The 72,089-nt window shown below is 38.7% G+C and overlaps 1 long non-coding RNA gene across 1 annotated transcript; it reads left to right on the forward strand.

Annotated features, from left to right (window-relative positions):
* Positions 1–41,327: 41,327 nt before the first annotated feature.
* LOC115604339 lies at positions 41,328–47,905 on the forward strand. The gene is made up of 4 exons (XR_003990226.1): positions 41,328–41,496; positions 45,019–45,048; positions 45,620–45,730; positions 46,939–47,905. It is a non-coding gene; the product is annotated as an uncharacterized LOC115604339 (long non-coding RNA).
* The last annotated feature ends 24,184 nt before the right edge of the window (positions 47,906–72,089 follow it).

Raw genomic sequence — 72,089 nt, forward strand, 5'->3', positions numbered from 1 at the left:
ACTAAGAATACCCACCTTGATCATATTTTCAAATATCATATATAGTTATAAGTTGCATTTTTACAATGTTAGATATCTCTCAACAGATGCTATCTTAAGAAAGTTTAGCACAGTGAGCTAGGTTAAAGGCTTCTAGGGGCTATGGCAGTGAAAAAAAATGTAGAAAAGAGTGTCTTGTAGTTCTCTCAGAGAAATACAGGGTAGAAGCTAATTTATGAATATAAATTCTTTTTTAGGCTCACTGTTATCAGGGCAATCTATTTTGTGTTCACTGAATATGTTCTGTGTTCGTAAGCAAAGAGTGTACAATAATCTAGACACCACAACTATGGTAGGACATCTTGGCTGTAATCATTCAAAACAAATATTTGGTTCTACTTCTTCAGATGATAAATCTCCTAGCCTCACTGCCAAACATTAGCATAGCAAAACTTACTTACGCTGAAAATTCAGAATGAGACTTCTGGAGAAGAAACTCCTGCCTGGGGCTCTGGCAGTCCAGCATCATTGTTGTGAAAGCATCAAGTTTTGACACTGGCAATGGTACTGCATCCACATAGCCAGTGAAGCAACTTGCAAGGTTAAAAAAGTTATATTCGATGGAATTTTCACACTGGTTATTAGAAGCCACCTATTTGACTCAGTTACTAAGTTTTTCATATTACTTTCATAAAGCAGAGGGAATGAACAGTGATACAGTTGGACACAGCAAAATTCCCCTAGTGTGAGACTTCTTATCTAGTCCAAAATGAGGGTTTTTTTCCCTATTGCTCCAGTCTCTGCCCTCACCATAGAAGAATACTGTGATTTTAGTAAGATATAAAGGGCAAAAATTAACTTTCTACTGTCCTTTTGTGCTCCCTTGCATGATGCCATCAATATAGGATGGTAGCCAGCTGGCAGAATCTTGAATAGTCTTGAAATAACAAACTAGAGAAAAACAAAAGTGCCTGCAACACAGGATGACAAATACATGCTCTGCTGCTGAGCTAGTTAAAAAAGATGAAAATCTAAGTCAAAACAGACCACAGAGGAATGAAAAGTCATAAAAGCTGACTCCAGCCTTGTGAAGCTGAGATTCCTAAATTCCCTCTGTTGCCAGAGTGTGGTAAGGTGCAGTTCAGAGCAGATATTTGAGTAGCTATGAACCTCTCTTTACAGAAAATTAGGTTCTTAAGGAGGAGCTTAAGAAGGGGAAAGATTGGGTTAACTTGCTAAAGGGGAAGGCATTGTGAGCACTTTCATTCAGTGCGTCTCTTCGATGTTGAACCCCTATCCTCTGTGCTGCACGACAGTTAATTTTCATTTGGGCTCCAGTATGGAAAACCAAACCGATTTCTAGCTGGGGATGCTTGGGACTGGACTACAGGCTAGTGCACATCAGCATGCTGCCTTTATAAAGAAACCAGATTTGTGCTGTGACTAACCTAGCTTGCACGCTACCCAAACTCTACAAGGTATACTTTTCTGTTGCATCCCAAGAGGCCTGGTAGAATCAAATATGCTCCATAACTTTGTATCCTACTCTATATAGCGCACTCTTGGCACCGGAGTGCAAAAAGCATTGTCAAAACACTTGAAATAATTAAATCCTTAACATGCATGTAGCTTATACAAGCTATGGCTCAGATACAGAAAACCATGGATTGGGCTTGGAAGAAGATGGTGCTCCAGGCAACATTCCTATACCTATGGTTTTGGCCTTGGGAAGATCTCTCAACCTCATGCCAATATGCACTCATGTATTAAAAGAAAACTAGTTATCTGAATCCATGTTTGTATGTAAGGCAGCCAGCATCCCCAGCACGTATAAACTTTATTTGGAGCTGTGTGGGAACACCACCTGCTCATGCTGCTCCAAGAAATTCCATTTAGAACATTCAGAAGCAGCTGGGATGTGAATATTTGATTCATCTCATCAGAAGCTGAAATTAGGATTGAAAACATAGATCATGTATTCTGCTAACATTCCAAGAAAATATTTATTTCTAGATATTTGTTGTTCAGTGAGATATTACAAACTGCTTATAATTTCCAACTTGTTTATGCTATGGGTTGATGTGGTTTATATCAAACTTTGCAAATAAATTCAGGGTGGCAAATTTACCATGATTCAAGCCTACTGACCTGCAGCTGAAGTACAAGGTGCAGCTGGAAGTGGTTGTTTCCATTTTGACCAACAGTCATACAGCATACAGTGCTATACAGTACTGTGGGTGTGGAAAGCACAGCCTGAAATTTATAGCTGTATTAATCTTCTATAATTTTACAGACCACCACAATTCAAAGAAAATTCCACCTGCCCCAAGAGGGAGTAGAGTGATGACTCTGTGACTGATAGCAGTAAGTCCACTGAATACACTGTTCAGTGGCCCAAGTAGCAGCACATTTTTCTTTACACAGATATAAGAGGAAGCCAGATCCAACACACAGCAACTTCTCCTCAACTACAAAGAGCTAGTATGCCTGAGGCTTCTCTTGATGCCTTTCAGTTCTTGAAAAATTGGGTTCTTGTGCTGTCCTAAATCCTTTTACCTTTTTCTAGTTCTGCTATATACCATACATTATTACTTATTTTCTATTCATAAATAAAAGGATTGAGTGTAACAGTGATCTTTGGAACCATTTTACTGAAACACCAGGTCAGGCACGGGTGGATTGTCATTCCTTCACTATTGTATTGAGTAGCTACTTAGTGAAATTTACTTTATTCCTACTTGGATATTCTCCTAAAAAATACCACACCTCCTACAACTACTAGCTGTATTTGGATGCACAGCCAATTTTGGATCAAAAAGGCTGGTTAGTTTTTCCTGAGGTGGCAATAGCAAGAAAAAAATCCAGATCACAAAATTAAAAAGCCCCTTTTTTAATAGTTCCTCTGAACAGGTCAAGCTACTGGTATGAAACTGGAATCTCTCCAGAAATATTCATATACTAATTCTTGTGTGGATAGGTATTGTTAATTTGAGTACCTCATTAGAGTAAGCAACTCAAAACTGTTAATTCTCCTCATTGGTTGAAAAATGGAGAACAATGATGTTAAATTAATATAAGACTTCTCCCTCACCTCATTTTTTTCTTGTACGTTTTGCTCCATGTGTTCATGTATAAAAATTTCCACTCAGACCCCCCCCGGCCAAAGATAGTAGGAGTAATGTTTGGAGACAAACCCAGACTTACCTCTGAGAAAGCAGATGACTTTTAGCCAAAATCAAATTTTTTGAGTAATCTAGTCTGCAAGACAGCCAATGCTGACAATACCAGGCTGGTTGTTTATCTTGTTATTAGTTGAGACATTCAGCTTCTTAAATAAATGTTTTCTATTTCACATACACAATCAACCTGGTCTAGGTACCTTACACAGTCCCCTTGATGCTACTTGACTACAATTTTCTCTATAATGTACTTATCTTCCTGTTTCCTTTAAGGAAAAGAAGTGCCATTATGCACATTTCATTTGTAGGACATTGAGGAACAGGCAAATACCAAGTCCTGAAAAAAGTCAGTGGTGGAGCATGGATTAGTTCTTGCTTCTTGTGCCCTAATATTCTCATGCAAGGGTAAAGGTATGCATAGAGGCAACCCAAACACTGACCATGCTTTTGCACAGATCAGAAAGAACCTTTTCTGATTATATACCTGTCCTTTGCAATTACATCCCATGTTATTTTCCCAGGGCATTCCCAGCACTAAGGTGGTGGGGATGGTCTGTCTAATCTAAACCATGATCTAGAGGCCTGAACACGTGGAGAAATTCATGCCTACCTTCTGAAATTTCCCTTGTGCAAATGTAGCTCCAGTTCCTTGTCTATTTGTGGCAGTAGCTAATGCCATAGGTTGACCTTCAGTAGGTAAAGTTAAGATCATCCGCATAGGCTCAGAGGGCTTCCAGTGTTTAAGAACTCTTTGTCATTGGATTCTTCTGAAAACACTTGAATATCTTAGAAACGCAACAACAACAAAAAACACAGTAACTTCCCTCCTTGATAATTATCAGTAAATTGTAACTATTATTAGAACAGCATAAATCCATCAAGAACTGGAAGTTGCCAGATCTCCTCCAGCCAGAATTTGAATGTGGATTCCAGGCCTCCTGTATGGAAAGACTGCATGTGTAGTGTGTGAGTATGTACTTCCTGACCTCTTTTAATCAAGAGAAAAATGTAGTAGCAGAGTTTTGGAAAAGAATGCAAATTGCTGTGCATTGCAATGAAATGTTTCCCCTTAGGATTAGAGTACCTAGTAAGACTCCTCTGCATGAGCTGGAGCTAATACATGAAGCTTTCACTTGCATAAAGGAAGACAGGTTAGAGCTCAGCTGGGCCAACCTTGGGGCCTGGTTCTTCAGTACTTAATCAGGCAAAGCACCTGCAGAAGTCAGAGAGGTTTGCCCCTTAATGGGAATTACCTGACTAAATCTCCCTCTGCAGGGCTGGCAGTGTAATCCTGCTGCAGTAAAATGATACATAAGGGCCCCTTAATAATTAATTTGCTCTGACCACTGCTAGCATTTTGGGTCCACAATGGCCTTGGAAGTTATTGGCTGTGCTTTGTTGGCCAGCACATTAAGTTCAGAGATAATTCCTCTTCAGTGCTTTCTGCTGAAATCCACTCATATCTTCTCTGCTGCATTCAGCCTTTCTTCTACCTCTGTCACTCCTGTGGGGATGAGAGAGTCTCGGACTGCCTGCCTCTTCCTTTGTTCTTCCTATGGAAATGGCAGTAAACAAAAATATGTCATATTTATTTACCAAGGAATATTAAATCATACTAAAAATTAAAGAGAAATACGTATTACAAAAATAGTTAAGGGCTTAGATCAAAAGTACTATATGACAAAAAAAGTTACCATGTGTCAGCTCAAACACAGTAACTTTGTGAGCTCTCTCAGCTTTCAGTGAATAAGAGGAAATGTGACCTAGAGCAGCCCCAAGTGAAAAAAAAAAAGTGTCACCTTAAGTTGCATTATTTCACATTTTCCTTATATTTCAAAGATGATGTTACCATGGCTCAGTGGATAGTTGGTTAAAAACCAGTAAGCTGACCAGAAGTCTGAATCACATGTTTGGGTATCATGACATATAGATGGCGAGATTGCAAAGAACACTGCTGAGAGCACCTTGTATGACTTGCAAGTAGAATACATTAGCACAGATCTCCCTTTTTTTTTTCTTCTGCTTTTATTTCTGTTTTGCTAAGCTATTTTTGATCAGTGAGATATCTTACTGGTTCAGAAAAAAAACCCAGCAAGGTTTGTTAAAGCAAAGGCTGCATTTTCAGTAGCTGTAATAACAGAACTAGGGGAAGCCATAGCTAAGTAGTTCATCCCTTCAAAAGTCTGCCAGGACACACTCTATACAGCTGCCAAAACAATGGTCATAAGAGCAGTACTTAATACTGTTGCGTGAAATACAGATGCAGCAATTATCAGTATTACTACATAATACTACCTAGCCAAGCCTCCTGGAAAATCTTCTTTAAAGCAGATTTCCACCCCTGACACTACTAACACCAGATGATATTGTGGAGAAACTCTTTTCCAGCCCACTAAGAGTGAACTAGCCAAAATGCAATGCAAGCCGAGAACTTCAGCAGGAAGAAACAAACTCAATGCCAATGAGCAAACTGAGATGAAGAATGAATGGAGCAAGGAAAACAGCATTGGCTGGTCTGTGAAAACTAGTAAGACCTCCAAGAATTGCCTGAGCTCCACCCAGATGTAAGGCTGCTCATGATAAAGAAGAAACATTTCTTCATTCCTTCCCGTGCCTGCCATGTGCTAGGTCATCCAGCCCGCATGCTGTCTGGCACAGGATACCATCTCGTCTCAAGTAAGTGGCAACAGTCTTTATAGTGACTTTAGCACTTCTTTGGACAACTATTTTTTTACAGGAGAATTTTAAATATTGCAAATAAAGCTAACCACAAGTGTCAATTAAGTGGCTGATGCACTTGGCATGCTTTAATACCTTTGCTATAAAGTGGGTGGCATAACACTCTTTCTAGTGGTTTTCACCTAGTTTTCAAAGTCATCACAAAGTTGGAATTGTAATTCACAACTGTAACGATTTAGGAAAAACCGCAGTTTTTTACTCTAAAATAAGTATTCAGAAAAGCAAGACTTCTCTTGTTTGTGTGGAAGACCTGTTTGTCAGGACTGCAAGTTTAGGGATCCTTCTTCATATGTTTTGCTACTGCAAAAACTGGAATTTATTTTGTGAGCACAGACAGTACCAGCAACTAAAATGCTGAGGTCAACTCCAGTTAATTTCTGTCCCTCTGTCTCCCTGTCCCCACTTCCATCAAAATCCCTACCCCAGCGTGCTGAAGTTCAACTGCTGATTCCCAATTATTGGAAATCCGGAGGAAGCTGCAAAAAAGATTAAAATAATAGAAAAAAAAAAGTAATTTTATATATAAAAATTGTTTTATATATTATAATTTCCTGAGTTCTTTCTGAAGGATACTGTATTGCCTGCAGGGGTCACTGTGACTTCCTCAGGCCTCTTCAATATGTCTGAAATCCAAATAACCAATACTTAAAAGTATGTAAATATAAGAAAAAAAATCCCCCCCTCCCCCCCAAAATTACTATCCCACTATTCCTCAATGCTTGTTATCAGGATTTAGACAAATGGAAATTTTTTTTTCTCTGATGTTTGGTGTATGGGGCACCTAAATGATTTACGAGTAGAACTAAAATTTGGCCCTCTCCATTTGCTCCAATGTTGCCTGTGGATTTCAATAGAGAGGTCTTGAGGGTATTTCAGGGTCATCATGGAGAGAAGTTAGGTGAGTAACCTAGGTGATACCCCAAACCCCTGCCTTCCCCTCCACCCTGATGTTTCTGCAACTGGTGCTTGTCAGTCCCTTGCAGACTGATTGCACATATTACCCACCTGTATGCTGGCCCTTCTTCCACTATTTTTGTGCCATAATAGTACAATAACTTTCCTGTACGGTGACTTTCTGCATCCATAACAGAAGAGGTTGGGTTTTTCTCTGAAGATTACATCCCAAACTCTTTCCTCAGTCTTTACCCTTGCAAAATCTCATTCAAATCAATGGATATTTGCATGAGAAAGCAGTGACTTAAAATTAGACCTGAGTGAAATAGCGTTCGGTGAGGGAAGGGGGGAGGTAGTGATGGGGGGTAATAGGTATTTTTATAGATTAACAGCACAACATTTGGTGTGGTTTGCTATGATTCACTGAGTGATATTATTTAGGTTTTTTGATTGTTTGGCTGTTGAAGTAAATTGAACTCTTAAGAATTTTGCTATACGTATTTCCCAGTGTCTCTAGACTCTGTTTGCAAAATCAGTATTTTTGTTAATAAAACATAAATAAAAATATATACAACTAAGCATGATAGATCATTCAGCCAGGAAACAAATAAATGTGACTCTGTTGCCCACCTCGTGGCAGCATAGTTCTCTGTTATCAAAGGTACTGGACATATGGCTTGCCAGTGCTCCAACTGATGACAATGTATCAGGGAGAGAGAGAGAGAGAAAAAAAAAGCTAAAAAGTGTAGGTGAAGCACCCCCTGCTACCACATAAATATCTATTTGTTTTTCAGAAGTCTAACTACACAATATTTACAACTGGCATTTAACAAGAGATAAAAGCTTGATGCTGCACCCCCCCCCCCCCCCGCAATGCTCTGCGAGTGACAAGGGATGACAGTGGAGACAATGTATGCAGGGACCAAAGAAGTTTGTGCTGTAGCTCTTTTTCTAGTTGAAGATCATGGATTTTATTCCTTATCCACATAAAGCTCTACAGTTTATGCTTTATGCTGATGGAGTGAATCTCACCCTACATAATTTCGCCTACCCTAGCTCAAGTCACTTAGGAAGCCTTTATGTAGATTTTACACTTAATTAACATAACCTCATCAGACTCGGTATTTTCTGGAATTTACACGAACTGGATGTCTGAAGAAACCCTGACTGGAGACAAAGAGGTAAGGATTGCTTTATTGAGAGAGAGGAAGAAAAATATTGTATACAGCAATAAGGGAAAGAAAAACTTGGATTAGAAGATGGATTTAATGGGTTAAGAAGTCACAGAACTTTGACAAAGCACAACTTTACTAATACAAATAAGAACCCTGAGCTGCATTTGAATTCACATCACACCACACCTGGTAAGAATTAGTCTAGCACAGCATCATCAATCATAGTGTGGTTGTCAGTTTTGACATCCTTTAAGTCTACGTTGTGTGCTTAATGACTACATTACAGAAAATGTAAACAGACACCAAACATACAGGTATGCCCTATATTTTTTTGAAAGTTGCTGTATATTTGAAAATAATAATAAAGAACCACCAACAGTGTTTTGTAGAGAGAGTGAATAAATGACCTGTAAAACCAGCTGTTATAAAATCATCAGGAAAAAAGTTTCTAAAAACAGGGAATAAAAAAAAAGAAAAAAAAAAACATTGCAATATTTAAGAACTTTGATTGACCCAAGTTGGGAAAATATCAATTAATATTTAGAGGAAATAGAGAATCCTTTATATTTTGCTATTGTATATTTTCTCTCTCAAAAACATCCTGCAGAGATTAAATATTATATTTACTATGTATCCTGTGAATTTTTCAGTTTGATATTGTGACCATGCTTTACTAATAAGGACTCCGGTGTCACTTGTGAGCCCATTACAAGCCCTGTATTAATAATTCATAAGGGAAAAACATGCTGAAGAAGTGCTTGGGATCATGACCTAAGTGAAATGCCTGAGTTCAAACTAAAAATCTCCCAAATTCCATTTTTATTATTAGCAGATTTCTAGAACTACAACACTTACAAGAAAGCCTTCAGTTCTGCAGCTCAGAAGGTTGCCCAGGTATTAGGAATATAAGGCCCCTTGTCTCATTTGCTTGTGTGATTTGTGATTAAAACTTCTACAGACTTCACTGAGTGCAGGATCAGGTCCCCCAGCAATTCATTCAGGGAGAAGCTTAATTTGAGATTTTAGTGAGTGTTTATTTTCTGGCTCAACAGCAGCATATTTTGGAGGTGGGAAAAATGTACGCAAAGAAGGGTCAAAATCCAGATGTAAGGATGAATAGCAAAAATACATTCAAAGGGTGCAGGAGGAGTGAGAACTGTAAATACATGTCTGATTTGGTCTGTGAAAGGTAATATTACCTCTTTACTGAAACTGCATTGTACGTTCTTGTGGTATATGTATGTAACTGTTTCTGTAGAGGAATGAAAAAGGTTTTAAAACAAAAAGACCTCACTTTTTCTTTGTAAATTAGTTTCTTTAAGTTTCCGAAGTAAAAGGAAGAGCCAGAAAACAATGCTTTATTTTAACTCATTTGAAAAATCTTCCTCATTTCTGTGATCTATCATTCAGATAAGAAGCACCTTGCAAATTTTATTATTTCTGCAAAATCTATCTTATTCAATTAGCAACGGTCAGTGAAAAAAAATTGACAATAAACCTCCAGATCTGATTAAAATAGAAAGAAACGTTGAGTGAAATGCATGATATTGAAAACTATTATATTCTTTGAAAATGAGCATTCTTACAGAAATTACTTTCAAAGTTTTTTACTGAACATAAATCAAAGGCCCAAAGTTAGTTTGAGTTTAGACATCGGGAGCAAAATTGAAATTGAAAACTGCCTCAGATATCTGTAGTTTCAAATTAGCTATTTGTTTTTAGAAATAATAATGTATCAAAGCTTTGAGGGAGTTTCTATGTCTTTTTTTGAATTTTAATTTATTCCTTTAGGATCCCCCATTCATTTCCAGAACAAGGAAAAATAAGAAAAAGAGAAGCACTCTATTTTCTAAACTTTATTAAAACAACCCAAAGAAAGAAACTTCACAATTCCATTTGTCCCAATTTGTAAATGAGAATGCTATTATGACATGTCTTAGATAAAATAATACAATTAAAATAATTTTACATGTTTGCTTATTACAGTTCTGCTTATCACAGATGATTATTTAAAAGCTGAGATGCTTTCACAAATATAAGTGGGTGGCACACCAACAAAGTATTGAATATTAATTACTATTTTTATAAAGCAATTCTCACATGTCTCTGGTCTAAGCCAACAGTCCTTATTCAAGCAAAACAGCTTGAATGCTGTGGGAGTTTTACCTAGCTCAGTACTTCAATCTCCTTAGAGATCAATAAATGATTAAAAATTTTATCATATGAGCTACTGTGTTTCAAAATTGACTTCTTTTAAATTAATCGTTGTTTTACTCGTTGGAGAAATGGTGAAGAATTTCTCCCCTGCCTTTGTGCCTGCACCCCCTCAGAAAAGCTTGTGCAAACAGCACCCTGCAATGTAACATCCAGCCCTAGTTTGGTTCTAAACAGTCTCATTTTTGGATTGCTTTTCCTTTAACAACCTGATTACATTGCACGATTTACTTCCACAGTTCCAGCACTCCTCATTACTAATTCCAATAGCAAAAACTTGCCAGAACCCCTGAGAAGCAAACCTTCAAATCTAGAATTAAATAACAGAATATATTACACACTGGACATTTGCAGGGAAACTTTACTTGAGGGAAAATAAATACAAACATCTTGTTCTGTGATCTGTAAGTAAACTACTTTAACCACTGTGCTGCTCTTAGAAAGGCTTCTGACAATTACGTCTCTCAAGCAAAAGTTTTAACAGTGTGTTTCTGAGGCCAGCATATATACTTCATAAAGTATTAATAAAAGGGTGTCCTGAATTAATGAAAATGTACTGTGTTCACATATAATGAATAAGCACCTAATTAGAAGCACAGTAAAGCCAGGAGCACAGATATTGTTTTTTTTATATTAATATCCATTGTATTACTTTAGCCTTTAATGTGAGCCTCTTCAGCTGACTGATGCCCAAAGGGGAGCTAACAAATCACTCAGCTGGTGGCTGACACTGGTCCTGAAGAAAGCTAGTAAGGAACACTTTGCAGTCTTTCAGAGCCTCTACACCAGCTGTCACCCAGCTATGGGTGCTGAAAAGCTCCTGTCACTTCATCCAAAGGGATTTACTTGGTCAGAAGGAAAATTTAAATACAAAGCATGCAGCTAAGAAGCTAGTGAAAAGGATTATGAGTGCACAAGAGCACATGTGTATAAGACACTAATACATCTTTAGGAAATTTCAGATCCCCAAAGCCAGGATTACTGCCAGAGGCAGGGTGGTATACGTATGCTGGGACCTCTGCCGTTAGAGTTATTATCTTCCAACTATTCAACTTTATAGGTCTTTCATCATGTGTGTGTGTGGAGGGGTGTTGGTTATGGTGGTGGGGAAGAGAAGGAGGAGGTTGTTTTAAAAACGCTGTCCTTATCTTCAATAGGGGAGTAAGAAAAGATGCACCTGATCTATTATTCCATAGAATTCACCTGCATTTAAAACACTCTATAGCTTTTGGTTATAGTCTGATGTTTAATTTGTCTGTGTGTGCGTGCGCACTGTTGTCCAAATGGACCCAAAAGTCCAGCTTAATTGTTTAATAATGACTAAAGCAAACAAAGCACGACATCTTATGCTCACCATCAGAGCTGCTGAGCGGAGGAGATGAACAAGGAGGAGAGGTGTGTGACAGGAGCAACCTGACCAGCCAGGGGAAGGTTTCTGACTTTGATGTGGCCATCTTTGCAAATTGGCACTCAAGAAAATGACACACTAGACCTGCTAGCTGAGCTTGAAGGGGAATGACAGTGGAAAAACACTGTGCTACAGAGAGTTGTAAACGCTGTGCTGGAAAGAGTTGAGGGAGGGCGGTTGAATCTCGACTATAGCCTTCTTTTCTTGTTCCTTTTTTCTTTCTTTTTCTTTTCTTTCATAAATGGCATTTAAAAAATCACAGAAGGGAAAAAGGAGAGGGAAAGAAAATGTGAAACAGAAGAGTAACGTCTATAAAAACTTACATTTTTAGCCAGCTTAACACTGCAGTCAAACTCGACTCGGAGCAGCACCCATGCTGGCTGGCCTGTGGCGAGGTACTGTTATTCTATGTTAATAAAGCCTCTGGCCTGGCCTGCTGGATGCAGGAAAGTTGATGATAATGCCAAGTTGTTTAGAGGAGGAACGGAAAGCGAGACCACAGCACGAGACGCCGGCTACCACCACCGAGCCCCAGGGGAGGGTCATGCGAGTTGTGACTGCTGTTAGCTTGGGCGCACAGCCCTGGCTTGGCCCCCGGCACAGGCAGGCGGTGTGACAAACCTTGAGGGGGTGGGGGTGGTGGTGAAAGAGGAAGGCAGAGGGGCGAGGGGGAGGAGGGGGTACAGGCAGCCGGGCAGGAAGGCTGGAATGTGGGGCTCACCTGCAGCCGGTCCGGACAATGCAGGGGGAGGTGTGAACGTGGCGATGAAATGTGGAAGTTTTAATGGAAAAATCATATTTTGGGGAAAATTCCCCATGTAGAGCCTTTAGGAACATTAGCATTATGCGTCTTACAAAGCGGGAGGTTTAACAAAAAGTGCTACACAGCATGAACCAGCTGCCTTTAGAGGTCACTAGAACATCGCTGCAGTATTTACAAATTTTCCATGAAGGATTAGAAGTTAGTCTAAAGCCCTATATATACTATATACAGTTCCAGTGGATGCTGTATACTATTATCTAAATTTCTTCACATAGACTATCATGTATCTGCCCCAGCAAAGCTGATTAGTGAAGCAGCTTGACTCTGACATATCCTTTATGCCAGCCACAAGCTGCCTTGCACAGCCACCTTATTCACTGTGGAGACAGGCCTGAAGCAAGATTGTAACACAACAAATGCAAATGAGATGAGCCTTACACCACTTAAACCGAGATGGCTATAATATGTAACAGCTTAATGTGCCCACAGAAGTGATTGATGTCCCTTCCATATCGCTAAAGAGCTCCAGTTTTGATGCACTCTGTTTTTAACTAATATTTCTTTTTCCTCCTCTTCCTGGCGTTGTCTTTCTCTGTATCCTCAATGGGGGGAAAGGAGGAAGAAAACAAAATGCCATGCAACTTATCAAAGCTGGTTGTCTCTCTCAAGATCCTGACTTCATGAAAACAAAAATTTGGAGGATCTCTTAGTCAGCTACAGGTAATTTACTTGGATTACTCCAGCAGAAGTTTGGCCCCTCGTAAATCAGTTGTTGCTGACAACAAGCAATGTTACTTCCTATGGAAAGAAACAAGGTTCGTAATCTGACAAACTGCTTGTTTTAGGACAAGACAGCATAAGGGTCTCCAGGAACCACTGCCATTAGTTGCAACCAACCACAGCCCTACTGTCTCTCTGCCTGAGTAGCAGATAGCCAAGAATTTTGGGAAAATTTTAGACAAATCTAACATCCTGTACCAACCTAACCAAATGCTGCACTAACCTAACTGGCTATACATTTCTAATCAGTATTCGTTCCCTGTCCTTCAAATAAACAGAAAACAGATTTCTCCGTTTCCCCTAAAATCAATCTTTCACTGAATCTGTCAGTTGCTTTCTCCCAATTAGTATTCTAAATTCATTTATTTTTGTCATAAATTAATTTTTTTTGCATACCTTGGCACGAGTTTTTCATTCAATACTTGTGAGTAATGTGACAGACTTAACGTGGTGTTGCTTAGCAGTAATAAAAAAAAAGTAACTTTGTTAATGAATTGAGATGAATCAAAAATGCCTTATTAATTATTGCTTGCCTAGTAGGCTAAGCTTTGGCTCTTCACCTCACTGGCCCAGAGAACATTTCTTGCCTTTGGCCATGTCGGAGGGGCTCATTAAAACATCTCTTGGGAGCAGATTGAAATTGTTAGTGAAAAGCAATGGTCAGTGCCTCAGCTAGAACCCAGCAGGGAAGGGAATCCCTCATCACTGAGAGCTAACAAGGCTGTATGTATTACACCTGTAATCAAACTGCTCCGAAAATGCCAGGAGACCACTGGGCTCTCTTTGTGATTGGTGAAGTTATCTGAAAATGCTGAATCCAATCCATAATTGATGTGCACACATGCAATTACAAGCCTCCAGATATCAGTTAAAACGTTGCAGTTGCAAGCCTTAAGGAGTGGTAAACCTTAACATGCATGGCACAAAATAAGGTGTTTGACATAATAAAAGTGAACCTGTTTTGCTTCCATGCACTGCCAGTTAAATTTTAATTGAATTTGCTACATTTGTTAACAGATGTAATTATAGAAAACCTCACTGAAAAACAATGATATATGGATGGGCTTGGGTATCTTGTAGACATTTTGTGAATTAATTTGTATGTTTCAATAAAGATCTACATCACTGTTTTGCCTAAGGTAAGTAAAATTTACTATGACATGTAATGTGACCTTGGGATATTGAAGTCTGAGAATTTTACATGTCCTAAGCTTCAGATTAAGATACGGTGAAAAAACAGTGCCTCTTGAAGACTTGCGTTTGTATCTGTCCTCCCTATGGTCTCCTAGAAAAGTCAGAATCGAAAACTGTTTTCAAGGTTTGGCTTCCAAGAAAGTCACCCTCTAGTAGATGAGAAGCTGAAATATGAGATGAAAGATGGCCAAAATAAGCTGAGCAGATAAAGTTAGAAGTCAGTGGCATGACATTCTCCAAAACAATATATATGCTTACTACAGCTCATCCAGTCAGCCTCAGGACTAGTGTTTTCTTTTAATTTTTTTTATTTGATTGATTCTTGGCTATTGTAGGAGAAAGAAACCGTCTTGTGGTGTGATGTATAAGCAGATAAACTTCTAGAGATGCTGAAGAATGCAATCACTCCTTCCTTGCTCTGAGGAGAGTACAGCAGGACACTGGGGAGGCTGTGCAACAGTAAAACAGGAAAAAGGGCAAGAGGAGAAAGAGATGATACAAAACTAGCAAAATATCCACCATAAATATTTTTCGGGTGCACTCAGAAGTTTAAGATAGAAAAGTTATTATTGCTGCTCAAGAGCCCTTCCCTATCTTGTGAAGTACTGCGATTTAAAAAAATGGTAGATAGATCTGAGGGCAGATGTGAATCCTGTCTGAATAGCATTGAAAACTGATCCATGAGGCTACAACATGCAAAACATGCTCTGTTGCACTCTAACTGGTGGTTTTGTTGATGCTGCATCTGACTTCTGAGCATTTTTCTAAACAATGCAAGAATAAGCTAAAATTTATATCAGCCATTAATGAACAGGAATCACAGAACACCTCTTTGCAGTGCATCTGGCAGTTTTTGGACTCCTCTCTCTCAACCTTGTTATGAGAGGCGTTTCTCTCCCCAGCCTTGACTGCTTCAAAACATGCTGCCCTAAGTTAGATAGTCAGGCTCCCTCTGTAGACACTGGAAAGGGACAGCCATGCCCAAAGGGCAAGTTATCGCACCTGTCTTAGAGTGGCAGATTTGTGTTTGGAGGCAGAGGAAGCCCAGTTGAGGCTGGAGTAGGCAGAGGCTTAGGTAAGACAAATGCTGCCTAAAGTGGCTTGCTTTTCTTCCTCCTTCCCATCCCCCCCCCCCCCCCCAAAATGTTTATTTGTAATATCAGTAAAGCCTTCACCAGTAAAATGTTTTGGGGGATTTTTTCTGGCTTTTTGTTTCAGCAAGGCCTCCTCATTTCGTATTGTCTTTTATTTGTACCCTTTTAAGAAATACAGTGAACTGTGAGGCAGGATAAGAAAAATTGCTGGTCAAATACAGTCTTAAAGGGTTGGATTGAGAAGTGTAGAAAGAGTTCAAATACCTATTGACATTTATTTGAAGTTACGTTTTGGTTTCTATTTTATTTTTATACATCAGATTGAAAAGGGGAAAACATATACAAAACCACAGAGCCTGGCAATCCCCGAAACAGAAGAAAGAACCTTTTTCTTCTTCCTAAACTGTAAGGTAAGTAGCTGAGATCTAAATGATTTTCAAACTGTCGTCACTCCGAAATTTCATCCTGCCACAAAAATTATCAGCATAAAGACTTGTTTGTCGTGAGGATTGGATGTTTGAGTAGAAGCACAATTTACAGTGGTAGAAGTCCTTTCTACTGGGTGCTGTAGAAGCAGAGAATAAAACAGACAGTCATCACCCTCTAAGAGCTAATGATTTAAAAAGCAGTTTGTGACAAGACATCTATGGTTTAATATGTAGGGCTGTCCTAGTGCTAAGAGGATATAGATAACAGGCTAAATTTGTCCAGAAATCACTGGCTACATTCAGCTCACATGAGATGTGAATCTTGAGGTGTAAATGACAGATGCTGAGGAAGTGGACAAAAGCATATTTTGCCCACCTTTGCCCTTTCTGAATTTCAGGGCTCACAGTGGCTTGCCTGTATAACTCATAACACCTCAAGGCTGTTCTAAGCTCCACTGGCTTGTAACAGCCTTTGAGGTATTTTTGTGCCACCAAGGGATTTCCAGCACATATGCTGTGGCCATGGGCCCTGCAGTGGAGTGTGGAGCAGAACGAGATCATTGGCTCTGCAGCAACTGGGGATTCCCCAGCTCCAAGGTAAGCCCCCAGCTTCCATTAGGGCAGTTTTCCGGGATCTTTGCACTGCTGGACTCAGAGCTGTGTTCTGCTTGTGAAGTTGCATCTTTGCCATTAAATGTTAAAAAGGTGAAAGGATATCAATTTGTCACAAAGGTTGTATTGCAAAGGTTTCTGCCATGCCTGCTTTTGGCCTATGCATTTGCAAAAGATTTATGTCCGCTTTCTGTAGGTCACATTTTACCTAAAATTACCTTTTGAGTTATTGCCAAATACATATATGTACATAGTACTTCGAGTCATTTAGAAAAACCTGCATCTACTAAGACTTTTAATCAAATGTAGGGTCAGCAATTTCAGTAATCAGTGACTACTCCTATTTCAGTGCACAAGTCATTAATGAAGTAGAAATAACTGATATGTGGTAGATGTCAGTTACTGTTATTGAACTCAGTATTTGTGTATACCTGTACATGTAATCCATATATATATGTATGTGCTGGGGTATATGTGTGTGTATATATATACACACATATGTACACACACATATATATATGTTCAGGTGTAACAGCCCTTATATACATACTGACATACCCGGTACGGTTTCTGATCACAACAAATAGAGCTCTAAACTGACCATTTAAACTACAAGTAAATGATGCTTCCAGCCTGTGGTCCCTGCTCTGAATACAAGCAGGTGAGGAATGGTGCTAAATGCTTTTGATGTTGCCAGCTCCCATTTGCCACCCAACTTTTTTCTCCTCCAAAACCTCTTAACTAACTTCAAAGGCCTCCTTGCTCCTTGCCTTAATCCAGTGCACTGAGACCTCTAGTTCAAAGAACTTTCCTTAAACCCTCTTCTTAAACTGCAACCAAAACTTTTTCTTTCCTTTCCACAAAGTAGCAATTACAGCTCTGTTGCGTGGCAATTGGGCTTGGGCCGATCAGCTCCTGCTATTAATTAATCTCACAAAGGGGGCTCATTTCCTGGCATTCAAATTGACAGGAGAGCAGAGAACAGAAAGCCCTTTCAAAGCAGTTCCAGTTAACTGAGGGAAGAGGTATCAGAAGAAAGAGCCCCACAGTTTTTGAGGTAGAGGGCACATTTGATACTACCTATGCTTGCTACTGATTGAATGATTTTGTTAAGGAGAGCCCGTTACTAATCTTTTACCTGCAAAAAGCTCAAGAGCAAGTAAATGCAGCACAATTATTGCTAAATTGTGGCAGAGAGGCTTCACAGGCCAGGCTTTCGGTTTCACTTTCCCAGTGCATCTTCTCCAGCATTATACTTACTTTAAACAGAAAGTGTTCACTTTACTAACACAGAAAAGCTCTTGGAAGAAGCAGGGAGGTGGGTGGGGGGGGTGGAGAGATGAAGAGGCAAGAAAGAAGAATAGCAGACAAGAGATTAAAGCTTTTTATTCAGTATCTCTTTCGTATTCAAATTTTGCTAAGGGTTCTGTGAAAGTTAGAAGCAAGCTTGTTCAGGAGGGCTTCTAAAGTGTGTACATGGATTTCATGGGAATAGAAAAGAAGCCACGGACTGGGTAATGAAAGAAAGATAAGATGTCCTATATAAAACAACTCAAGAGTGGTTCAATTACTTCAGCAAACCATCAAGCAAGCTTTGAAGATTTGAGGAAACACTGTTAAGCTGTAACAAAAAACTCATGTTGCAGGTTTTGTACCACTACATGTTTGTATACTGTGTGAACTACTTAAGCTATATTCCCTCTGTGGACGCTGTTTACTTCTTTGGGGTTTTTATTATTATTTTTCTGGAAGAGCTATGTTTGTGAGGAAGAGTTATGGCAAATGAAACATTCAAGTTTGATCTTTGTATCTCCATGAAAGGGAGTGTGCCGTAAAAAAAATGGCATCATTGTTTACAAAAATAAGCCTGGGAATTAAAGGTCTGTGGCTGACAGTTTCACGTATTTCTCTTTGCAGTTAAAATAGCCCTCCTGACAAAGGCTAAATGGTATAAGAAATAATCAACTGTTTTCACCCAGGAAAAGGTCTGAACTGAAGAATAGAACAGCTATAAAAATAAAAGTCTGCAGTTTAGAAAATACCTATTTTTAATTGCAGCTATCTCTTCCTCTCTGTCTCCTTCCCCTCCCCAGTCCTCTATGTCTGAGACTTGACAAGTAACATCAAACATGGCCCAAGAACAAAGCTAACCAACCATGGCCTGCAGCATCCTTCAACCAAAAGTCATCTTTAGTCAAGCTTTGCCATCTAATTTGCAGTGTTTCTGTTTGTACTCTTCAAGCAGAAGTCCTAAAACTCTTGACGTATAAAGCTTTCCTGGTTTCTGTCCAGTAAGATTACAAAATTAGAATGTTGGAATGATTTAACTCTTTTAGCAATCATCAGCCACAGCCGCCCTGGTGCTCTGACTTCAGAAATGCAGAGCTGAACCCACTACTTCATGTGTCCTAAGTTTATTTCATGTTTTTTAATGTATTCTGAATAATACATCTGTATGGCTCCCAATTTAAAGTGCAACTCAATCCCCTTCTGTGCCAAGCGTCCTGAAACAGTGCTAAATTACCTTCATAGATTATTGTTTTTTTAATTTAGTTGGGTCAAACAGATGGCAATGCTATATGCCATCAAGTGAAAGACAGCAATGACTTGTTTGCTTGAATCAAAGTAAACAAAGACAGTTTACAGGTCCTTTTCTCACAAGAGAAAAAAGGAATGTCACCAGCAAAACTCATCAACTCGTAGAGACAATAAAAGACAAGATAAAAATGAAATGTAAACAACAAAGAAAATCTTTTTTTCCTGCCCCATGATCGAGGAAAGTCGTATATATTCATTAAGCATAGTATTAACATTCAAGAGATTAGCAACCAAGACTTTTTTTCAGTGGTCTGTCAAAGATCTCATGGCTCCCTAAAAACTCTGAGCATTAACTTAAGACCCCAGATGGTCGTTAAAATATGGCACTGCTCACTTTACTCAGTATTTAACAGTCCTTGTGGCTTCACAGATACTCAAAGAAAGGTTATATAAATTGTGTTTTGCCCTGTAGTGATTTAAATTCTTAATGTCACAAATGAACAAACCGCCAGTAAGCAATTCCATTCTGCCTCTGAGCCTCTGAATGTCTGCTCTGACTGGGATGCAGTGGTGTCAGTGCCCCACTAGTTGTATGCTGGGCTTTCCCTCTAGAGATTGGCTGCTGAAAGGGACAGTGATGAGAACAGACATATTGGGTAATCCAATAAACCAATGTGGAGAACACTTCAATACCCAAAGGCAAGCACTAGTCATGGCTGGAACATCTTTTTAAAGCAGCTTTAAAAAAAAAAAAAAAAAAAAATTAATACGGAAATCAATATATTCAAGTATTTTCCAAACATTTTTAATGAACCATATGATTTTTAAAAAATGTTTTTAATTTTTTAAAAAATAAACCCCAAATGTCTATATGAAAGAAACATCTTGGATTCTCTCACTTTAGACATATCACAAAGCAAATAATATTTTGAATTAATTTAATTCATGAATTTAGGGCCATCAAGTCTTCTCTATCCCTACAGGAACTCCTGTCAGCCACAGGGGGACAGTGAAGAACGTAAAGGATAATTTCTATGTTGTATATGAAATTTCTTTGTTCCTTAATTTTTATGATGGTCATTACAATATAATGGTAAAATACAGTTTCAATTAGGACTATTCCTCTACTGTGTTTTCTTCATTCAGTTGTCCCCGTTCCCAATGAATTTTTCTTTTCTTCTTTTGTATATCACTGTTTTTGCCTTTGCACTTTATTCTCCAGTAATTTAGGCCATAGTGGAATAATATCAGTTCATCCTCAATAGAAGATCAATATATATCTTTCAAACAGTGACATTAAAATCCATCAAATTCTTGGATTTCATATACATCTGTGAGTCTGCCAATCTCTTCCTAGTGTATTTGGAGTTCTGCACCATATATTACCTCTTTCAACTAAGCAACATCATGAGTGTACTTTCAACCTTGCAGCAAATAAAATAACTACAATAAACTTAGGCAAACTAAGACTTCTCATATGGTTACATGCCACTTGTTTAGTTGGTATTTGTCAATACCTCTATCACCTTCACTGAAACAGTGAGAGAAAATCTCAAATTGAATTGAATGTTTCCCTGGCTGCTATTGTCTTTCTCTGTGCTCTCTTCTTCACATTCTACTCCTTCTTTCTCTGTTCTGTTCCTTTACCTGACTAATTTCAACTGCATGTTTGTTGAAGCATCATTCTTGCAATTTTATGGGTTCTGCTTAGCACACATAGATAAACTCCCATCAACTTGGATTTCTATGCATACACATACAGGTGGTGTGTAACTCCAGAATTTACTTGTCTGCCTCTAAAGGGTGCGACTATACAAGTGTTCAGAAATCCAAATTGTTTGGAAACCCTCACCAGGAATGTGGCTTTCCCTGAGTTCCATTTAAAGTTAATGTTTTCCATTGCCATTGATGGGAGTTAGATTAGGTATCAAACATAAAGGACTTTTTTTCTTTTTTTTAATAACATGCAAAAACCTATATTGAAAGATCTCCTTGGATTCTCTCATTTTAGACATGCCAGAAGGCAAATCAGCTCTCAGACAGTCTGAAATTCTTTTGATTTCTGAAGAAAAGACAATTTCACAGGAAATAAATAAAAACCCTCTGATTAACTGAACGACAAAACAAAGGTCCTTCTCTCTTCCTAAAATGAGCAGTTCCCTTCTCTATCAGCTTAATAAAATTGTCTGGGACAATTTTACTGGTTCTGAACTTGGTATAAAGACAAATACCATTCTTCAGAGACTATAAAGCATACCTTTAGATCAACAGAGCATAGGAAATCCTCCAGAGATACAGTCTTGTTTATGGTCAGAGAAGCCTTTTTTGGGGGTGGAAAAGGAGAGTTTCACAGTATTCAGGCTCATTAGAGTAAGTATCAGCCTAGAGGAGTCCTAATTTCTTTGAGACTGTAAAAGAGATTCAATTGAAACCTAAGCCCTTTTTCAATTGTGGTACTGGAATAATAGATTCTATGGCAAGTATCTTGGAGACGGTGGAAACGGCTGCTCGCTTTTTTATGCATAGTTCACTGATTAACATCTGCCTGATTGAACCCTTATAAACTTGGAATGGACTGAAATTTTATTGAGTAAGCTTACTGAAAGGTCTCTGAAATACAAGTATACGATGCCTATGGGCATATAGATGGGCAAATAGGTGGGGCTTCATCAGGCGCTACTCCTGCTACCTGAGGACTATACACAGGATTGACAATAAAAGCTACTCACAGTATCAAGTGGTAGGTGTCCCTCAGTTCTTTTGCTACCCATTGGACTTGGATAGCAAAACAATCTTCAGTGATTACAGAAGCAATAAACATGGGATAGTTATCATTGAAGATTTTCTAAGCTTTTGCATTGAACAAATAAAGTTTTTAACTTGGAAGGTCTGTATAAGTCCTTCCTGTGATAAGGAGAGGGGAAACGGATACATGAGTGAAAGCTGTTAGAACAACACATTAAAAAAACCATAGTGAAAAATGAGAACTGTTTGCCATGTTCTCTTTATAGCACCTTCTTTCTTCTTGAAAGAAGGCTCACTAGTAGCATAGTATGGATTCCAATGTCCTTATTCAAATTGAGTAGTGCATTACTGATTTCTGGAGGATGACCATAAACAAAGGGAGCAACCACTTCCAGTGTGTAAAGAGCTAGATTCTGCTCTACTCTTCTGCCAAGGTTTCCATGGTTCATCACGTGAACCATGCAGGAAAACCAAGAACAGGCAGCACCAGGACTTCACTCAGCAGGATGCTGAGTGCTCAGCAGGATGCTCAGCAGGATAAGCGGATGCATTTTAATGTTTGAAGGATCCAAATTTTTTTGGTTTTGATTAAATAAAAATACTTCAGGTTTGGACTGGATTAACCATATGTGATATATTTAATGAAGATAAAATACACCCACAGAGGTCATCTGGCTCAGGAGGGATATCTCACATGTGGGAGAGAGAACAGATGATGTCTTGTGGAAAACAAAACAATGTAGCTAGCTGAATGGGAAGGAAAATATTACGTACCTAAAAGTATCTGAGAAATGTTCTGACCTGTTTCAGTTTCCTGTTGTCACCCATTGTATAAACACTGCATCACCATCACAACGAAGAGAAATAGACTGTGATCACTGAATATTGAGAATTTTATCAGTGCATGATAATTAGAAAACACCTGTGCACGATATAAATGTGCTGGCATATGGAGAAAATTTTTGATGTTTGGTAGCCCTTAAAATTTCTCATTTTTCATGATGATGGAGAGATCTAGGTTATTGTTGTACAGTGAAGTATATTGCACAGAGGTGCAAACTCTGCTTTTATTTACTCATGTAGCAATATTTAACACTTTGTTTAACAGCATACAATGGTTTTTGTGTCTTTATTACTATTTTAATAGTTTGTATATCTCATTTAAAGAATTACAAGAGCACATGAATAGATGTTGAGCATAGTGAAAAAAGAAAATGTGGGAAGGTGGTAGTAGCTTTCTCTCAAGTTATAGTCAATATATCCCTCTGGAAATATTTGTACTGTGCCTGTAGATCTAGAGCTATAGTACTTGTTAGAAAATATATCTAACTGATCTTAAAAAAGGGAAGTTCATGACTTAAATCTGAAACAACACTCACACCTGATATCTGGGGGAGTTCTTCACAGGTCTGGACCATAAATACTGATATTCTAGGAAAAAAAGATAAAAGGTAGGAGAGAGGTACCTGTGTTGCAAGTATTTACCAAGCCATAGAGGAAAATGTACTGAAAACCACACTACTTTGAAGATCCCTGGGGCAAAAATATTTTATTGTACCTAGTTTAGGCAACTGCTGCTGATGGCTAAGGCTGCAGACAGTAGAAATGCTCTGTTTATAAGGGCGTATTTATTGACCATGTAATAGATGGGTAATGAATAAATCAAAGGAGGAATATTAAAAGCCTTTGAAATAGGAAAAGGAAAATGCTCTGATCCAAAGATTAAAGAACTTACATTATATAATTTTTGTTGTGATGTTTTGTTTCATTCACTGGGCCTATATATTCCTAGAATTTGCTGCCTGGATTTTGTCTGGCTGTAAGGTAAGGTGTCAGCCACAGACCATAGTGCTGGGTCTTTCCCTTGAACACCTTGGCTTTATTCATCCCCCTGACCTGAAACAAGGCAATAAGCTGAGTAGATGTGGTGATACCACCTATCTACCTAACCCCATTAAGGAGCATAAGGAATGTAGAAGAAGTTGGTGAGAAGGTCTGTGACATTTAATTCAACAGCAACACTGTTTAAACATGTACAGTATTAAGGTTCACTCTAGAAAAACAGATTGCCTTCATAGCTGTTTAAATCTAGGCTACTCTAGTCTGGAGAATCTTTACGAGTTCAGCTATACAGTAATAGATTTACTTGTTTTAGACGACTGAAGATGGCAAAGCTGCACCACACAGCAAATATTCAGGTTGAAGGTACATGTAGTTCTCGTAGCTGGGAAAAATCTGCTCTGGAAAAATCCATATAAGCTTCATGATTTGATTTTCCAGTCTCACAGGTATTGTTTGCATGTGGCGTTCAAAAGATTGAAGAGAAAAAAAATGCAGTTTGTGCCCAACTGAGTGTGTTTCTAGTGCTGCTTCGACAATGCTGAAAACCAGGCTTTATGGAATTTTATCATTCTGTCATCCCCAGAACAGTGTTTTTCTTCTCTGAAATGAGTAGCTGCTGGCTTGCGAATGTCCCAAGAATGTGGCAATCTTTGTTATTTTAGAAGATGGCAGCATTTGTCAAACAGCATTGAAGTTATGTAACCTTTCAGACTTAGAATAATCAGTGAAGAGGCATAGGCTACTCTGAAAAGCCATTCAGAGAACATAGTAAGGATCCTGATCTGAATCTTCTTCTGCAGAAGACAGTCTCCGTTCCATGGGTAAGTATATGGAAATTAAGGACATTTAAGGTTCCTGACCTCTGCCTTCAGTGTTCTGAAAGTTAGCCACATCCTCAGAGTTAATTATCTGGGTTCTGTCTGCACATGAATACACAGAAAGGGAGACAGGTGTCCTCTGAACGCAATTTATCTTGCCCATCTCAGGTTATCTTGGGATGGGGTAAATTCTCCTGTGATCCTGTGCCTCCCTTTTGCAGAAATCGTGACACCTAGTTAAGATTATGTGCCTAAGAACTACATGTGAAGTATCAGTGAGATGAATCCTTTACTTCTATGTTTTTTCAGTATTAGTTAAGCGGTATTTTCAAGGCAAGTGGGGAATGAATGCTAGCTCACAGCAGACGTAGCTTGGCAGACTCCTACCTCCATTTCCTTCTGAATGAGGCTACTTGAAGTAATAAAAAAATATTTCTAGTTTTGCAATCTATATGTCGTCTCTGAGGTGTCATGCTGTGTATACATTGGTCACAAATAATTAGCATGTACTATAGTAAACAGATGCTGAGAGGAAATTATCTTAGAAAGAAATCGTTTCAGGTGTCTCTCTCTTTCTATCTGTATTATGTAACATTCTGATAGCCTATTGAGGATCTGAAAATATTTGAAATACATAATGGTTAAGAAATTAAAAGTGAGCAAGGGTTCCGATGAAAAGGTAAATCCATCTAACACTTGGTATGCCATTCTATTTCAACGTTAGTTTTTCTAAAAATTCTACATGAGAATTCAACTGTTTATTATGTTTAGAATGGTGAAAAGAAATATAGCAGTCTGCAATGTACACATTTCTGAGGTACAGTGAGACATGCTTCTCAGCAAGGGGTTACAACATAACATAAATTAAATTCAAACTCATAAAAGCAATAACTTACATTTTATTACCATACACATATTTATTAGGATTAAAAATTTACAATATCATAATACCCCTACTGGCTCACCTTAAAGTATTAATGTGATAGGAACACTATTAATAAATATATATCATACAGTAGGTATTTTCTGGAAAAGTGTGACTTTGAACCCTGGGTATTGTACTTGCCATGAAGAATTTTTAGCTACTGTTCAATATTCATTCTCAAGTCATAAATGAAAACAAAGCAAATAATAGACAATGCTTACATACATAACTTCAGTGTGCCCCCACATGACTAAATATTTCTACCAGTTTTCTCCAGAAACACATCCTTCAGCAAACCAGAAAATCTATAAGGCTTTGGTGCTGTCCTTGCAAATGGTTATTCCAAAACATGCATGGATGTTTCAAAATATGGATCTTCTGGGGGAAAAAAAAAAAAAAGTTTTGTCATGCATAGCATACATGTTATGTATTCTTTTCAGTTAGTTATTTTAAGTCTATATTTGAATTAAAATTTTTATCAGTATTTCAGCCATTTGGTCTTCAATAGTTCTAATAATTAAGCCTGTCATCACAGAAATATCAGATTGTATTGCAACTTAAACAAAAGACAACTAAGTTTTCAGGGTTTATCAACCATAGAATAAATGAAGAGTCTGGAATTTGGCAGCTTTCTTTTACTTTCCCTTTTTTCCCCTCTCTCTTTTATTTTGCTATTAGCAATTAGCTGGTTGAATTACATTCAACTCTATCAAACCTCTATTGAATCCTCTGTAGAACATTCCAGATGTTCTTCACCTTTATGTAACACCCACTTTCCCAGCTGTTCATTACCGGTCTTCATGACTTCATTTTGACAATAACACATAAAATAAAGGGCACTTCAGAGGGATGTTTGATATAAAACTATAGCAGTCATCAACTAATGTGTTTTGGGATATTTCAATAGCATTTGTTTATCTAATACATCACTGTGGGTGGGATTCATCTCACCTAACTTCAGACGTCTATAATCTCATCTAGTCATGCCATGGTCTTCAGAGACTGATAGGCACATTTAGGGCATCAATCATTTGACAAAATTCTACTTTGGGAGGAGATGAACCATGCCCAAAAAATTCCTATCCTACCCATTCACTGATTATAAACGCTAAGGTGATTAACTCAGATACGGATGTCAGATTTGAAAACATCTACATTTCATCTTTGTGTCTTGTGGAGATATAAGAAATTCTTAAGCCCCCGTGTAGATATTTTGGCATTAACGTGTCTGGAGCATGAAGTGATGCTGACATAAGGAAGAAAAAGAGCAGAACAATCTGAGCAGTGGAACTGCTCAAATTTTTGGGGACACATATTTGGCTAAAAGTAATTTCAAACGTTTTCTGAATAGCTGACCCTGGATATGAAGACCGTCTATTACATTTGCATGTGGCAATGCAAATGCGCTGCTGCTTGATTGGGATACGCCATTTTGAGTGCAAGAGAGGAGTAAGTGGGCAGAGCTACAGGAACCTAGCTCTTCCTGACAAGGTCATGTTCCTCAAGGTAAAAGGCCACTTTTGTGAACACAGGCACAAAGGCCCAAAGAATGAGGAAGTCCATTCTTTGATCTCTTTGGTCTCCTGAACAGCCTTACACCATAGGACATTCTTCTTCAGGGTCTTCTTGCAAACCTGTCTGCTCTCAGGTGTGTCTTTGCAGACGATCTGCTGGAATGGTATCATTCTGCACTGCCGATCACATCTTTACACCGTTTAAGTCCTCTTGCCACCATCTCCATCTTTGCTGTAGAAGACGCCTACCTATTGGAATGAAAATGACCATGAGGCAACTTCTGAGTGAAAATAAAATGCAAATATACGATATTGTGAGCATTATCTAGTGAGTATACAAATAAGCATTGCCATCTGTGATAGTTTTTTCAAATGAGATTTTCAGGATCTGTTTTATTTTTTGTTTTCAGTGAAGCACAAAAACTGGAAGATTGTAGGGAAATCTGTCCTGAAGTATTTGCCACTGGTATATACATTTCTTCTTTACAAACACCACTCATTTATATTTCATTTGATCACTTTTCCCATACCCTTTGTCAAAGAAAAACAGTTGATTGGAGGACAAGAATGCTTACCATGAGAACAAATTGGCATGGTATTTTGCAGATCAATATTGATATTTCCTATTCGATGCATATTTTATTGTTAATTGTATGTTGGGCTATTCCTGTTTGGATATATGCAAATATTCCTGAACTTTTTGCTTAGAAATAATAGAAAACATAATTTTAAAAAATGCGTTTCAATATATGTAGAAAAACAAACCTAGTTGAGACTGTGGACAGATGGTCCGATTTGGTGCAGCTGAAAAATAGCACAATTAAAACCTAAATATTGTGTGTTTCCACACTGCATGAGTCAGAGGTCAAACGTAGGCATTTATTTTTAATTTTGCCAGAAGATCTTGTCTAGTGTACCATATAGAGCAAAACTAAGCAAGATTAATGCACATTCCTGACTAAGTATGATTGGAACTTTCTGCTGGCATTTATACATAGGTTTAAATTCATTAAAATATAACTATCTAATATTTGTTTTATATGACTGAATTAATTACATTTGTAAATGTTAACACTCAATGACAGGTCTACACAAATCACCTCATTAAAATACAAGTACACTGTGTGCCTGAACTCTTAATTTTAACTCATTTTTAGCTAACATCAACATGTTGATGTTAAAAACATTAACCTATTGAGGAGTTTGCTTACCATTTCCTGTATATTCCTCATTACAAATAATGAAATTATTAAAGAAACAAAGAAACTGAGACAACAAACTGGCTGGAATTTGAATGGTAGCTATCACCGGTAGAAGAATGTGAAGATATATTTTGGTAGATGATTTCCCTTGTCCTAATTCAGGAAAGAGTGAATGCAGCATACAGAAATAAATGCTTTCAAGCTTGTAAAAGTTATAATGGATAAAATAAACATCTTTTTCTCTGTTCACTCTTTTATGATCTCCTTTAAACCAAAGAAAGATAATTTCAATGAGGATTTAGTTACTATAATTTTCTGGTGCTAGCACTTGGTATGAGAAAGAGATATACCCTCTTCTGTGCTTGCAGGTGCTTCCCTTTTTTCCACTTCAATCTCTTCCTAAACTGTGCTTCTGCTGCACAGTCTGGCATGGATAAAATACGCTCATTTCAGTTTTTGGTTGGTTGGTTGTTGGTTTTGTCCCGCTTTTTTCCATCAAAGTCATTCAGAAGTCCCACCTCTCCTTAAATCTCACTGACGTTTCTGTCTGTACCAGTTTTGATTATCCTAGAAGATTTTCAGATGAGAAACTGTGTGTTTTCTCCAAGTCTGTTAGTCTTTTATCTAGAAAAAGAATATCCATTCAATTCTAATAGTACCTTCTATGTCTCTCAAGACAGGTTTGGTAAAAGCATGAATAAGCCCTCTTCTGCACAAGTAATATTTACCAGTTAGGCAGGTGATCACATGCTCTGACTAAATACATATGCCACAGAAGAAAATCTGGGTATTCAGGTTAGCAAAGGGTGAATGGCAAGACTCAGTTTCAAAATTATTAGCCAAGCCCTCCTTCCTAAAGAAAATGCCTCAGGAATTGTAAAGCCCATGAGGTACATGCAAAGATTTTCAATTGCTAATGCCCGCTCTAAAGACAAACATTTTTTGATTGCTTGACACTCAAAATACCTAGCTTGAAACTTTGAAAATGCTGAGCTTCTTTGGGGCCTCATACTTTATGGTATTGTTATCTCCAACCTTATACTTAGATTTTACAAGCCAGATACTTTGCATGACGTCCTCTGCCAATACTAAACAAATACATTGTAAATGATACGTGCGAACTGTGATGTAGAGAAAGCAATTATAGTTTATTATTACACCCTTACAGCTCTGCTTTAAGGCTAAATAGGTCAATGTAGACTACCCTAGACAATGTTCTAATTTAGATTCTACCTGCATATCTACCAAACTACTTAAAATTTACAGTATGTTTGCTTGTTTTATTTATAAAATTTTCCTGTCTAAGGAAATCTCTTTGATCAGCTGAAAATGGAATAAAAGATAAAAAAAACCATAATGATTTGTGGACACAAAATTTTCAAAGAATCACTGTGTCATTAATTTACATAAAATTTCAGATTCATTTAGAAAAAAAATGACAAACCATTACTGAAAGCACGTTCAGTTAGACTATACATAAGCCTACTGAGATAGACGCAAAGATCAAAACTGGTGTGTTGCAATTTATAAAATTCCAGACATACTCTTAATAGGGTAAAGATGCAAAGTTGTGTTGATATACCATTTATTTGAAACAGTAATACTTGTCATTATTATTTATATACTTCTTGCAAACTCAAAAAAATTTTCGTTTAGGTATACTTCTGTTTCTGAAACCAAAAAGGAGAACTGGCATTTTGCAATGGTCCGTGGAAAGCATACAAACATCTTTGATGCATATGATTCTGCAAAACTTCAACCTGTATACGTGATTTTCATGAAAGAATAAAAGTGATCAGTTTTGAAGGTGTATTGTTCCACAATCTTAGAAACTCCAGAAACACTCAATAGGTTGCTGTTTAGAATCTCCTCTGAATGTTTTCAAGTGTTATGTAGAATCTTGAATGCTAATTCTGTTCAGAAATGTTTGGAGAGGCAAACAAAAAAGTAACAAACAAGCCCAGAGACAAATCTTGCCAAATGTGTGTGGGGAAAAAAACCCCATGCCCTTTGCCTATTGTACTGTAGCAAGCATATCCCTACTTCCTAATGATCACCACTTTCCTGATCACCTCAAAAGAAAAGGAATTCCTATAGCTTTCCTGTAGTGGCATGTGTTAGTTAATGTACACTATTGCTTTTAGACCAGACTCTTTATATTTGCTTATTGGTTTTCCCAGATTACAGCCAAGAGGATATATGTGAGAAGAATAACCTCTCATGCAGTATTGTGGCATTTTCAGTTAACAGTAAGCCAAGAAGTTAAAAAGACATACACAAATTTATTTTTCTATTTATGAAGAATTATTTTTATTCATTTGAAGCAGAAATACTTTCTAGTTTATCTCAGTCAGTTAATTCATTCCTATTATGCTAATTTCCCCTTCTGAGTACTTATTTACATTTGAACCATTAGGGCACATAAACCAAATTTGTGATTGTTTTCCTTTAAGAAATAGTTTCTTACAGCTTTACTGCACATGGTTTCATACTGAATTGACTGGAAGAAATCAAAGAAATCTGAAGAGTTCGGCTTGTTCATAAGAAATGAAGAGTTGTTGACTGCTATCCTAAAAAAGTCTGCAGTTTTGGGGGGCTTTTTTGTAATCAGCTCTGTGGAGTAAAGCAATGTCTTCAAATGATATGCGAGCTATTTCTCATTAAGTTCATGAGATTACCTATTATCAAGGACACCTCTATTTTCTTTCTAAAGCACTGTAGAAACATTAAATAATTTCATTTCCTCAGCACCTTGTAAGACTACTCTATTTCACTCCCCATTTTCCTGAAACAAAAGCTGAGGCACCAGTGTTGAAAAGATTGATTTTCAAAGTGACAGAGTTATCACAGAAGTGTTCATCCATTCTCAGCCATTTCTAAAAAAGATCATGAAAACCTCCCAGAATTCTCTGGTGACAGTACAAGAACGTGATCATTGTGTCACGTGGGCATGTAGACAGCTGATTCTTACATCCAGTGTTAAAACTCAAATATACAATTCAAGACAAGTTCCTTACTTGCTCTCTCTATTCTTTAAATGTGCTACCTGCATGCTGGTCATAATATAGATGGTCTTCTGGCATACTTTCTGACTAACAGAAGACCTAATGTCTCAAAATTGTCAATATGGATGCACTGAGTGAAATATAAAAGCCGAGAAAGAATATATTGTGTCTTCTCAGGAATATTCTCCCAACACCCAAAAGTTTGTAGCTCAGGCAATCCTAGAGTCACAACTGGGCCTTTTCAAATACTAATAATGTTTTATCTTTAAAATATCTCTTGTTTTTCACCGGAAAAGATCCCGGTCCACCATTCTAAATCAAAAATCTGATTTAGATTCTCTACTTTGTGTTTAAGACACTTTTTAGGTGGAATATAGATCCAAAAATCAAAAAAAGTGTTTTTTAAAAAAACCTATTTTCCAGATCTGTGCAGTATTTCAGGCATTTCTACACAAGCTGCACATTTTGGAGTTGCACTTTCCCTGGATATTTAGACTTTAATGCCAGAACATGTGCAGGAATGCTCCTGTTTGAAAGCAAGAGGTATCTGGTTGTGTCTACTGTGTTTCAAAGCTGAGCTGAAACATTTCCTGCATTCCCTTGCCTGCTCATGCTGGGAAGAGAGAACCCCGCCCAAAAAAGGATGGCAGTGTTCAGAAGCTCCACTGCTCACATTTGGACATTTACTAGTGAAACAGAAGACCTCATCTGGAAGGGTTTAAAGCTTTCAATTCTACCTACATGCTTATGAGCTCAAGATCAAGAACTCTCAAGCTGTGCTCCGATCTCATCTCCTTGAGAGACCTTGTAAAATTCTGTCTAGATATCCTGCAATCTCTAATCGTAGTACAGGGGTTATGTAGCAAGGTTTTGGTAGCAGGGGAACTTCAGAGGTGGCTTCTGTGAGAAGATACTAGGAGCTTTCTCCATGCCAATCAAAGCCCATTCCAGCCAGCTCCAAGATGGACCTGCCACTAGCCAAAGCTGGACCCACCAGTTACATTGGTAGCATCTCTGTGATAACATATTTAAGAAACAGTAAAAAATGCAACAGTACCCAGAAGAGAAGAGTGCAGAAATGTGAAACAACTGTGGAGACACCAAGGTCAGTGAAGAAGGAGGGGGAGAAGTCCTTCATGTACAGGAGCAGAGATTACCCTGCAGCCCATGGAGCAGATATCTCACAGCCTGTGGAGGACCCCACACATTTCTCCTGGGTATCCCAATATTTTTCCTGTATCTATCTTTGATTTGCAGATTGTCATAATTAGGAGCTCAGTAATAGAGTGAATCCAGCTAAGTCCTATAAGAATCAGTAATATCACTGGAGACTCTATGCAAGAAGTGCAGGTAAAGGATGAGATAAACCCTATGTAAACTATTTAATGATACTGTATGGAGCATTATCATTCTGCAGAAGTGATCCACCACTGACAGGAGAAATTATAACATGTCCTAATTTTTCTACTCCTTTGTTGGTAATTCTTTTGGGCAGATACTAGGAAGATGTTCTCTCCTAGAATTGGTATAGCCTGCAACCTTATTGAAACCATAAATTAATTTCTTACAGGACTTCAATCTTTACTGAGGAAAGTAGCTTAAATCAGTATCTTTTCTTGTAAGTCATGATCCAACCATACCCTTACGCTGTGAAGAGGCATTCTGTTAGGAAAAAAAAAAAAAAAGAAAAAAGTGAATAACATATATGAACTTTATTTTCCCAACATTCCTCATATTCTTTAAATGTTCATTCCTAAAACAAACACCGTGGCACCACTTTTCAGTTTGCTACTTGAAGGAACAACCCTAATTGCAATGACAAAACACGAGATCAGAAAGCACAAGATTTGTTAAGGAAAAAACATAAATTCCCATTTTATTGCCTCTTCTGATAGCAAATCTAACAGAAGTCCTGGAGAAATTCTTAAAGCACCTAAATTTTATGTGTGCTCCAATAGCTTTTCTTTTCCCCCAGGGAAAAAAAAAAATACCTCAGTAAGAGATAGTTGTGGGTCTTGAGACTTATTGTTTCCTCAGATATAAATCACCTCTTTTTTATACGAGACCAGAAATCAAGTTCTAGTCATTTTTATAGGTGAAGTTTTGAACTCAATAAATGCACAAAACAGAGTCCAAGAGTATTTTATAAACTCTTACTTTAATAAGTTCAATAAATTGCTTTATACTTTTAAAACAGTGTAGAATGGCTTATGTATCAAAGTTTGTGCTTTATCCTTCTTTTTCACTTCATCATTTTTTTCTCTCCTGAGTAATATGACTGTCTTCAGAACCACAAATGCTATTCACTGGTGTACTCAGAATTAATAGTGTATTGATAGGTGTATATTTATCAATGAGCAAGGAGCAAGTTTAATTATCTCACATTTTGTTTATTTTCACCTGCAGCTCACAAAATGTCTGTGGCAGGCTTATCTGTACATAATAGTTTTGCTGTGAACTTATACTCAGTTAAAGGTTAGAATCATAGTATCATAGAAAGATTTGGATTGGAAGAGACCTCAAAGATCATCTAGTTCCAAACCCCTTGCCACAGGAAGGGACATCTTCCACTAGACCAGGTTGCTCAAAGCCCCGTCCAACCTGGCCTTGAACACTGCCAGAGATGGGGCAGCCACAGCTTCTCTGGGCAACCTGTTCCAATGTCTCACCACCCTCAGAGTGAAGAATTTCTTCCAAGTACCTAATCTAAATCTCCCCTCTGTCAGTTTAAAGCCATTCCCCCTTGTCCTGTCACTACATGCCCTTGTAAAAAGTCCCTGTCCAGATTTCTTGTAGGCCCCGTTTAGATACTGGAAAACTGCTCTAGGATCTCCCCAGGCCTTTTCTTTTCCAGGCTGAACAACTCCGGCTCTCTCAGACTGTCTTCATAGGAGAGGTGCTCCAGCCCTAGATCATCTTTGTGGCCTCCTCTGGACTTGCTCCAACACCTCCATGTCCTTCTTATGTTGAGGACACCAGAACTGCACACAATACTCCAAGTGGGGTCTCACAAGAGCAGAGTAGCGGAGCAGGATCACCTCCTTCGACCTGCTGATCACACTCCTTTTGATGCAGCCCAGGATACGGTTGGCTTTCTGGGCTGCGAGTACACACTGCAGGCTCATGTTGAGCTTCTTGTCAATCAAAATCTCCTAGTCCTGGGACATGTTTTCACTTAGTAATGCAGATTATGTGAAAACAAACTGGAATCCACGTGTTCTGTTTTTTATATTCCACCTCATTTCAGGAATACTGGAAAATATTTTGCACTTTCCCTTTTCTGAATCTTGGATCTGGGTATATTTGTTTTCAGTCATGATCATGGAAAGCTCAGGTACTGGATATTAGTATGGTGATGGTCCCATGGCTATTGCCAGATAGTTGGAGAATAAGGCTGCTGTTGCAACGGAGGGAAGTCTAGGTCTGACCAAAGGCAGTAGAAGCAGCAGACCCAAATTTCCACAGCTCACCAGTCCTCCCCATCCCCCTTCTCCACACCTCACTCTTTTCTCTCTCCCCTGCTCCTTCTCATGGCAAAGGCTATTTCATTCTGCCCCTAAACCACCTCTTTAACCATGAGTTACCACCTTTTACCAATACTAGTAAAAAACTCTGCAGCAACTCCAAAACACAGCAATAGGTAAGTACTATTTATCCTGAAATGAACAAGGAGTGGAGCTCAATAGGGTACCTCCTCAATGCTGTAGACACAGTGCTATACCCCCAGTGTAAGGCACCTATGTGGCACAGCTCTGTGGGTAGGGTACAGTCCTCCGTGGCTATGACCGTAGTAAGGCTGTAAGTAAGACTGTAAGACTGTAGTAAGGCAGTAAGGCTGTACTTGCATCTCCCAAGGTAGTGAACCTTTTCAGCCAGTACTGTTTTGACTCAGCTATACAGATCTATGAAACATTTGTGGCTGACAACTGTCTCCTTCCTGCATTACATGGTGCAGGTGTGGCTTGCCAGACTATTTGTAGATGGTCCAGGACAGGGCAGGGATTAGACACAAAACCCCCCAGCCTCCCACAAGGTTACCTGGCCCACAGCCATTATCCTCTCCTTCCACAATGTGCCTTTTGCTGATGCTTCCTTGCACATGAACACCAGAAGGACGGGGAGGAAGAAAAGGTATTCAGCAGACAGCTGGGTGGGCAAAAGGAAAAAGCTCTGGGAAGTTCTGCTTCTCAGGGTCCTGTGTGTTTTATTTCTGAAATAGGGTTGATTAGTTTGACAGTCAGCCACAGCCACGATCAATACTTGAATACAGTCCTCTGCGTTTGGGTGTTTCCAAGGGGTAATCTGACATTTCTGTGTGGGGATGTACAGATACAGGTGGGGATAAAGACATACAGAAATGTGCACCTCTATATCTCTCTTCTACCCATCTTTCTCCCCTCTTGGAGGATGAAAACCAAGTAAAAATAAAATAAAAGAAATTACTTTTTTTCCCAGATGACTAAGCTTTCTAACACTCCTAAGTCAAGATAATGTAACCACCTAAGCGTGAATAACTTCCCCCATGCAGCTGAGGACCTCAGCCCTGACCTATAAAGACCACCCTCTGCAACAGCAAAGTTATAATTGTACTTTTGTGCTATTTCAGTCACGGACTCTTCCTAAGGCTGTCACCTATGTAAGACAAGTGTTTATTTTGACATGATATTTTTATGATTTTGGCTGCTGTGTAGTTAGAAAGAAGAAATAGAAAAAAGAAAAAGCTTCTATTTAGTTTACTCAAGTGCCACAAGCCACAGGAATGTGGCTTGAAGGCTTGAAAAGCATCATGGCTCTAAGGTTCCCTATGAATCCTGCGTTGTCAGTAATCTTGCTTCTACGCTTTGAGATACAGAATAATATACGTGAATTATGAACTTAAGGTGTTTAAGCAAGTGATAAACACTTTAAATGAGGGAGTAAAGACTTTTCAAATGTGGAAAATATTGCTGTCCAAGCTAGAACTCCAGTCACAGGCTCTAAGTCACTTGGTAAATCTGCAGCCTAAACACGCCTGCAGCTGGGCCACCTTTTCTGTGACCCTGTCAGATCTTATTATTTATTAATTTGAATGTCTAAAATGTAGCTACAGGTGCACATCTTGGGCTTTGGATCTCTCTTCTGTAATTAAAGGTATAAATAAGTAAAGCACTTAGAAAAGTTCTCTACAGATGAATAAATGAAGTTACTACATTTCGATGCATTTTTCATTTTCAAATCATTGCAAGAGATATTGAACACCAACTAACTTTAGCAGTGCTGGAGTAAACAGGAGGAAGGGTAGTCTGACATCAGCTGCAGTAATATACGATTACGAATCTCTCTCCAAATAATAAAACCAATTGCAAGAAAAATTTTAGTTTTTACTGAGTTATTTTCTTTAGAAAGAGGACTGTTACTGGAAAGTTTTTTGCAAACTTTTTTCCAACCCTTGCTACAAAAAGATTCTGTACAGTTCTTTATTTAAAGCCAGATGCTCACCCAACCACAAACTAAATGATACTGAATAGATTCACTGATAGGCTGAGCTTGCTTTTTTGCTGCTTTGATAGAAAATCTCTTTGGTGGAAGCAAATCTCTTCCAATAGAATTTTATTACGATCTTCTAGAACTGAAAAGCACAGCTCACTGTAAAAACTGAGGTATGATCTCTAAATGCTACCTACTCCAAACCGAACAGGAGATGTATGCGTGGTAGGAGCCCGTGGTGGATGGGAATTGTTTCCTAGATGAGGAAACAGCTGCCAAGCAGAGGAGTACAACCTAGCTGACAGAACATTTTAGAAGGTGGCTGGATTTAAAGGCTTTAATCTGCACACAAACAGCTCAAATCCAACACAGGTGAGTTGGTTGGCTGAAAGCCATTGTTATTACTTGGCCATAATACAGCTGTTATGGCATGTAAAACAATTTTGGCAACTCCAGGTTAGTTCCTAATGGAAAATGTTACATTACAGGAACTCTGTTGACACCATGCTACTTGTTGGCAGTCACTTCAGAGAGGTGAAAGATGGAAAAGGGAAGGTGAATTCAATATGTTTAGTTTATTTGTATTTATTCATTTTTAATCAAAAGGTGCTTTATCCTTCTGGCCAATGCTGACGAAAGCTGAAATGGGCATCTGGGAAATTTTGATGACATAACGTCATTCATAAGCTCACCTCTGATCTGACCGTTGACTGCAGTTTTTACACTGTCCTTATAGCCGTCCTTGATATATGTTACATGCCTGCCAAATTAATGACTATTCTTATTTTCTTATTTTTATTCCCACCTAATCTGTGGTGCAACCCTTTCTTGTTAAAATATAAAATGATTAGTTTTCAGTGATACCTCAGTATGCAAAGATTGTAATGACATATATTTTAACTCATAACTTTATGCTGTGATTTCAAAATCATTGCTTTGCTTGTTATTCTTTCATAGCTCTTGTATTATTTGTCCTATTATTGTGAAAGACTGACAAGTTTCTGCCAAACATAATTGTTAGTTAATACATCATATAAGTGCAAACATTTAGTCCTACATCTTCTTATACAAATAATGTGTTTTCATTGCTGCAGTAAGTACCAAATTTTAAAGGTTTAAAATGGGACCCTTATTTTATATATAGGATTCAATTAGAGCCTCCTTCTGATAAGAGGTTGATAAAAGCAAAAGGTAAATAGATGAAGCAAAGAAAGAAAATCCCAAACTTTTCCACTTTGAAGCAAATTGGAAAACATAGCACACAGTACCTCATGATGCTCAAGCAGATTGGATGCACCTAAGAGTGGTACTAAGAAAGATGTGTTTCCCTATTGACTCATGTTCTGCACCATCCCTATTTAGAGCTATGCCTTGAAAACCACACTATTGCCCTTAATCTTGGGACATCAAACTCATTTGACAGAGAAAGATTAATTCCATTTTTATATCAGCTACATGGGCTTTGAGACAAATGCAGAGTTACAAACATCTTGCTTTATAAGCTAGGTGGACTCCGATATGAGTGGGAGATTTTACTGATCTGTTACTGATCTGTACTGATGTTAAAGTTAGAATAAAATATTTTATTCTTTATTATATTTAAGTTACAGTCAATATGTATTTGCTTAGTACATGGTCGTCACTCTTTGTAAAAGGCAATGAGGAAAAAGTTCCTCCTTAGGACAACCATATTTCTAGCCTTTTTCTTCCTTAATTTTTCTTTTTCACACTTCTCTTCTTTTTTAACCTTCTGAGTTTCCCTCTCATTCCTTTGGCATTTCCTGAAAATTTTTCATTTTGCCTACATCCTAATCACTTTCTCTCACTGTGAAAACCTTACTTACATTGCCAGTGTAAACACAATAGGTAGAATTTGTCTTGTCTAACTTCGTGTAAGCTGGTGTAAATGAGTCCATAAGAGTAAGATTTCTCTTTCCACTCTGCAGATTCCCACTTTTGTCAATGGACAGAATTAGCCGCTTCTAGGAAATGACAGGACCAGTTCAGTTGCCTGAACATAGGTGCCTGGTGTTAGACTAGCAGAAATGCTGAGACCTGTACTCTTCTGGAGCATAACATAGAGCACGACAGATTATGCTTAGGCAGCTGAATTAGTCCAATTCAATTCATCCTACAGTAAACATCCAAAATAAGGCAGGTACGCTGTGCCCAAGGTATCCCACAGAAGATGTCTGTGCATGACCTAGTTGTCTAAGATGCTTTTAGTCCCTTGAAATTTAAGTCAATCCATTCATTGCAATGTGGGGAGCTAGTCAACTCATTTTGAAGTAGGCACGTATGCTTGGTCAACCAAATCACTCCAGAAACTCTTCTGGATGAATTAACTAGACTGCAGCTAGCTATAATCTGACTGCAGACAGCTATATTTAGGCATCTGAAACTGTTCAACTGTAATACAGAGGACTTGTCCAGCATTACATTTAATTGAATCCCACCTTTGACTTTAGGTGATTTCAGCAAGGTGAGATAAATCACACCCTACTCCATCACCGATAGCAATGGAGTTCAGGGAGATGCATAAAAGGTAGGGAAATTCACATCCTTCAGAACAATTGATTCAGTCTTCTCCAGACCAGGAAGACAACACTGTATCAATGACAATTGATTCAATAAAGGAATTTTTCTTTGAACTCCTTTTCAGGGTTCAAAATGTGCTGATTCTTTTGAAATGACAACAGATTTGACAGTGTTGTAAACCAGCCTGTACATTGTACACAAGGACCTTGGAGGTGACTAATAGAAGGCAGCTTTGTCTACAGCTAGCACAATCCTCCCATTTTATGTTTGTTTAGGTAAAACTGAAGAAGATATTGAATCACTGAAATTTAGAGATGGATAGAAGTTCAAGAGGTTATCTGGATCACCTTAAAGCAGGATCAAGTTTTTCTTGGACACTCCTGACTTGTATTTGTTTATCTTAAAAACCTCTAAAGGGAAGGATTACTGAAACTTCAGGGACAGCATTTTCTGTGATTTGTCACGGCAGTAGGCTTATTCCTAATATCTAGACAGGGGTTTTTTTTTATAAAAAAGCTTTTTTTTTTTTTTTCTTTACTCTTTCCACTGCTGACAATGAGGAAGAAATGAGTACCATTTTTATAACCATCTTTTACATAGTAGAGGATGGCTGTCATGTTCTGCCTCAGTCTCCGTAATTTTTTTTCTAGACTAAATGAATTCTCTTAGCCTTTACTCACAGGTCATGTCTTCTAAACCTTATCTCATTTTTCATGTCTCCTCTGGGCTTCTCCCATTTATCTTTCTTAAAGTGTGATGTTCAAAAGCATTCACAGAACTCTAACCTCACCAGAGTAGGATGGACAGAATTGTGTTCTGTATCTTATGTGTGTCACCCTGCAAATCCCCCATAAAATGAGAATTTTTGGGGTAATAAAATAATTTGATCAATTTACATTTACTTTGCAACTCACTATGAGCCCCATATTTGTGTTCTACTTATGCCTGGGCAAACATTCCCCACTTTCTAAGTGCCCATAAAATTTTGGATGAAAGAAATGTGCTTCAAAATCTTAAGACTTCAACTGATTTCAGAAATGAGTGGGCAGACAATCCCAAGGGGTGCGAGATTTGTAAGTTTTCATCAGAAAAAAATGGTTTTTTCTCTTTTCAGTGAAAAGAAGAAGGGGCCAAAGATCAAAAGACAAATTTCATTTATCGCAACCTATTTTTCATGATGTAATTTTTTTTCCAGCATGCTGAAATACTTTCAGACTTATAATTAGCTCTGAAAAGGAGAGATGGGTCAGAGTGAGATCATTTGACCACCTTAGGGACAACATGTTTAAAGAATTACTGTAAAGCATCTACATAAAGACTACAAACTTTGTCTTTCACTTCATACTCTCTCATTATTTGGATGTGGATCAAAATAGCAGCATACTGTTCCAGAGCTTGTCTGGGTAGGTATCTGGAGGATAAAAGGATTGGCTGATAATGGAGACAAGGAGCCTAACAACAAAACGTAGGCAAAAAGCACAAGCAGTGGGTAAGACAACACTCCAGATTATCCCATTTCATTAAAAAAATTGTGTGAGGTCTGAATATGCAGTGAAACTTCAAGACTTGTGCTACTTTTTTAGAATTCTTCATCTCTAACTATTAAAGAAACCTCTTAAGGTTCAGTAGATATCCTGTCTTCACCAAAGTCGATGCTGGTTTGTTTTAATTGACTAGAGTAAAGGTAAGATTTTGCATTCTGATCCACAGCCCTGAGCCAGCATGATTCTTTTTTTCCCATTACAGGATACAGACTTTATTAGAATTATAATGGTCAGTACATTTCAATCATGCTGACAGTTTCCTAAACCCTGTGATACCCTCTCCCTCCTTGTTCCTTCTTTCTCCTTCCTCTCAGCATTCTTCCTCCTTCCAATAGTCAGCCTCTCATTATGGAAGGGCAAAGCCATAAGTCATTCAAAAATGAGAAAAACTAGGGAAAAAGGGTGGGGACTGAGGTAAGCCTTTTCTTGCATTAATACTACACCCTTGAAATGCAGCATGTAGTCAATAAATGTATGTTTGAGGCTTTGATTTTGAAGTCCCTGCCCTCAGAGACACCTAGATCAACTTAAATCAACAAAAGATTGCTTTGAAACAGTAGAATTCTCCTGTCCCAGGATGAAGGAATGGAAAGTCAGGCAGGACTTTGTACTGATTGTGTACTGGCATTTTACAATTGTATGTATGTGGCCCATTTTCCAATACTTGAGCACTATGAACTTCTCTCAACTTGTGGATTTAGCTTGCTTATATGAAATGCAGAGGACAAAGCTGCAGTGCAAGAGCAAGGACTGTTCCAGGCTTGGCTGGGGCAGAATTAGTATGGGAAGAGTGGTAGGAAGAGCAACACAGATCTCTCGTCTCTCAGAGTTACTCCTCTGTTTTTAACCAGAAGGACCATTCTCATGCCAGTACTCCAAAGACACTGCCAGAATTAGCAGGTATGCTGCCTCTTTTCCTGAATAGTCTGCAACACTAGCATCTATTAAAAGAAATATGGAAATTAGCAGTTAAAGTCAACGAAGTTGATAGCTCCTACTTACCAAATTGGTGCCTCAGTGATCAGCTCTAACGAGGAAAAGCTGTACCCAACTCCTTATCAACAGCTTCAGACTTGGCAGAGTTGTATTTTGAAGTGACACCAAAAATCATGAGAAAAGTGACACATAGTCTAGTATGATTTTACTTGTACTTTAACCTGAATAGGGCTGAATGGAAGTGGATGATTCAGTCATACTGAGGTCCTGTTGTCTCTTTGCAAAAGTTGCTTTTCAGTATAAAACACTTGCAGGCTAGAACCCAATACCAAGTTGCTTTAAAACATTGTTTCCTCGTACGTGTGTTTGTGCATGAGGCTTCATATGAATTTATTGTCATTCCATCATTCACAGTGACAGCCATTGTAGCTTGCTGTCATGCCATGGCACCTTACAATGATGTGAACTTTAATTTTTTATTAAGATAGTAAGTTACAATCAGTTAAAGATAAATGCATCAGCTTAGCCTGAAATTGAATATTGGTTGGGATGCCAGCAGTACTAACAGGTTAGCATGGTTGACAATAGCCTTTTGAGACAGTTCTCCATCGTCACTGATATAATTCAACTGATGCAAGCACTCCTGTCCCACCTCCTATCACTTACTCTAAAATTAAGTGATATTAAGGCAAGAATTAAGAAAATACCTAATAAGTAGGAATTCCTCATAAGTAGGAATTCATCCCAGATTAATGCAGATACATCAAATACAGACATCTAAGTCTGCTTTAGTCTGAATTTAGTCATACTTGTCTCTCTTTTTTATTGTGTTGCTAGAATGTTATTGAATATTGGATTATAATTATAATAATGCACAATAATTCCAGTCTACAATGCATTCAGTGCACTGTACACTGGAAGTACTTATTTTTCTCTGTTAAGTACAGAAAGGAATCTATGTTGAACCAGTTCAGTCTTAAATGTCTAACTTTTAGAAAGCTAAGTACATGAGTGCGATTTTACGTGTCTTAATAGAAGATTGCTCGTTCTTTTCCAAGTTTTTCTCTATGTCTCAAGCCCTTGGAACAGATTCGTAGCTCTTTACATTTAAGGACTACTAAATAGAAGATCAAGGGTGGAAAATAGATCCTTGGGCCCCAGAGACACTCTACAGAAAACCATTTTCGTAAACATTTATTCACTCATTTTTTATTACTGCTTCTTTTTTGTCTATTTAAAAATGCAGGTTTCTCTATGTGCATCGTTCTTAAACGTAGCTTAGAAATAGGGTCTTTAGATATCTCTTTAAAAATGGTCGTCATACAAAATGCTAAAAAGTGGGTTCCTAACAGGAATGCAAACTCAGCATTACAAATGCCACCAGTAGTAAATGCAAGCATGTGGGAGAAAAAAAATGGAAAAAAACCCACCAAAACAAACAAGAAAAAACAATTTCTTTTGCTAAATCAACCTCAGATTCAATATGAATCATCAAATTTAATATTGCCATGATCAGTATTCATGGAAGATAAATGATGCCAAATATGCTTTAGAAAAAAGAAATCTGTTTAAATGGTATTAATGGTAAGGCATACTACAGCAAGGTGAACAACACTGATAATATTAAATTAACCCAAGAGGCTCCCTAATCAGGATCCCTATGCAGAAATCTGCTTGCCAACTGTCGTTCTTTTTCCCATTGGTTTAGTTAAGGGTTGAAGTTCTTCTTGAAGTTTCTTTTTTAATCATTAGATCCCGACCTTACAGTTTTCTCTGACTACTTTCCTTCAGGCTGTCTTTGCTCCTGTCAATTTAGGATTTCCAGGGAATTATTCTTCTTTGAAATGCATATTCCAGGCTTGAAATACTGGCATATGTACACTGTAGAGTAATTGTGGAGGCCAAATGTTTAATTACACATGACAGCTGGAGCTGTAGGAGTCCGAGGCATGCTTGAAAACAACTTATGCCCTATGCAGTCTTAACGAAAAGGAACAAAATAATATATATTTAGGTTTTGTGCCACATGGTAGCCGCTGTTCTCTCTCTTTTCACAACTGAGGGTGGTTTGCAAGAAGTTCAGCTGCTTTCACTTCTGTGTACTGTCTCTCTGAATATATACTTTTTTCTCTCTATACAGTCTAGGCACAAAGTTTTAGACCATATAATCCTGCAAGAAATGGTCAGAATTTTTGTTTCATATTTTCCTGAGTGACAGAGAAAAGGTTTTCAGTAACTTCTCTAATACAGTGTTATTGATACAAATTTATAAAACCATATATTGCTAGAAATGCCAGAATCAAGTGCTTTTAATTATGAAAGATATGAGCCATGTTCATATTTTACCCTAGTACATGTGATGTGCTCAGAAACGAAGCCAATGAAATAACTTGACTTCTAAGGTTTCAGAAAATGTTTATTTCAATCAGCAAAAATATTTGTCCACATTTATAGACAGAATGATTTTCAGACTCATGAAAACACATATTTAATTCTGCTGACAGAAATATTCTGCTCTTAGTAAAACAGAGGTAAAAAAGTTATTTCCTATTATTAATGTGTCTGTTGTCAGTGTTCAGCTTTTCATTTGAAATAAATTCATATAGTTCCACTGATAAAATCCCTGTGTTGGTCTAAAGCAGTTTGGGGGTCTGACTCAATATCTGACACGGCTTTTGTATATATACACATATTACACACACACATTTTCAATTATTATTAAATTGAATTATTATTATACTTACTGTGCAAAAGAGGCTAAAATTTTATATTGAAATTTTGGCAAATCAGATTTTCTTTCTACATTGTGTTACCTAAGCACATCGTCATTAAATTATACCATAATATGAAAGGGATTTCCTTTTTTTTTTTCTTTTCTTACTATATTCTTACTTTATATGGGATTGAGGTAAGATTTAATTTAGTCATGGTGCATTAGTGTTTGTCAGGCAAATAGCAAGCACTGCTTTACCCCCTGATTGTTCAGTTCCATAGTCAGAAAAATATACTATTGCTGCCCAAGTGAAAAAGATATGTCACTACTTGCAAGGATTAGTTTATGACTATCTATAGCAGTTAGATGTACAAACAAGCAAACAAAGAATGTTATTATAATTTCCTGATGTCTTTTCTTTCATTTAAAGATAGCAAAGATGAGATTGATTTGACAAATTAACTTTAAAGCAATATTGTTTGGTGGTGTTGGGAATGAACTGCTTTGTACAGTAGGTTAAGAATGAAGAATGTTGTAACCGAGGAAGTTAAAATAAAACTCACCAGCAAACAATTTGAGCGCTTGACATCATTGCCGTGAATCAGCAAGGAAACCAAACCTCTGTTAAAAATGTGAAGCAAAATTTCACTTTTAAACTACCTCATATTTCATGAACAAAAAAGGCTTTCTTTGAGATGAGCCTTCTTGCTAAAGATGTGAACCATTAAGCATCACATTAATTTTTTTTTCCATTTTTTTTTTTTTCCCTGAAGATTCTGTGCTCTTGTTCTGAGAATTTGAAGGTAAGCAATTCTTTCAAATTCTGTCAAAAATTGTTTCAGGTTTTCATGGCTTCTGATCACATCTGTGTTTAGAAAATAAGGTGGGAGTCATGACTCTGAAATCCCCAACTTGATAAGGAGAAAATTAGAAACAAAGCCAACAAACACTGTCATCTACCACTTCAAAGCCCCCCAAATGAGATACGTAAAAGTTGGACTGTAATTTCTAACAGTCACTTGTGAGAAGAAGACAGGCAAGTGCACTGCGATAAGACAGAAAAATCATGCTATAAAAATGGCTGCTTCCAAGATTGTTCTAATGGAGGCACAGGTATTTCCATCAGTCAGGAGTTTCCATTTGCAGGTAAAGCTTCGCTCAGGCTCATTTCCAGGGGACATGCATAGGTAAACATACATGTATACTTACATTCATAAATAGTACACTTGCACAGTTTCCTGATTCACTCAAGGAGCTGAGGTGCACAAAAGTTCACCTATGTTTTCTCTATGCAAACCCTTCACTCCTTGTAGTGCAGAAACACTGTCCTCATCCTACTGGCTACAGTATATCTATTCTATTTTCGTCATCTAGAAGGATGAGCTATGTGTTGGATCTGTGTCTTGTATAGCTGAAGGTGTTTGATTTCAAGCAAGAGCAAACAAATGTCTGTTTTTGGCATTTTCTGCCTGAGTTATTAACACAGTAAGCTCACATAACACAGAATGTATATTGTCAAACCATAGTCTTTTCTCTCTTAAGAAAACTTGAATTTTAACGTAAAGGATTATAATAAAAACTAATTTTAGCAAGCTTTTTGTGCTTTTAAAGTTTTCTGTTAATGTAAAATAAGATTAAGACAGAAGGTTGTAAAGTACAGAGAAAAATATCCAATGCTGAGAGCAGTAGATATGGAAAATATTACTTTAAAAATTTTGACAGAGGGAAAAATGCGTACACCATTAGTGCTGTGGGGAGTTGCAGGTGATAGATGAACAGATTTGTATCAATCAGGATGATTTACAACAGATATTTTATTTCTTTATTTTTCCTTTTATCTAGCTTCATGAATAGTACTTAGCCCTTTGTAATATTGCTTTTCTACCTTTGCAGAATATCTGATTCTTATTTTAAGTAAGTCTTCTATTTTAGGAATCAAGAGGCTCTTACTGGTGTAAACAAAGCTCCTTGGGAAATACATGACAACATAAAGACATTGTGAAATGTTTTACTTTTCATAGGTAACATTATCTGGAGTTTGGGAGTGAGCAGCTCTAGACTGGCTTTTAATTCAAACCAGACATAAGAGTGCACATGTTGACCTATGGGCTTTGACAGACTCAAATAGGAACAGAGGAAGTGATGCCCCGAAAGCGAGCCTGAACACCTGTACAGATCACTGTTGGTCCATCATGCTTAACTAATTTTCCCCTGCCCTCTGACCTGGTTTTCAGCAGTGCCATCGAGATTTATATCTTTCATCCTGCAAGCCCTACAGCTGCCTTCAATTAATGAAACCAGCCTTTACTTTGTTATTTGATAAACTGAACTTGCGGTGCTATGGGAACAATTGTTTTATTATGGTATTGACAAATTATCCTATTAACGAGTGGCGACTATGAAAATCAATTAAAATCTTGGCTGAAATACTTGAATATCACTGGAGAAGATACATGGGGGAATTAACTAAGGAAACAATTAACTGTTATTCTATACAGTTCATAAATTAGGTGTGACCAGCACAAAATCTGTGATTTGTACTGATAATTAGAATACAAAATTATTGGATGAAATATAGAGTGGCATGATATGGAATTTCATTTTTTATTTTATAGGGGCTATGTTTATGTGAGTTACTAGCAACATGCTTGAGATAGATTTCACAAGTTTCTCCTTCTCTCTATTTCTTGCAGATATTTTCATGCATGTTGGATGGAAATGCCAGTCTCCCATCCTTCAGACTTCATGAGAAGACAGGAGTGATTATCCATCTTGCATGACCAGGATGGCCTACCTGAGTGTATGCTAAATTCAGATCAGCTCCTTACAGACCTCCTGCATGAACTGGGCTTAAACCAACCTGTTTTTATGCAGGGATGCAAATTTTCTTTCAAAAGGAGGTCTGGAAGACCAAACCGATTTCTGAAATAAGGTGATGTGGCCATGGACAAACATAGTATTACTTGTTTTAAAGAGTAGAAAAGTCTGACCTGCAAGCTGGTTGGGTTGTTAATAGTAGTGTTACCATTACACTAGAAAATTTAGTTAATATATTTTGCAGAGAGGAACACAGGCTTCTTTTGATGCAAGCAAGGATTTGCTCTCATACCCAGGGAAAAATAACTAACACTTTCCGTTATAAAAATGTATAAATACTGAAACACTTTCAGTTAATAATCACTTGTACGATGTCTTGGGATTTAGTTCTGCCCTCTCAACACCCTTCATAAAGTATGGTTTAAGAAAAAGTAAGTAAAATTTTATGTACTGCATAAAGTATACATTATATTTCAAATGATCTTAAACTATACCTTGAATTGTGCTTTGGGGAAACATAATCAGAAAAGGCAGCATCATAGAATGTGAGATTGCTAAGGTAAAATTTCTAACGTAAAACTATACTTCCCTCAAGTATGTTATAGTTGATGGAGTTAAAGACTGCTAAAATCTTTTAGAAAGTCTTCAGGAAAAAGAAAGTATTTACCTTGTCATTATGCTACTGCACTTGGAAGTAGTGTAAAAAGGCATATATTTGGTTTGTTTGGGGGAAGGGAGAATGGGAGATCGGGAAGAAAATCTCCTCAGGCTAATTTGGCTAGCTGAGTTGTTTTTAGAGCTCATCTCTTTCGGAGGGTAGCAGAGGTCATGGAAACTGTGATTTGCTACTCTGCCACTAGATGTGCACATATATGAGCGAAAAAGAGTTAGATATGCACATATATATTTATATACATGTATATGTATACACACACATATATACTTTTGTATACACATAAATACACATACAGTGGTCTAAGAAAACATATACTGAATAAATTTTGTCCAGTTCTCATATCTCAATTAAACAACAAAGATTGTTTCCTTACAAAAACAGGAACAAAGCAGTCCTGGCACTGGAATATCAGAAAACAAAAATGTTGAGAGACAGAAAACAGAAAAAGGAAATTAGAGCTATTGTGCGCCAGTGAGTCATTATAAGTGTCTCGGCTGCTCTTTGGCAATGGTTGTTGCAAGGAGCTCTACATGAGCATGTCTCATTCACTACCAACAGCTTATGGGGACTAAAACTACAAAGGCAGTGCATAAAAGCAAGGGAGATGGCTGGGTGGAAAAATCTGCTTTACTAACAGAGCTCACGATACAAATGACAAACTTCTCCACCTAGAAATAACTGTAGTCCTTAATGTTGAAGGGCCACAGATTCTGGATAATTGCAAAGTATTTTATGCTCAGATGTCTACTAAAATATTATTTGCAAGATGTTATAGTGTGAACTAGTTTTAGACCTTTTGTTTACTACCACTGTTATTATAATCATCTCTTTATAAGTGTGATAACATCCAGAAGCTCCAATTAGAACCACTGTACTAGGTGGTTTCAAAATGAACAGAAGTCCTTTTTTGAAGGCCTTGGAAAATCCTGTAGAGCAGATAGCATTCCTTTGAAGTTAAAGAGTGTGTGTGTAATTCATACAAAAGCCAAAGTCTTTCTTTTTTATCAAATGCTTTTCCTAAGAAAGCTATTATTTGACAACTGATATATAAAATCTGTACTAGATTGTAGTGATCTTTTCAGGCAAATGTAATCTGCAGTGGCATGGAAAATTGGCATAGTAATGTGCCCTGAAAATGAGGGAATGAAAGAAACTTACTGAGCTAATACGAGGTAAGAAACATTTGAGCCTAGAGAACAACATGGACAGAAAGTGAGCTGCCATAAATCATGGTAGCTGCAATCAAATCTCTACAGTTGCAATAATCCTCTGCATAAGGTCCTTCAGTTTGATCTCAGGAGCTTAGTAAAATCTCCTGACCAAACCAGTGCAGTGCAGCTGTTGCTAAATATATGTATTTCACTGTGGTGGTGAGCCATACTGATTTATAAAGAGCTGGCATTTTTTACGTTCAAAACATAAAGAATAGAACAATATTATCTTGTTGCAGAGGATTTTGTATGTCTACAGAAAGCTAGTACGAACTTCTGGACATTGTTTCTGGAGTTGATTAAGTGCTTCCCTGCCTGCCTGAAATGTTGAGGTTTTTTTGAATGTACTTCCTAAGAATTTGTGAGAAAGTTATTTTTCCCAGCATGGCGTAGAAACTGTATACACTTTTTCCTATAAAGTTATTGTGACCATTGAGAGGTAATAGTCATAATGAACAGTTCGAATTGTAGAGAGCAGTGTTGTTTACTAACAGCCCATCTGAAGTCATCTGGAATACACACAAGCCTCCCAGTAAGGAATTGGCTGGATGGTTGCACTCAGTGAGTTGCAGTAAAAGGATTGATGTCCAAGGGGAGACCAGAGATGAGTGGCATTCCCCAGGGGTCAGTTTCGGGACCTGTGCTGTTTAACATCTTTGTCAGTGACATGGACAATGGGATTGAGTGCAACCTCATCAAGTTTGCTGATACTAAGCCGTGTGGTGTGGTCAATACGCTGGAAGGAACTGATGCCATCCAGGGGGACCTTGACACGCTAGAGAAGTGGGCCAATACCAAGCTCATGAAGTTCAACCAAGCCAAGTGCTAGGTCCTACACCTGGGTTCAGGCAATCCCAAGCAGAAATACAGGCTGGGTGTATAATGGATTGAGAGCAGCCCTGAGGAGAAGGATTTGGGGGTGTTGGTTCATGAGAAGCTTAACATGAGTTGGCAGAGTGCACTTGCAGCCCAGAAAGCCAACTGTATCCTGGGCTTCATCAAAAGGAGTGTGATCAGCAGGTCAAGGGAGGTGATCCTGCCCTTCTGCTCTCGTGAAACCCCCCCTGGAGCACTGTGTTCAGTTCTAGAGCCTGAATATAACCTAAAGCCTTGGGGCCTAAAAGAAAGCTGGAGAGGGACTTTTTACAGGGCCATGTAGGGATAGGACAAGGGGGAATGGTTTTAAATTGAAAAAGGGTAGATTTAGATTAGTTGTTAGGAAGAAATTCTTTACTGTCAGGGTGGTGAGGCACTGGACAGATTGCCCAGAGAAGTTGTGGCTGCCCCATCCCTGGAAGTGTTCAAGGACAGGCTGGATGCAGCTTTAAGCAACCTGGTATAGTGGATCCCTGTCTGTGGCAGGGGAGTTGGAACTAGATTATTTTTAAGGTCCCTTCCAACCCAAACCATTCTGTGATTCTACGACTCTATGTTTAGCTCTCTGATTGTAATTGACTAGCTAAGAATCTTTCAATAACATCTTTGGAGGAAGCTGAACAGTTTATTGTACCTGTCCCTATGTTTATTGTAAATAAGTTCTTCTATAGCTTTCCTTGTGCAGTCAGGGTGTACTTTATCATGTGGATGCTAGAGGATGTTTTATCCTTTATTACAATGCATTCAGGTTTTCACTGTTGGAGCCTGATCTAACCTTTAGCTTTTGAGCCTTAATGAAAAAATCTGCTTTCATCTCTTTAATCTAGCAGTAGTGTGTTGTCATTGTTTAATACACAGGAAATAGCAAGGGATCTGCAACAGAGCAGAACAGGCAATAATAATTAAAAATAACTTACAAATACACTTGCAAATGCATGAAATGATTCTGGTTTATTTACTGTTTCATACTAGTCATTTTACATTAGTATCCAGGCAACAGAAAGTTAATTCAAGAAAAATTTTACAAATCTCAAGATTCTTCCACCATGCTCTCAAGCAGATGGACCAGAAGTGCATCATTCATTGCTTGCCACAGGCTATTGGTGTTTATCATTCATCTTTCTCTGATTCCAAAATGTCTCTCCCCAAATATCAGAAATAATATTTGGTAACCTGCTGTGTTTCCCAATCAGACACATAGTTGAGTGAAGGGGATGACTAGTGAAACCCTCCTGGATGTTGGTGGAGGATGCAATCTACTTGCGACGGTAGCTACAGAAAGGCTTGTGTGCTAACTTTAAACTGTTGAATAGAGGCACACCAGTGCATTTGTGGATGTAACTAGGGGATAATTAGAATAAGTTTTGTCTTCACACTTTGTGTAAGCATATGCAAATATATCAAGAGAAATCCAAATTAGTTGTCAAAAAAACTCAAGACAAAGACAAAGGTTAAAAGTACTAGAAAAGGAATTTATAGCTTTAATTAAACATTCTCCCAGGCTTCCTCAATTTGGGTGCATTATTTATTAGTTTTTCTTCGTGCCCAGTTTATACACGAAGAATCACCCAATGCTTATGACTATATTGATTTCTAACCATGCTGCATGTCAGATGACTTTGTCTAATGCACAGATCCAATTGCAATTTATTGTTGAGGTTGCTGGGGAGAAACCTCAAAGTCTTGTGGCAGCATACACAGATACAATCTAATTTTTTGCCATAAGACAGTAACAAAGAGCAATGTGAATGCTCGTCTGCTTCCATTGTGTCTCTTCGCCACATGGAAATGATCAGACTATTGGCTAAGGCTATTTGAGTATTGTTGTCTCCAGGGATACTACTAAATACATGCTACTAAATCTTTAGGCCTTGTTTTTTAATTCCACCTTCAGATATAGCCTAGGTTTTCTGGGTATTTTTTGCCTTTTTTCTTTTTTTTTTTTACTGAATCTCTTTTTATTCTCATTGATAGTCTTTTTGTATCATGATATGTCTATGTCTGCTGACCTTTTACTGCATCCCTCATTTTATAAGCACAATTGTGAATTATGTATGTATTACACAATGCATATTTAAATATTGTATAGGCACCATCAGCACCATAAGTGAAATTTACATTTCACAGCTGAAATCACCATTCCCTTCATATACCCAATATGATAAACCATCACAGAAACAATGCTGTACTCCATCCACAGAAGAAGAAATACTGTACATTTTTTAAAACTGTGCATAATGATGAATTCAAGGATGCACAAGCAGTAAAACTCACCAATTTTTCATAATGTTTCCCTCTATAACTTCAGCAAATTAAGTGTGATAACAAAAATGGGCAAACTTTTGAATTCCTTTGAGTTTGCATGATGGTATAACTAAACCTGCTATCCCTTTGATGAGAGTGCCTTATGTGGCTCAACTCAGCCCAGACCTCACTGACTTCTCTATTCCAAATTTTTCAGATAATATCATCTGGCATCCATACCACTTTGGCATGCCAAAGGATATCTATCATATCTAACTCAATCAATCAGTCTGTCTGTCATACTTCGCATTTATATAATGCCTTTATCCAACAAATGCAACCTGCTTTACAAACTTTAATTAATTTAGGCATCTAGCATCCCAGGGAAACAGGGAAATGTGATCTTTTTTTGTAGAGAGGAGGAAACCGAGACACAGAGAAATTATGAGTGGGAGTAATCTTGCCTAAGTTTAGCTGACTAAAAGATAGACATTCAAGGTTTGTAAAATCACCCTAGGCTCTCTTTAATGTTACAGGAAACAATTCATCCAGCATCTTTTAGGCACTGATTTTAGAATGAGGCTAATCATCCTCTGGAGGCTTTTATTTGTGGCCACAAAAGTCTGGATGCCTACCTTATACTTAAAAACCTAAGCATCTAGGGAAGATGATCCCTATCCAGAATGACTTGTCCAAATTCAGTGAGGAATACAAGATGTGTGCTGCTCAAATCAAATCAGGTTGTGAGAATATAATGATTGAGCTTGGCTTTTTGCAAACTGAGAAGACAGACAGATGTAGAAGCGATGTTTTTATGGTTAAGGCCATAGCCTTTCTACTCTAACATGGAAAATCTGAAGACAGTATGTTTTAATTTGTTAATAAAAATACAAATGCCCATTTAGGAGTCTTTCTTTTCTCCTGGAAAAAAATAATCTTTGCAATTGGTGAAAACTTTTTGAGAGGAAAAAAAATATATATATTTGAAAAGGTTATTACAGTTTTATTTGAAGATGTTACAGCAAATGTTATTTTGGAATTTTTCTGCTTTTCTGAAGAACAAAATGATGTTCCAATCCCCCTCCCTCTTTTCTTCATTCTTATGTATTTTTGTCTTTTTCAGCTTCCTACCCGTATCTTTCTTTCATGGACACACAGTACAAAAATGAAAATATTAATAGAAAAAAAAAGTAGAAAGATCCCAAGACAAAAACAGAAAAAACCAAACAAAAAAGCCCCAATCATAAAAGCAAGAGAATTCTTTTTAAAAGTGACTTTGTAATTAAAATGCATATAATGTTCTTCACTATTTTGTTTTCTCCTCTTGATTTAACTCCTTTCCTGCTTTGCTTTCCTTGGAGATGTTTACTCAAACAAGATCTTGCCTTGAAAATTGGTTCCAAATTTTCCATTCATTGGCACCTTGTTAGGATGTCTCTGGAAGGAAGCCCACAGCGCTTTTAGCTTGTCTTTTCTATATACTAACACAGGACTGAAAGAACAGTTCACTCCACCTTCTCCCATTTCTGGCAATGTGATTGTCCTCAGAGTCCAGCTTCCGTGAGGGTCATCCAGGGAGGAAAATGCTCCCTCTTCTGTGAAAAGCTGTGAAAGCTTATAACTAACAGTTAAATTTCATGATGCTGTAGGGCTTTCCCACTAGTTTTGCCTAAGCATCCACCAGAGCTACCAGAGCTAGCAAGGCAGGACTGCCTTCAGAGCTCACAAGTGATCTAAAATATAAATCAAGAGATTAAAATTTAGACAGATGTCAAATGTGGAACAGGAAATGATGATATACCTCCTGTACCTTATGGAGAAGGGAGTAGAAAGTGTAAAAGAGTTTGATGAAGGGCAGAAAGAATTTTTATGCACATCAGCTCTTACCTGAAGAAAGTGGCAGAGTTAATTTTAGGCAATAGGTGTGTTGTAGCTCTTAATCAGAACATAATCAATTGATTCTATTTAACATAAATATATGCAATATAGAATTTATGGTTTAAAAAATAATAAGAATAGTTAGAGACACAAGATACCTCACGGTGCATTTTAAAATCCCCAACTACAGTTCAGTGGGAAGGGAGAACAGAGGCAAGCCACCTCTTGCCCCCTGTCCCATGGTTTACATTAATTTATGTCACTGGTAGAGAGTCCAAGACTAGGGATGGTCTGGATTTTGCAGAACGCTGCCTTATTTCAGACGTTTTCTTTTCAGCCTAACCAAATTGCTCCCAGTCACTTCCTTACAGATTCCAGGATATAAGTGGCATTGATACTGTACACACAACTTTGCAAGCCTTCAACAGCAAAGGCTCATTTGGGCAGTAAAGATCCTCTCAATCACTAGGTTCCTTGTGTAGATTTTTTTCTCAAGTAACTTTTTCTAAGTGCCCTTGGAGCACTTTTCCAAAGTATCATCTTCAATACCAGAGAAGTCCAATGATCCCTAGGAAAAATATTTTTTTTTTTAAATATAAACACAAAGAATTTTCTCTTTTCCATTTTAAAACAATTCAGTGAAATTATTTAGCTTTTTAAAAATGGAAAAACCTAGAGCTGTCTTTCTCAAGTAAAGAAAATGCAGGAGAAATAATGGCAGAATGTGCATTGTAACTGTATACAATGTAATATCTCCATACGCTGCAGTCACTGCAATTAAAGGAAAAGGCATTTTTATTATTATTTTAAATAGTTGTTATTCATGAAATGTTTATAACATATGAAACAAATAATTATGACTAACACATTGTCTAATAAAGATGAAAAGGATGAAAATCCCTATGAATTTTTAATCTGAAAATAAAGAACATTAACAATCCTTAATTATATCATCAAATATTTAAAATTACCTTCCATACTAAATTCTATTTGAATTTAATATATTTATTTTTTAGATATCTGTAACATTTTTATGAGTAGGTACATAAAATATCATCATCTGTTACAACCAGAGACATCTTGACTTAATGTATTCAACATCTTGATCAAAATTTCCATTTTGTTTATTTTTAAGATAAATCAACAACCTTTGTACACTATATTAAAATATATATTTTTCTCAATGTAGTCAGATACATAATTACTACTATTACTACAACAAAAAATAAATTGTGCTTGTCAGGCAAAAACCTCATGTAGGTCCAGATTTTCAGATCCCTTTCAGACAAAATGCTTGCATAGTTTGCATGTTCCTAATTCATGCTTCTCATTTTGATGTTTATATCTCGTACAATAATCCTCCTGTCATATATCACTGCTGAGTCTTCTGTTAATACAAGCAGAAACCAGAGTTCTTGTAGAAAATTTGAGCATCGGGTTCCTGAAGAGAACTCATCAGGCATTGCAAATCATGTCCCAAAATCTTTCCATCAGATTCTTTAACGAAAGCAAAAAAACCCCATTTTGAAATTGTGCAAGAAAATACAAAATGCTCAACTCATGTTAAGGATACAAGAAATTTCAATGCAATCAATCTTATCTATCACAGACTTCATATCCAGCATGTTCTTAGAGGCAAAGCAGTCAGAAAACTTTAGGCATTTGGATTCTTTGGTTTAGGGTCATCTTAAATAGATTAGATATTCCAAAAAGGATTGTTCCATCTTTTCTGAAAACAGGCTCCCGTAAGGGCATAAAAAAAAAAAGTTTAGGTGTACAAATCTCTGTCTTTTTGTCACTTTGTAACTTAAAGATGGTTTTAGTAGATTGGATTAGAGACCTGAGGACCAGTCTTTGTAGCATGATTTCCTGGGAACTTGAAAAATTGCACCAATACATTATTCTTGTCTAGGTATAATAGTAGGTTCTTTTCATGATCTTTTGTGTCAAGGTGTCATGGTTTAAGCCCAGCCCGTAACTCGGAATCACGAAGCCACTTGCTCACTCCCTCCCTTCTTCCCCCCAGCTCCCAGTGGTATGGGGAGGAGAATCAAAAGAAGGTAAATCCCATGGGTTGAGATAAGAACAGTTCAGTAACTAAAGTATAATACAAAACTACTACTACTATTACTGCTACTACCAATAATAATAATAATGATAAGGGAAATAACAAGGGAAGAGAATACAAGACTGAAAAAAGGAAGGGAAACAATAAACACAAGTGATGCACAATACAATTTCTCACCACCTGCAGACTGATACCCAGCCCAACCCGAGCCTTCCGGGGCCTTCTGGGTAACTCCCCCAGTTTATATACTGGGCATGACATGCTGTGGTATGGAATACCCCTTTGGCTAGTTTGGGTCAGGTGTCCTGCCTCTCCATCCTCCCAGCTTCTTGTGCCCCTCCTCACTGGCAGAACATGAGACTGAAAAGTCCTTGATCGAGGTAAGCACTACTTAGCAACAACTAAAACATCGGCGTGTAATCAGCACTGGTCTCAGACTAAAGCTGAAACACAGCACTGCACCATCTACTAAGAAGGAGAAGAATAACTGTTGCAGCTGAACCCAAGACAAGGGAAAATCTAGCATTGGACAGATGACAGTGACTTGACTTGCCGAACTACTGCATCTGAAATCATCTCACAATCTTTTACAATGACCTCCCTTATTGAAGATGTCAGAATAGACACCACACTAGACAGCCAAGGTGGCAATCTCCTTTTAGTACCACTGAACAATACAAAGTGTGGTTGTATTGTTCTCATCTCTCAACAGGCAAATGCTACTGTCTATTTAATGTTATTTTTTCATTAAAATGAAAATGTAACTTTGCAAGTATGGTAAAGCTATTCTGGGTGCAGTGCCTTCTTTGCTCTATTTATATATTTCAAATGTATTTAATTTAAAATAACTTCAACTTTCTAACTATAAGCTAAAAATAGAGAAGATGGAAATTTTCTGAAATTGGGCTGGCACGGGGGTTTAGTGTGATAACAGCTTATCTCTGAGAACTGGGTCAGAACATAGCTTAAAATTATACAAGTTTGATTGCTTTTTAGGCAGCTGTTTTGTTGATCTCGCTCTTGTGTCACATAGGAGTCCCAGGCACAAATTGGGATCCTAAGCAACAGGGACTGAACAGGCAAAGAAAAGACAGCTTCTGCCCCATACCAGCTGTTTAAAATACACTGAAGGGTTGCATAATCTGTTGCAGTTCAGCTCAGCCGTGTATCTGCCCCAGTACAACTTCCAAGTGGATTAATGGGGGCAGGCTCCCTCCAGTATCAGATACCTTGTCTGACAGACTTGCATGAGAAAGAGGAGCTATGTCTAATCAACACTCTGTCTAGTTTTAGGCAATGGTATTACTCTCTGACTTTCATGAGCATTCCTGATAATTTATTAATTAAAAAATGGAAAACATAGAATTTATGAAATTCAGAAAAAAGGAGTATATTAAAACACTGCTTTAGGCATGTATTGCTGCATGTAAATCTGATTTGTTGACATCCTATATAACATGCCAAATGAATGTACTTCATCCCAATGTTTTTCTGTCTTCCAGCATAATTAATTTCCAGGGCTGTGTGTGCATCCAAACAAGAAGCAGAAAAAGAATAGAAGGAATGAACTTGTCTGAGCATATTCAAACAGTATACATGAAAAAATGTAACCAGTAACCTTATGCTTCCCTACTACCAAAAGTTCATCAAGATTAGTAACTTTGGCAGAGCTTAATTAACAGCTAGGAAAAATGTAACCTGGGGTGAAGGGGAGGCAAACTGATTAACAGAAACTTTTGTTTCTTAATTATGCTTTGAATTATTCTGTTTTAGATCCTTCTCACCTACTGATGGGAAAACTGCATGTACTTTAGTATTCACACTGTGTTCAGGTAAGTCTCAGGCATTCAGAAGCTTATTCAAAAACTGCCCTAACATTCCTACTTAGGCAAGACTGCAAACTTTGTATAAAAAATCTGTTTCCTGACATTTTTTGCCTGGTTGGATAATTTAAGAACAGCTTTTTTCATGCTTTTTTATGAGTCTTCTACTATGTGGATTAGATTCCAAGAATAAAAATGAAAAGATTATTAAAAAAAAAACAACAACCCCCTAACTGAGAAGTAAAAAAACCTAACTAAGAAGTTCAAACAAGGGTATTTGGATGGAAATTGGGGTAAATACTCACTGAAGAGTTGAGGTGACTTAGCTTATTTAAACTATTTGAGGCTGTTATTCAGAGTTGACCTTCTGGCTTCCCACCCCTGGGGGACTGTGCATAGCCGAATGCAGCCACAAACACGGAGCCGGCAGGCATTCAGCTTTACGCTTACCAGTCGTGGTTGAAAGAAAAAGCCAGGCAGGCTGACTTCCATGCAGCCAATAAATGGAGAGGGTGATAATGCTTTTCTATAGCGGGGCCAGGATTTGAACTAGTACTAGATCCTTGCAGCTGTGCTGTACTTTGTTGGAGTGTCCCCAGGTGACACTGGACACTGTATTAACACCACCACCAGCAAAAGTGGTAGCTGCTGCTCCTCTCCCTGGCATCAGAGGTCTAGTGAGGTACTTGGAGAAGGATCTGTAAGGAAGGTGCTCTCTTCCCCTTCTATTCTGCTTAACTGTGCATCTCCTAGCTTTGTTTTAGTGTAACTTTGCAATGCATGCTGGTTATACTTACACGCACTTCAGCAAAGCAGTATCCCCAATTGTATAAGAAAAAAGCTATACATCTGTGACTCTCTCCTCCTCTCTCCCTCACCATGTATGCTTCACGAAACAGATATCTGCCAAAAACCAAAAGATTCCTGTGCCAGTCTTTCCAGGTATGGTACACTGTGGCCTTGCTCCTTCAAAATATAAACTTTCTTGTGAGGGAGTTTCATGATGTATTTTTTATCATCTTTCCTAAAGACAATCCCAGCTGCCTCCTTTAAGTACTCCAGAAAACCAAAAAGACAATAGAGAACAAAAAAAGCTCAAGGCTGAAGCTGATTCACACTCAGGAAGTTTGAATAACTAATAGCTATGTGAGGAAAAAACACCAGTTTTTTCCTAGTCTGGAAGGAGAAACCTTAAATTCACTGTACAAATGTGGGGGTTTTTGGCATTTGCTCGCTCAGCAATGAAACAAGGCGTGGTAGTGATTCTGTGACAGCAGTGCTTCTGGTTACTTCTGGTTAATGCAAACTACATACATTACTTCTTTTACCCTGCAGCTTGACAATCATTTGCCAATTAGAAAATAGTCTTATACTATGGGTATGTTTCTGGTTTTATTAGATAGTTATTTTTAAAGGGAAATAGCTCAGATTTTTTTTAAAGAAGCTGTTTTTTTAAATCAGGGTTATATTTTGTTCAAGAAAAAAAGAAATCTTTAAATGTATTTAATAGCTTATCTAACTAAGGTAACCAAATAGGTTTTCCATTGAGGTAACCAAAATACTGTCCAGGAGCTGCAGCTTCTTAGGAGAGTAATGGAAGCTGTCTTCACTGTATCAACTTAATTAAATGTCGGCAATGCTTTCACAAGTGCAGGACCAGGATGGCAGCAGAGGCAGGCAGAGAATTCTGGATTAAAAACAGTCCCCACAGTTAATTAATGGGATCTGCCAAAAGCACTGAGCCCTTAGCCTCTTGTTGCAATGGAGCAGTTTCTTCTGTGATTCAGGAACTAAGCAAAATAAGGGACTACCCAAACCAATATTTAAGATGTGAGAAATGTGTATTAATTATATTTAAAAAAACCCAAACCACCACAGTTTAGAACACTGCTTGATGCTGTTGTAGATCTCTGATAGAATGATCAAGGTCTCAATTATTAACCCTCCTTTGCTGGGTTGCTTTTAACCCAGGAAGACACATTTTTAGGATCACTTGTAAATTCCCTGGTGAGCCTGCAGGTGGGGATGGAAAAGAGAAACTCCTTATTAGAATTGCTGGAACTTTCCTTTTTATGCATTTATCTCTCAGCCTAGAGGAAGAAGGAGCAGTTCAAACAAACTCTTCTATGGCTACTTTATTTCAGCACATTTGTGACCTAGATAAGATCATTTTCTAACAGCTTGGAGTGAAGTTGAAGTTATATAGTTGTTTTTAATAGGAAAAAATAGTTATAATTTAATGTAATCTATGTTTATGAAATAGCTGTGATATATTTCTCAGACTCTCAGCCATAAGGCAGAAAGGACACTTTCAAGCAAATTATTCAACAGGTCATATAAAATGGCTATTTTAAATTGCTTGGGGAGTGGCACAGTTTTAGAAGGAACTTTATAGTCCTGGGAAGTGCTTATTTCTAGAGGAGAGTAATGAAACAGCTTGCTTAGGGAAGTCGTGCATTCTCTGTCACGTCAAGTTTTTAAAACAAGATTGGATATTTTTTCTCGAAGGCAGGCTCTAGGTCAAACAAGAGTTATGGCATTGGTGCAAGGAGTCTCTGGTAAGAATGATGAAAAAATTATGTAGGTTAACCTCTTTGGGTTTTGCCTTAAAATTTAATAGATCAGGAGACAGTGACAATTAAAGATGAATGTGTCACAGGTAGTGTAGTCTAAACCCCCAGGAAACATTATCCCACCTGCATCCTGAAAGTACCCTTGGATATCCAGATCTCACCATTTTGTCAATAAGGATATTTTATTTTCCAAGGTCATATCTCTTTTCTTTTTTTTTTTTTTTTATCCTGCAAAGCATCATCCTCTTGTCATGAAGAGGGGAGTAGCACAAAATGGGTAAGCCAGCAGACCATACTTCACTCTAGAAAGTTCATGGAAGGTTTAACTATGCCCGTGTCTGCATTAACTTTCTCACAGCTCTCCATATGAACTTGGAAATCTCTTTTCATAGGAGGTCCTGTGGCAGCCTTAACTGTGCTTCAGGAAAATCCTAGCAGTATGAGCTAATTTGCTTTTGAACAAAACAAAGCAAAACAAACAAAACAAAACAAAACACCCCCCCCCCCCCCCCCAAAAAAAAAAAAAAGAAAAAAAGAAAAGGGAACGGACTGGGGGAAGAAGAATGGGAAATTTGGGCAGAAATATGATCTTCCATGTTCATGTCCTCCAAATGCTTGAAGTCTCACGGTCTGACCTAGTGGTGTATGCACTAGTGCGCATGTGTGTGTGTGTGAACGTGGCAGTGATGGGAGAGCACCCTACAACCCTAAATACACTAAAGTCGGGATGAAGGCTTAAGGACAGTTGAGACAGTAAATTTTCTTCTTTTTCATCCTTTTTTGCATTTTTTTTTTCCTCAGAAGTGGAAAATTTGGCCCTTGAACATGAAAACTAATGCATTCTTAGTTTCACTGGACTTTTTCTGTTGTTTTGAGTTAGTTACCCTGCTCCATATGTACCACAGTTCCAACCTCTCCTGCTGAGACCTGGTGCTGAAGCACTAAAGCTCCATATTTTGGAGTTCTTTATTTGGGATTTCTCTTCCAAAGGTGAAGGGCTGCAACTACTTGGTGCCCCCTGCTGTCTTTTGGTCTCATATATTGATTTCCTTCACTTTGTGACCTTAGGGTCAGCTTTGACCTTTTGCCTTTTCATATGGGAACTTCTCTGAAGAGGTTGCGCCAGTGATGCTATGGAGAGGCAAGGACAGTCACTTATTTTCTGGGTAAAGCTTCTTTTTGGTGGCTGTGGCTTGACTATATTGCCTTGGATATTTGCACATTAAAAATGATGGTGAAGGTCCACGAGCAGATACCCAGATTACTGTCAGTTATTAATTGTTCCTCTGAAATGATAGGGAGTTGGAGATACCACTTTTGACTTATATGGTGATAAAAGAGAACATAATACGACCCCCCTCATTTCAATTACAGTTAATGAAGTGGCAGTGATCTAAAATACCAGGAGTGAGGTCCAGATGATGCCTGGTATAGGTTTTTTACTCCCTCATACTGATTAGAGAGCAGCTCTGTGGAACATCTATTTAAGAGAGAAACTTGCATGAACATATAAACAAATGCAGCGCTGTGCCAAGCCACACCCACCTCTCAGACACTGTCAAATATTTTGGACGGGACTGGGGTCTTGGTTTTTTTCACAGAAACAGTGCACTTGTCTTTCCACATAAATCACCTGCAGAGAAATTAAGAAAAAGGAAGAAAAGGAAAAAATGCTCCTCTAAAACAAAGCAGCGTAAGCCCTATATTAGGCATCAGACTGGCTAATTGCCGCCAGAGTATTTCCCGGTGATATATATATATATGTTGAGCAACCACCAGAAATATGAGGACTTAATAAGTAGTGAGAAGAGAATTTATACAAAAAACAGACATAACAAGGCAAAGTTAATTCATCACAACTTTCACATAAGCCTTTGTTGGGCAGTTGGCCAGGCCCATCACATTATCTGTTTGACTCAGTGAGTCACTCCAGCTAATAGAATTTTGCCCCGTGTTTGTTGTTGCCATGGCAATGCAATATTATCAGGCATGTCATGTTCACAGATCAGTAGCAGCGGCGCTGCTGCAGACACACAACAGCTTTCAGCCTTTGACCATAAACAGGAATTCACTCCACAGTCAGTCTGTCAAAAAGGAAGTCGGCTGTGGTGAAGAAGCACTAGTGCCAGTACTACTAGCCTTTTCCTTTTTCCTTTGTGAGTGCATTGCCATTATCATTAAAATAACCTTGAGTCATCATGAATTCATTCATTCACAAACATTGTCAAAGAAGGTGCAATAGTTCAAGAGAATCCAGAGGGTCAAAGAGAGGACTAGTTTTAAATCTGTGCCTATTGAACCTGGAAATGACATAGTCTGTTAGATATAATCTTATTCTTACCATAGCAAATCAAGCTGTGTTGACTGGCACCAATGTCCAAGTCAATTCAGCACCATGAAAGGTTACTAGGAGTAAAGAGGTCATATCCTTTGTGGTATTGCTTTGAGAAATAAACTTAGGCATGTGTGGGAATATTTTACAAAGAATAGCTTTTTCACCAAAAGTGAAAAACAAATCCCGTCAGGAATCTATCGAGACTGCAGGTATTTTCTGACATAGCCATATTTAGTGTTTAAACCTTTTTCAATATTTTAAATGTTTAATTGAGTCATAAATATTCCACTGGATATTTTCATTGCTTTCCAAAGAAAATGGTTAAATATCTTTTTGAAACTGGCTTTTGAAACTGAGAATGCACTCTGTCTTGGGGTATATAAGGATTTTCATTTTCTTTTCAACATAGACATATCAACTAATAATACAGAATACATGGTCATAGACCCTCTGAATTTGATTTGTTTGATAGATTACACAAGATTTACCCCAGTGTAACCTCTTTGAAATCAGCTGAGTTGTTCTGATTTACCCTGCTTTGAAAGGAGGATTAAGATTCTTGGATTTAAATTACAGGAGAGAATTTTTGCAAGGACGTACTGTTTTTTAATGCCTCTGTTTTATGGAAAGACCTGTTTAAACATTTGTTGTTACATATGTCCCCAAATGTTGTTGACAAGCTATACTGGCATTGAGAGACCCTACACAAAGTTTAGGAATGCATTTGAAAATTATTATGAGCAATAAGGAGCTGATTATGCTTTTCCTTCTGTGGGCTTTAGACTGGTACAACTCCAGTCATTTTAAAGCAGTTGCTGCTGAAATGCTGGGAGAAGTGGCTTCCTTCTGGTAAGTGCTGATCCCCTTTATTGCAGCACTGACTCTTAAGTTACACAGCTGAGACCACCAAAGTACTCACATTTACACTGGTGCAAATGAAAACAGTGCTTCGTCCCTAGTATTTAAAATTGAACTCTGGGAACGCTCTTAAGATATGCTCAAAGAATACAGAGCCAAAATCCAAAGATGTAAAGCTTTTGCCCACGACCCTTTTTCTGCTGAAGAGAATGTCTACTTTCAGCTTGTATTACCAATGAAGTTACATTTCATTCAGTGTAGTAGGATGGCTTTATACTTGCTAGGCATCTGCATGAATCTCCCCTTACTAACATCATGGCACAGATCCTTCAGCCTGGATTATCTTACAGTCTTGAAAAGGGCTGTGTCTCCCATATTACCCAAAGAAATAGTAACATCCAGTTTGACTGACTGAGTGGCGTACAACCAAGAGAGTGCAGAACTCCAGTACTAGGATCCATTAATGTCCATGCAATTCAAATAGCCCTACTCTTACATTTGAGACTTGAACCATTTTCTGGTAATCAGGAAGGAGTAATGGTAGAATTAAACCTTTGCTTTCAACTCCTGTCATGAAGGCGGAAGCACAGCTTGATGAAGTCCAAAAGATTTGAAGTAATATTAGCTTTTAACTGAAATCCATCTGCTTTAATGACAGTACTCTTTTTTTGCTCCAATGAAATAAAGATCAGAATGAAGTGCAAGGAGTAGACAGGCTCCCCTTGTTTTTGGGGAAATGAACAGTAAGACTTTCAAAAAGTCATGAAACAGGACATGAGCAGTGAACTGACCTTTTTGTACCTGCAGATGTGCTTTTTGGTCAGCCTGTAACATATAACACAGAAGAATAGGAAGGGAGGAGTAACATATATCTATATCTATATTTTGCTTGCTTATAAAAATGATAGCATTAGGCTCATATCGATTAAAAGCTATTGCAGTAAAATTGATGCAGCTCCTGTGCCTGGCTATCCTCTGATCAAGTCCAGAACAGTAATTGTCAGCCTGGCCTGCAAGGGCTCTGAATGTCTCACACAGACTCCATATTAAGTGGAATAGAGTTTTAACCAGTGAAACAACATCCAATTCTATAACAACATAATTAAACAGGTGCAATTTTAGTGTGTTAAGAAGGAATGAAACACACAGAGTCTGCCCTAGTAGAAATCATGAAATAAACCAGTTATGGTTTGGATCATTACATCTTAGAGTAATGTCTGTTCTGTTTACGCCAAGGGTCAGAAGATTTCTGCCATTCAGTGGCAATCTGAAAATGCATCATCATGAAAATGCTAATCATCTCAAACTGGCAAAGGAAAATAAGTCACTGACATTATGTGGTTTTAACACATAACTTCTTTAAAGACTCTGTGATCTACAGTTGAATCAAACATTCCGCTCTGTATTTGCTAGTTTACCTCTATAACAGTGAAATACACATTTTACTGGAACTTGACTCTACTGTAAACACCTTCAATTTTATGTCTTGTATTTGAATGCCACTTTGTATTATTAGTCCAATATTTTCTAAAATAATCAAAAAGAAAGAATAATTCTTTCCTTTGACTGCAACAGAAAATATTCTTTCTGAAAAAGTATGTTTAGAAGCTTAGTTCCACATACGAGGATGTATCTATTTCATGAAGGAAATTCTTACTTGTTAAACCATGTGAACAGCAATTTAGTGAAAAATATATGTGATATTCTGTGGGTACTAGAATTTTCAATCATATCATCCAGGTGGTGTGATACATTATAAACATAGTCATAACTACTTGCTTTCATTGGTGGACAAATCTGGTAGAAGTTTTGGGTAAATACAGGCACTGAAAAATTAAATTTTGAGTCATCTGCAATGGTTGATAAGTTTGTCACAACTATGAAGAAAGATGTTGACTCTCAGAAAAGGAAAAGATTCAGCAAGTACGAAGAAGTTTTTACATCGGCCTACATATATGTTGGTCTTCCTATCTGGCACCATTTCTTCCCTTTCCTCTTACCTTTGAAAGAGAAGGTTTTTATAATCCCTCAAAAATACAAATTGTAAAATAATCTTCAATTCTGGCTGCAGCAAAGAACTTTTTAAAATACTTCGTGTTAACAAAAAGCGGCTTTATAGAAAATGAGCATTTTGGATTCGCAGCTAAGCTCAATATCAATATTTTGTATCATTCAGTGGAAACATTTAAGTATGAGGTACTTTCTAGAACTAAAAATGAATCAAAATATTATTTATTTATAGGCTTTTCCATGGCACTTAATGCTTTATGCATTTGAGTACTGACAGTAAGGTTATCTCTTAATTAGCAACTTCAATTTATAAAGAGAGAGAAAAATTCTCAGAACGCTTTTAAGAAAATCCAGAAATCTTGAGATCTATTTGCCTTAAAAGAGAAAACAATGTGTAAAGAATATCTGGCTAAATATAAAAGTTCACCTCTTATTCTGGCTTAAATAATGAAACACTTATCTAATTAACTGTTGCTTGGAACAGTTTTCACCTTATTCCTTGAGTCAGAGGCCACTAAGAAAGCATCCTGCTAGGTGTAAGAGGTGGATCTGAGGTTAAACTCCTATATTACTGTAAGTCTGACTGTGCTGAGATATTCAGATGGACAAAGTTTAGCATCTGGTGTGACAGAAAATGATTAGTTGTAATCTAGACTGCAAGGATCTTGACTTATGTCAGACTGATTATCATACCAAGTTGTCCTGGGTTGGTTACACACGGAGTGTGTTTTACCCACGGCCATCCCGTCCTAGGAACATCCTATTTCGTTTAATCTCAAAAATTCAGCAGTATCAGGTTCGAATCTGGTCTAGGATTAGATGACGATATAGGAGGACCACCAAGAGATTTTCCCTGAGGCTGGACAGTTATGAGTGGCAGGGTGTGTGGGATAGCACGGGCAAGTATCTAGGACAGTGGGCCCCTCCAGTGCTTTGGAACTTCACCACTGAACAAGTGCAACATCCGGAAAAACTAGTAAAACACTTAAACGAGGTGTGCTGTCGTCCTGGTTATACCAGAGAGGGACAAATCATGGCAACGTGCTGGGGCTTGGCCTACGCCTACAGAGCCCTGCTCAACACTATCCAGCACCTTCAAAGGGAAAAAAATGTCTCTGGATCTGATGGCAAAGCAACAGACAACGCAGCTATGCCAACTACAAGCACAGCAGCTACTCAGACCCTGACCACAATAGACAACACAGCTACTCCAAGTACAGCAGCTACATCAACCCCAGTGACAAGCACAACAGCTACTCAAACCCTGACCACAACAGACAACGCAACTACTCCAACTTCAAATACAGCAGTTACACCAACCCCAGTGACAAGCACAACAGCTACTCAAACCCCGACAGCAACAGACAATGTGGCTACTCCAAGCACCGCAGCCACACCAACCCCAGTGACAAGCACAACAGCTACTCAAACCCCGACAGCAACAGGCAATGTGGCTACTCCAAGCACCGCAGCCACACCAACCCCAGTGACAAGCACAGTAGCTACTCAAACCCCAACAGCAACAGACAATATGGCTACTTCAAGCACCGCAGCTACATCAACCCCAGTGACAAGCACAGTAGCTACTCAAACCCCGACAGCAACAGACAATGCAGCTGTTGGTGTTACTCCACTCCCAAGCACAACAGCTGCAGCAACCCCAGCAATAGACATTGCAACCACTCCAATCCTAGTGGCAGACACTGCAGCCACTCCAACCACAGTGACAAACACTGCAGCTAAACCAAATGGCCAGTTTGTGACAATGTCTGTTGCCCCTGTAAGCAAAAGCAGATGAGAGGCACAAAGAGCAACCCGCGAAGCAAAGAAAGATGAAGACCCAATGCCATTACTACATGCAACAGCATCTGAACAAGAGTTACTACTACGTGGGTCAGAGGAAGAGGAAGAAGAAGAAGAGGTCACTTCTCAACCCCGGACCTCAACCGAACTGCGGAATATGCGAAAAGATTTCACCCGTCTTCCAGGGGAGCACGTTGTCACCTGGTTGCTCCGATGCTGGGACAATGGGGCCAACGGTCATGAACTAGAAGGTAGGGAAGCCAAGCAGCTGGGATCACTTGCTAAGGAAGGAGGAATTGACAAAGAAATTGCAAGAGAGAAGCGAGCCCTCAGTCTTTGGAGGCGGCTCCTGGCAGCTGTGAAGGAAAGGTTTCCCTACAAAGACGATATTACAAGTCGCTTAGCCAACTGGACCACGATAGAGAAAGGCATCCAGTCCCTAAGGGAATCAGCCATTATAGAGATGATCTATCGTAGGCTGGATGCCAGGAACACATCCATAGATCCAGATGAAGTCGAATGTACACGACCCATGTGGCGGAAACTTACAGGGAGTGCGCCATCATCATATGCCCACACATTGGCATCAATGACCTGGAATGATGGAGTATCACCAACAGTGGATTACCTGATTCGTCAACTCCGAGAGTTCGAAGACAATCTCACCCCTTCCATCATTTCAGCTGTAGAAAAACTGTCCCAGGAGTTCAAACAATTGAGAGACGATTTATCCGATCTATCCAGCTCCCCACGCGTACCAACCCATGTCTCAGCTATTAACAGAAGGCGCCCTACTGCTAGAGAAAGAAAATATAGGAGGTACACGCCACGGGCCACCCTATGGTTTTACCTGCGGAATCACGGAGAAGACATAAGAAAGTGGGATGGAAAACCTACTTCAGCTCTGAAGCAACGGGTGCGTGAACTGAAGAGAACAATGGTCAAGGATGATCCTCCCAGGAAAGCTGCTGCTCCAGTCTCTGGTGAGCAGTTTCCCAGATGCAGTGAAAGAGCTGATTTTACTCCAGCTCCTGTGATAAGGAATACTAATCCTTTTCTACAAGACAGAAGTGGAGAATTTTATGATCACTATTAGAGGGGCCCTGCCTCCAGCCGGGTGGAGGAGAGGGATAATCGGGTTTACTGGACTGTGTGGATCAGATGGCCTGGCACATCAGTCCCACAGAAGTATAAGGCTCTAGTAGATACCGGTGCACAGTGTACTCTGATGCCATCAAGGTATCAAGGGGTGAAACCCATTTATATTTCTGGAGTGACAGGAGGATCCCAAGCGTTAACTATGCTGGAAGCTGAAAGCAGCCTGACTGGGAGGAAGTGGCAAAAGCACCCCAGTGTGACTGGTCCAGGGGCTCCATGCATCCTTGGCATAGACTATCTCAGGAGAGGGTACTTCAAAGACCCAAAAGGGTATAGATGGGCTTTTGGTATCGCTGCCTTGGAGACAGAGGAAATTATGCAGCTGTCCACCTTACCCGGTCTCTCAGAGGATCCTTCTGTTGTGGGGTTGCTGAAGGTCGAAGAACAACAAGTGCCAATTGCGACCACAACAGTGCACCGGCGGCAATATCGCACCAACCGAGACTCCTTGATTCCCATCCATAAGCTGATCCGCAGACTGGAGAGCCAAGGAGTGATCAGCAGGACCCGCTCACCCTTTAATAGCCCCATATGGCCAGCGCAAAAGTCTAATGGAGAGTGGAGACTAACAGTAGACTATCGTGGCCTGAGAGAAGTCACACCACCATTGAGTGCTGCCATACTGGACATGCTAGAACTTCAATATGAACTGGAGTCAAAGGCAGCCAAGTGGTATGCCACAATTGACATTGCCAATGCATTTTTCTCAATCCCTTTGGCAGCAGAATGCAGGCCACAGTTTGCTTTCACTTGGAGGGGCGTCCAGTACACTTGGAACCGACTGCCCCAGGGGTGGAAACACAGCCCTACCATCTGCCATGGATTGATCCAGACTGCACTGGAACAGGAGCAAGCTCCAGAACACCTGCAATACATTGATGACATCATCGTGTGGGGTGATATAGCGGAAGAAGTTTTTGAGAAAGGGAGGAAGATAATCCAAATCCTGCTGAAGGCCGGTTTTGCCATAAAACGGAATAAGGTCAAGGGACCTGCACAGGAGATTCAATTTTTGGGAATAAAATGGCAAGATGGACGCCGCCAGATCCCCACAGACGTGATCAACAAGATAACAGCAATGTCTCCACCAACTAACAAGAAAGAAACACAAGCTTTCTTAGGTGTTGTGGGGTTCTGGAGAATGCACATCCCAAATTACAGTCTGATTGTAAGCCCTCTCTATCACGTGACTCGGAAGAAGAATGATTTCAAATGGGGCCCTGAGCAACAACAAGCCTTTGAACAAATTAAACGAGAAATAGTTCATGCAGTAGCCCTTGGACCAGTCCGGGCCGGGCCAGATGTGAAAAATGTGCTCTATACCGCAGCTGGGGAGAATGGTCCTACCTGGAGCCTCTGGCAGAAAGCTCCAGGGGAGACTCGAGGTCGACCCCTTGGCTTTTGGAGTCGGGGATATAAAGGATCCGAGGCCAGCTATACTCCCACTGAAAAAGAGATACTGGCAGCCTATGAAGGGGTTCGAGCTGCCTCAGAAGTGATCGGAACTGAAGCGCAGCTCCTCCTGGCACCCCAGTTGCCTGTGCTGGGCTGGATGTTCAAAGGCAGGGTCTCCTCTACACATCATGCAACTGATGCTACATGGAGTAAGTGGGCCGCACTAATTACACAACGAGCTCGAATAGGAAATCCCAGTCGTCCAGGAATTCTAGAAGTCATCATGGACTGGCCAGAGGGCAAAGATTTTGGGATGTCACCAGAAGAGGAGGTGACGCATGCTGAAGAGGCCCCACCATATAATGAACTGTCAGAGAGTGAAAAGCAATATGCCTTGTTTACTGATGGGTCCTGCCATATTGTGGGAAAGCATCGGAGATGGAAGGCAGCTGTGTGGAGTCCCCTGCAACAAGTTGCAGAAACTGCTGAAGGAGAGGGTGAATCGAGTCAGTTTGCAGAGGTGAAAGCCATCCAGCTGGCCTTGGACATTGCTGAACGAGAAAAATGGCCAGTACTTTATCTCTATACTGACTCATGGATGGTGGCAAATGCCCTGTGGGGGTGGTTGCAGCAATGGAAGCAGAGCAACTGGCAACGCAGAAGTAAACCCATCTGGGCTGCTGCATTGTGGCAAGATATCGCTGCTCGGGTGCAGAACCTGGTGGTGAAGGTACGCCACGTAGATGCTCATGTACCCAAGAGTCGGGCCACTGAGGAACACCAGAATAACCAGCAAGTGGATAAAGCTGCTAAGATTAAAGTGGCTCAGATGGACTTGGATTGGCAACATAAGGGTGAATTATTTTTAGCCTGGTGGGCCCATGACACCTCAGGCCATCAAGGCAGAGATGCAACATATAGATGGGCTCGTGATCGAGGGGTGGACTTAACGATGGACACTATTGCCCAGGTTATTCACGAATGTGAAACATGTGCTGCAATTAAGCAAGCCAAGCAGTTAAAGCCTCTCCGGTATGGAGGACGATGGCTGAAGTACAAGTATGGGGAGGCCTGCCAGATCGACTATATCACACTCCCACCAACCCGCCAAGGCAAGCGCTATGTGCTTACCATGGTGGAAGCAACCACCGGCTGGCTGGAAACATACGCTGTGTCCCACGCCACTGCCCGGAACACTATCCTGGGCCTTGAGAAACAAGTCTTGTGGCGACACGGCACCCCAGAGAGAATTGAGTCAGACAATGGGACTCATTTCCGGAACAACCTCATAGACACTTGGGCCAAAGAGCATGGCATTGAGTGGGTATATCACATCCCCTACCATGCACCAGCCTCTGGGAAAATCGAACGGTACAATGGGCTGTTAAAAACCACACTGAGAGCAATGTGTGGCGGGACTTTCAAACACTGGGATACACATTTACCAAAAGCCACCTGGTTGGTCAACAGTAGGGGATCTGCCAACAGGGCTGGCCCAGCCCAATCAGAACTTTTACGTACTGTAGAGGGGGATAAAGTTCCTGTGGTGCACATAAAGAATTTGTTGGGGAAGACAGTCTGGGTTATTCCTGCTTCAGGTAAAGGCAAACCCACTCGTGGGGTTGCTTTTGCTCAGGGACCTGGATATACTTGGTGGGTAATGCGGGAAGATGGGGAAGTCCGATGTGTACCTCAAGGGGATTTGATTTTGGGGGAAAACAGCCAATGAACTCAATTGTACGCTGTTGCCTGCTCTATAACACTTTTATAGCCCACCAGCTAGATATCTTCAGGTCGCCAGCAATTGACCCTGACTTCCCTCCGATCATCACCTCAACAAAGAATGAATTTTGAGGAAACCAGACGAGGTTGGCAGTAACATCAGCAGGCAACAACCCAACACTACATACCGTCTTTCCTGCCCTGAAAGACTATTACAAGAGATGGAGCCTGATATCATGGACTGGATGAGTTCAGCAATTTTACAGGGATTGGTCCATGGACTAGGGAATGATATCTTTCTCTGTGTGTGGGTGTGGGTGTATATATATGTGTATATATGGGACAGGGGTGATGGTGTGTTGAGAGATGTGGGATCTGAGCATGACGTGAATGGTAT

This window comes from Strigops habroptila, chromosome 2 (genome assembly GCF_004027225.2).
Source record: "Strigops habroptila isolate Jane chromosome 2, bStrHab1.2.pri, whole genome shotgun sequence".
Lineage (NCBI taxonomy): Eukaryota > Metazoa > Chordata > Aves > Psittaciformes > Psittacidae > Strigops > Strigops habroptila.